Raw genomic sequence first — 72,089 nt, 5'->3', positions numbered from 1 at the left:
TAGATATCCATAACGCCGCTACGGGCGTTACCACAAGAGGGGACGGCCTCTGGCTCACCACCCAGCCATAAAGGAAGAATGAGGATTGCCCCTCATCCCCCAGGCTATATAGTGTGTGGCCTGCATTACAGCCTACGTGACAGTGTCTCTCTTGATACTGTCACATTTGTTTCATGGCACCGTAGGAGTCCCTGGAAAGGGTGAAGAAATACAATGTGCTGACATTGTTGAAAGGAAGGGGTTGTTGGAAAGATACCTTATTGTTTGCACCACCTATGTATAGGACCCGTGGAAAAACATATGTAGTATTTGAAAAGCTTCCAATCCTAGATGTAGTCGCGCTAGACATAGTCACATGGACAACATTAACTATAGGGTATGCTGAACATGGGTATGACCAAGAATAACTCTAGTGTTTTGAAGAGATGTAACTTAGAGGGTGTCTCTCTAGATGTGTTACATTTGTGTGGATCTTGAAAGCTTGTGGCAACAAAGGGGCCATATGCAAAGGCTGAGAAATACATTCTCATAAAGGGGTTTTTAGGAAGAGACCTCATTGTTTGTACCACCTTGATTGATTTGTTGGCATGATGCGGTTCACTTATCATAGTAGCACATGCATTTGACAAGATATATGTTCCACACATAGTCTTGTGGGGACCACACTAATGGAAGGATATGTTGAACATGGGCTTAATGAAGCACTTAAGTGCTTTGAATAGAAACAATTGGAGGATGTGTCTCTAGATGCTTCCACATTTATTTGTAACTGGAAAGCTTGTGATAGCATTGGACAAACAGACTCAGATTATTCTTAAGTTGTTGGAAATAGATTTGGTTATTAGAAATGTTTTGGTCAATATGTATGCAAAATGTGGATCACTTACAAAAGCACAAGAAGTGATTTTCCCATATAGATTACTATGTACTGATTTGTTGATTTACTATAGAGGTACTCTCTCAATCATTTACATTTTCAAATGGTCATGAGTCTTATGGCTCCGTCTCGTTGATAAGTATTGGGATAGCCATCAAACGGTATTTGGGCTGGGACTTCTTCAAACCAGAGGGTGCTTTAGGGATGTGTAGAGATTTGTTGATTTGCTATAGAGGTACTCTCTTAATCATTTACATTTTCAAATGGTCATGAGTCTTATGGCTCCGTCTCGCTCTGATAAGTATTGGGATAGCCATCAAACGGTATTTGGGCTGGGACTTCTTCAAACCAGAGGGTGCTTTAGGGATGTGTAGAGATCTAAGGCAAATAAAAATGCATACATTTGAAGGCATGATATGGTACTGCATGAAAGACTTGCATAAGGCACATTTTAAGTTCTTTTCACATAACATCTCGAGCGAGGAGATAAGGAGGGGATATGCTCTTTATGGATAGGCTAATTTAAAAAACAAAGTTCGCTTGTCATCCGGTTAATCTCTTTGAGCGGGCTTATGTATTCATGGATAATAACATAGCTAATAAGCTTGGTGCTTCACTCCAGAGAGCACTCTCTTGAAACTGATCCGCACAGGAAAATATTACCCGGTGACATTGTGGATAATTCTGAAAATAATTCTAAAGACAGGATCTGGCATGAGCAGGAGAAGATCTTCTGCAATTTGGAAAGTCATGAAGCTTCCTCATCTCACCCTGTGCACAGACATAGAAGAAATCTTCTTTGCAGATACTCCTGCTATTAGATGTTTCAATCGAGTATATGCACAATCTGACAGAGAATAACATGTAGATGATAGAAGTGAAGACGATGATAGAGCATGCATTCATGAAGATGTGCATGATAACCATAATGGAGAGGCTGGGAGTCATGCCAATCCTATTGTCAATCGACAATGGTCAAGAAATGCAGTCACAACAAAGCTACAGTACACCATATCTTTCTGTTTAGGAGAGAACACAAAAATTCAAAACAACAATAGTGAATGAAGAGGACTTCGTCCCGCTATCACTTGGAGTCCGTAAATCCATCGGCCTTACTGACGTGGAAGCTTGTTTCCTCTAGGTTTTGTAGATTTGGTGTTTGCTTTATACCTTTGACTACGTTTGTAGATTTTGGCTTCTGTTCTATGTAGACACTTGTGTAGACACTTGTGTTCTGTTGCATTACTTATAATAAGACTCTCATGTGGTTGTGTTTTGTTGCATTCCTTGTAGTAAAACTTATGAAGGAGGTTGAAAACCCTAGTGTGCCTAAGGTTTTCCTTCGAAAATTAAACACGACCACCCTCAAAAAAATTTAATTAATGTGGTATACACTGACCTTATGAAGGTTGAAAACCTTAATGTGCCTAAGGTTTTCCGTTGAAAATTGAACACGAGCAACCTCAAAAAATAATAATTAATGTGGTAGAGTAAATAAGCTATTCCATTTATATATATATATATATATATAGCCATCGAATATCAACGAATGTAAGATCGAGGAAGCTTAGTTATAAAGCGAATTTGCTTAGTGTTACAAAGCCAAAGTGGCCAGCCAAATTACTGTGATGTTGCGGTTTTCTCTCAATCCCTTTGTATGCTGGTGAAAACTGTAGATAGCGAAGGCGGGATAGACGAACAGATATCAAAGCAAGATGGAGACTATAATACTGATGATAATGCATAAGTAGCCGATGGTGATGAGCTAGGACTAGGGTTAATTAAGCTGTGATTTAAGTGCGGAGTTAGCAAAAGGAGATGATATCAAAGCATTGGTAGAAGATAGGGTTAGGGATAGGACGGGTTAGGGTCAGGGTTACTATCATATAGTAGATTAAGCCCTTGCAATGGTGAGTCTTGTTGTTGGCTGGCCTGCTTAGGCCATTGCTCTAGCCTTTCAATGAGCTCAAATTGCTTGCTAATTTCTGGCTTTCAATGCTAGTTCCGGGTGGATTAGCTACTAATGATGATTTATGCCTCTTTGGGTGTGGGATTAGAGGTGGGCCAGGGCCTGTTAGGCCTTGTACAATCTGCATGAAATCGCTTGCATCTGCCTTTATAACCTCAGGCGAGTAGGTGTGTATGATCACTGGCTGTATCCTGTACTGCACTTGATTATTGATTCCCTCAGTCCTCTGAGCAGCTTCTTGCTTGATTCGCTTCAAAGGTTAGCACCCTAATCAACTCTTAATCACGCTTCAGTCTAACTTAGTCCACGTCAAAACAAACAAATTATACACCAGAACGGTGTAGAGCAGAACGGACAAGCAAGTAATATTTATTAATCATTAAACAAATATATATATGCACCAGAAAGCCACTATTTATAATCAGTTATTGCGACATCAGTGGTAGATAAGAGATAATAATTAAAAATATAGATAGCAAACTGGGAAATTTACACGTGTTGCTATTTGGCAGTGTGCTTCCATTTCAAAAAAGCCAAAAATTAATTGAAAGGCAAATCTAATAAAAAATCTTCAGTCGTAAAAGCCGCCCTCGCAGTCAAAAATGGAAAAAAAGAAATGGCGGTGCCACGTTGGATTCGGACATTGACCAGTCAATTTCTAATGCTGGCGTGGCGGTCTCATCAAAACTCTCCCCAGTCAATGCTAAACTGGGGAGAGTTTAGCATTGAAATTTCTAATGCAACCATATGCAACCTCCTCTTCCTTATCCGTAATAAGTTCACCATGAAATTTTTCTGATTCCTTCGAAAAGCTTGATTCCTTTCATTCTTGGCCTCTCCCTATCGCTCGATCCACTTTTGCACTCCCTAAGTTTAAGATGTAAAATTTATTGATCTTGTCTCGTATGGCCACATCCATGGTTCTCTCAATCCCTTGTCCTTGGGACTCTTCTCCAACTACCCTATCATCCTCCTCTATTGACCACAATTTAGACATTTCAAGGTCTAAGGTACTAAGAAACTCTGTGATGTACACTACTAGGGATTCCTGCACAAGCCATGTCATTCCCATACTTACCTTTGGGCGAGCTCTTTGATGGACAAACCCGTTTAGCGTCTTCATGAACCTCTCAAAAAAGAACATCCAATGTGAATGGACAACCCCTTCCCCACTCCCATCTCATCCACAACATGAACTAGGAGATGCATCTGTATTGTTAATATGCTAGTTGTTGGGAGAAACTTCTCCATCAATGTAATGGCTTCTATGGTATTTAAGCGGGCTACTTCCAAAGTTTCTTTTATTATCTCCTTTAATGAAATCCAGCAGACCACGGTGCCAATCTTGTATATTGTATCCCTTATGTTATCGGTGAGGCAACCCTTTATGGCCATAAGCAAGACAAATTACAAGAACTTGTGCCAATTGTGTGATTTCAAGCTTGAGATCTCGTTATCCTTTATAAATGCCCCTTGTAGGCAATGCATGAATCTAGTTAGAGTAAAAAACTTCAAAATACACTTCTTTACTTGAGCTTCCTCTTCTTTCATCAATACCAAGGAGCTTTAGGTAGTAGCAACTTACCATTAGCTTTGGTTCGTGGCCATAAGTGTTGCATACAATCACTTATTTGTAAATTATCCCTTTGTCCCTTGCTCTCTTTGGCCCCATTAAGTCTTCCAAAGCACCATGGCTATATTTTTAAAAATATGCATAGGGTCAACGAGAATATTGTCCCAATATGGTAGTTGGTAGAAGATGGACAATTGCTTCATACCCAACTTCACAGATTTGGTATCAATTTTGAGCATTGAAGAGAAAAATTTGGGTGAATATCAACAGTCTTCACAAAACAAAAACAGTTTAGAGCAGCAAGCCTTCTACACAAGTGTAGGTAGAGGATGAGGTAGAGGTTTTCTCCAATATGGCATTGTTGAGCTCATCCCCACAGTCATATGTCTGACTTGTTTTCTTTGAGTTCCAATTTCTTGATGACTTGAGACACGCAAAGTCGTGGTTGTTGCTGCCGATGTTCTAACATCCTTAGGTTGTGGCAATTCTAACATGTTATCTTCGTATTCGATTGCCAATTTGCAGCATGCATCAAGGGTCGCTGGCCAGGATAGTACCAAGTAATCATGCATTTTATGGTCTTTAACCCCTCTCCTGAAACAAGGTAACAATTGATCATCTGTCTCAATCTTTCTTGAATTTTGCATCTTGAATTCAAGTGTTTCAGGCGAGAAACATAGTCTCTCATAGACTCATCTTCCTTCTGTTTGATGTTATGTAGTTGGCCACAGGGCTCCACCTATCACCACTACATGCAAAGCTGGACATAAAAATATTTTTCAACCTGGTGAAGTTAACCTTGTCCTCAGGCTTAAGGGTTCTTAACCACTAATGAGCTTTTCCTTCTAAGGTCAGCGAAAAAGCATGTATCATGGTCACATCACTGACTGGTCCGCAGGTTTCACATGTAGATTCAAAAATCTCTACATGCTGGATAGGATAAGTTGGATAGGATCTCCATCCCTAGAGAATTTTTGGACAAGTTTTGAGATGATATGGGGTTTCATCTGGGAAGGTCGAGGTTCTAGAGTAGAACCTAACTCCCTGACCATCCACCTACCCATCTCTGCAATATTTAATAAGTCTCTCCTTGTGGCTCCATTAAGGTCCATGGCTGGATCGTTTCTAGGTCTCTGGGGGGAATTGCTCTCCCCCTTCCTAGACCTCATCCCCTACCCATATTGGCTCTTCTTGGTATCTCAGGTTCGTGGACTTGTCCGATTGTGGTATCCTGGTGGGATTTCCCAATAGTAGCCTCTGTGCATCTTTGTGTAATTAAGAGCTCCATATCTTGTAAGAATGTAGGGTGATTTATCATTAGCTCTATGTCCTTCTTGGTATAGAGCCAGTCCTCAACTTCTACAGCCTATTTGGCTATGTTACCCTCTTCATCTCTGGTTGGCTATGTTACCCTCTTCTTCTCTGGTTGTAACCCCTTCCTCCATTCTAGATTCCTCATTGATGGGTTCTCGAAATATCCCCATCGCCTCTACCTGTAGCAATTTTAGATTCCTTTCCTCGTGAGATTAGAGATGGTTAACATCATCTGTCTCCTTTCTCTCAGCTCTTGTCCTATGAGTATCAAGCTCTTGTTCCCTTAAGCTCACTTCTCGGAGTTGTCATTCCACCTCACTTCGTTGGAAGTCCAATTCCATTTCCTCGTGGTGGGAAAGAATATTTGACGCGTCCTAACTGCACTTTCCATATCTCATCTAATTCGAGGGGTGCCAGTATTTGACAGCCTAGAATTCAACGTCTGGAATGGCCCTTCTTGTCTTGGATCGAGTCCAGCGCTCATTGACATCGCGGACCCATGCCCGCAGATTGTGCTTCTTCATCATGAGTGGTTTGGAGACCAAAAAATCCCCGGGCTATATCAATGATCCCACTGGACTTAGTTGGAGAGTGTGGTTTATCACCTTCCCCAAACCTCGTGTATCTTAGCCCTTCTTCCATGCATTCCTCACTACTGGTTTCTGCGGCAGTCAGGTTTCTCAAGACACTTAAGTGAAGTCAATATTAGGTAATTTGGGAAAAATCTCACATTTTGGGAATCAATTACTCCATATATATAGTTTTGGACATATCTTAAACATACTAACTCCAAATTTGTCGGAGATCATAGATTTAGATTCTACTCTTCAAGATCTTTCCGATGATATGTCACATGAGGGGGTTTTGACAAACTTTTGGACATGTTCACCATGCTCCCATTTTTCAAATGGGAATGGGATTTTTTCCAAATTATCTAATATGGTGTTAGTGTGTGCTTGCGGACTGTCCCGATCCCACACTTCTTTTATAGGAAGTTTCTGGATGATTTGATGCACTGTTGTCAGGAGTAAGATCATCTATAATGAGTTTTCTAGATCTTAAGTGCATGTATGTATGATTTGATAAGATAGTATCCAACCCAACTGATTCAATTCCTGGTTCTATCACTCTGTTCAGGAGATGTGAATTAGCAGAGAATATTTCACATCGTGAAATAGCAAGACTTAGTTCATGTCGTGAACAAATGGTTCACGTCGTGAAACTGCAGAACAAATGGTTCACGTCGTGAAACAAAAAGTGTTTCATGCCATGAACTACTTCAAAAATGGTTCACATCGTGAAAGTTTAGTGCACTTTCACATGATCCAATTTTTCTCCTTAAGATTAAATTCCTTCTTTATCTGACCCTTACAGTCCTTAGTTTTGTCAATTCGTTGGTTTTTGTCTTCTCGTGAAACAGCATGATTGAGTTCACATCGTGAAACAAAAAGTGTTTCACGCCGTGAACTACTTCGAAAATGGTTCATGTTATCGTCGTGAAAGTCTATTGCACTTTCACGTGATCCAATTTTTAGCGAACTGAATCGTGTCAGAGATGTCAGGATAAGGGTTTCTATTTTTGGAATGTAATCCCGTGATTTTCAACTAAAATCCTGGCGCTGATTTTGTGAGCGACTCGCGGCATGAAATTGCAGGACAATGGTTCACGTTGTGAACAACTTCCTGCACTTTCACGTGAAGTTTTCCACGTTAGAAATTTGTAGACTTGGATGCATAATACTTATCCAATTGATGAAAATTAGATTGTGCCAATGCTAGGGAATGAAATGCAAGTAATTGGCTCAATCAATGGTCCTTTATGTTTTTTATTTTGTTGAATTTTTAAAAAAGGAAGAAAACAACACACAACCTACTTCTTCACGTTGGTGTTTTTTTTTGTGGTGCTAATATCAAACTTATCAAGAGTAACCAATGAATCCTTTCCTAAACTACTTTCCACAACATTCACAGCATTAAAACTATAATTTTTTTCTCAACCACACACACCTTATCCTTCCATTTTCCACACAATGCATTACCAAAATGCAAAGACAACAATGAATACTATGCAATGGGAGATGAAACTCAAAGAGTATGGAAGAAACAAAGGTGTTTCCCCCGTAGTAGCGGCGCCAAAAATGTTATGCTTAACCACCACACCTCTGTTAAAAAATATGGCAAACACCTTCACTAAAATGATGTGTAGGGCACATACCTTGTAACTATGCACTAAAGTCATAGATTATGGGCAAATGGATACAAAGGTTATTATGCAACCTTACCATGATGTAAAAGAGTCATTTAGGAGCTCAACATCAGCCAAAGGGGTCGTGATCCCTTGATTAGGTAGCATTGGTGTGATTAGCAAGATTCTAGGGTTGGTGGTCACTTTTAGGTGCTTGAATCTAGGAGGGAAGGTGGAGATGATTTAGATGATGATTAACACCTAATCTTGAGCTTAATCCTCATGTACTTCAGCCTATATAAAGAGGCTCTCATCTATTGAAATCAACACATATTTGCCCCTCACTTATGTTGTCATTATGCTCATCATTATGCTAATTACTTCTTGATTAGTAGCTTAACTTCATCTTCTTCATTTCTATTCAACTATGCAATGGAGCTAGTGTTTGATCCTCCTTAGGATGGTTTTTAACATGGTATCAGAGCTAGTACTAGCCCATTCATCTAGAATCAAGCCCCATCTTATTTGCTTAGCAAGAGATTAGTGAGAATTAGGGTTTCATTAGCTTTTATGGGTTTCCTAGAAAATAGGATCTAGAATAGCAGCTGAGTGGAGGCCTTGGTGCTCACAAACCACGTAACCATTGCCAAAATCCTTCTGTGGGCACTTCACCAGCAATATTGCTAAGGGGCATGGCACCTCAATTGCACCATTCATAGCTCCACGTCGCCGGCAACTTCGTTTTCCCCAAAACAGGCACGTTTTTGATAGGCGACCACCAAAAGTATTGCTGCAGCTCACACACATCAAATTGGTCTAATTCCTCTGAGGTGTGGCTTCATTGGAACCTAAACTTACTCCTCCTAAGAGGGTTTTGCAAATGATTGAGTGTGCTTCACACACCAAGCAAAAAACCAGGGTGCTGTCCAGAACTGCCATAGCCAGAAAAGGTACTTTGGTAAATTTGAGATTACTCATTGATTAAGTTGCTTAAGCAAGTGTTTGTGGGCTCTAAAATCATCTAGACATACTGCTATTCAATGCCCTTGAAGATTTTTAGCTCATTCTTTGTGCAACTCCTTCAAATATTGACTCCAAGTGAGCTCATTTCTCTGCATAGTGAGCAGAATATTCAACTCCACTAATCAATGATTAATCTATCCTAATCCTTATCATTTGGTGCAATAAGTGGTTCATACATGTCATTAGGGACTTGCTACATCCCCTTATTACTTCACACTTAATTTGCCCCTTGATTAGGTGTCTCCCTTGCTTCCCACAAATCAATATATTTTCTGGTTTTATCTTTTGGAAAGCATATGCTAAATAACTTGATTTAGCACTATTCCTTGGTCTTAATCTCTCTTGTAAAAGGGTAGACACTGCCTCAATCATCAGAGGTAAGACCCCCTTCATTCCATATCATAATGGCTACCAAGGATTCTCCATCAATGCGCTTTAAAGGTCATGGTTTTCACACATGGCAAACCCGCATCAAGTTAATGCTCATGAAGAAGGGGCTCTTCAACATAGTAAATGGGAATGAGAAGAAGCCAAGGACTCTTGCTGATGTTCCTTGTTGGGAAGTAAGAGATGACAAAGCTCGTGCCATCATCACATTGGAGCTTGATGACACTTACATTCATCATGTGGATGGATGCGAAACTTCCAAGGAAGTTTGGGACCAACTCACAACTCTATTTGGGGCTCGATCTAAAAGTTCAAAGTTTGGTTTGCTCATTGAATTTTTTAAGCTAGAAATGAAGTCTGGCACATCCCTAGCCTCACATTTGAACTACATGAAAGGCCTATTAACACAACTTGCAGGAATAGGTCTTAAGATGGATGAAGATGTCTCCATTGGTGTATTACTTAAATCTTTACCTGAAGAATATGACCATGTGGTCACAACCTTGACCAATATGCCAATATCAAAGCTTGTGGACATTGAAGCATCTCTTCTTGAGGAGGAGAGAAAACTAAAGACCAAGCAAATGGAGTCTCCATCGTCATCAACCTTGTCTACTGAAAATGCTTATTATGCAGGATCTAGTAGGTATGGCAAGAACAAAGGCAACTACAACAAGCGCTACAACAAAGGCAACTACAACAAGGGCTACAACAACAACAATCTCATTTGTGACTTTTGTCACAAACCTGGTCATGTAGAGAAGAATTGTTTTGCCAAGAAGAAGATGCAACGAGTCTACATCATGGAAGAAGTGCAGCAGGAAGAAGACCAAGAAGAAGAAAAAGATGAAGATAAGGGCCACCATCATGAGGCCCTATCTATGATTAGATCAAATCATTTATTCTAAAGTGCTAAAAGCAAGGGCATGCCCTATACACATGGGTGTCCTCTTCACTCATACATGTAGCCACGTCTTGTCACACTCTTCTAAAGTCGTCCCATACCTTTTTTGTACGCATGACTAAAGCCTCTGAGTTCACATTGGCATAACCTATGTATGGCATTGCTAGTCAGACCACGCTCATGCATGCTATCACTGAGCATTGGGTGGTTAATTAGGCTCATGAGAGTCAGCATGACCAACTGCATCATTGAGTGGATTTAGTGTTTGAGGAGGGGTGTTAAAAAATATGGCAAACACCTTCACTAAAATGATGTGTAGGGCACATACCTTGTAACTATGCACTAAAGTCATAGATTATGGGCAAATGGATACAAAGGTTATTATGCAACCTTACCATGATGTAAAAGAGTCATTTAGGAGCTCAACATCAGCCAAAGGGGTCGTGATCCCTTGATTAGGTAGCATTGGTGTGATTAGCAAGATTCTAGGGTTGGTGGTCACTTTTAGGTGCTTGAATCTAGGAGGGAAGGTGGAGATGATTTAGATGATGATTAACACCTAATCTTGAGCTTAATCCTCATGTACTTCAGCCTATATAAAGAGGCTCTCATCTATTGAAATCAACACATATTTGCCCCTCACTTATGTTGTCATTATGCTCATCATTATGCTAATTACTTCTTGATTAGTAGCTTAACTTCATCTTCTTCATTTCTATTCAACTATGCAATGGAGCTAGTGTTTGATCCTCCTTAGGATGGTTTTTAACAACCTCGAGGGAACTCTACACATTCACTTAATGGACGAGCAATGAAACACAACCGTTGTGGGGTACTTACAAATGCTTCGAGCTCGCCTCTCTTGAAGCCTCCAAGCTCGCATGTATGCTCCAAACTCCAAGCTCCACCTCCACACTGTCACCGTGGAGTTGCTCACACCATCACATAGGCCAATCACACTCTCTCTCACTCTCTCATACAAGCATAAACACACAAGCATGAAAGAGGCACAATGCTAGAATGCTCTCACTCCTCACTCTCTCACAAGTACAAGGGAAGAGCTCTCAATGCTAGAATGCTCTCACTCTCTCACAAGTACAAGGGAAGAGCTCTCAATGGCATAAAGAGGCACAATGCTAGAATGCTCTCACTCCTCACTCTCTCACAAGTACAAGGGAAGAGCTCTCAATGGCATAAAGGGGATTGTGTCCTTTTATTATGAGAATTTACCTTATATACAATTGGCCCTTATTCACACTTGGGCGCCCAAAACTTACCAACTAGGCCTTGGGTACCAATGTCTCATAATGTACAACCTTTATAGTGCCTTTACATGACACTTATTAATGTCCTCAATTGAGGATCATGGTGTTAATCCAAATGGAATTAACAATTTGACATGTCGTTGGAAAGCTCTTGAAGAGTAGGTTCTACATCCACGTTCTCTGACAACTTTGGATTTGGTATGCTAAAGATACACTAAAAAGTATATTGAAAAGAAAATTTCCAAAGTAATGGGATTTTTCCAAACTCCCTTATATGGTCTTTGAAGCTTAAACTAGTAGAAAACACCATGATTGAATCTCCTGTCTTCCACACTCTCACTAATAGATAAACCTACACCTGCAAGAATTTCACTCTCTAGACTCTATACTCACACTAAGTTTCTCTACTCTTACCTTTCACTCACATTAAGACAACTAATTAAAAACCCCCAATAGCTCGTGCCTCATAGAAATTCAACAACCAACAAGAAACTCACCCAATCATGACATTCTGACAACACAGAGGCAATATTCAACATGAAACCAGAAATATTCTTAGAGAATCTCAGTAAACATGAAGGTGCTCAGTACTCATCAACTAGTAAGCAAGATAACATGTCACAAGATTTAAGAATAAGAAACAGAGTTGCGGATTAGAGTCCTTAAAGCTTTTTTCTTAGTGAAACCCTTGCACTAACCCCAAGTCTCGTACAAACTCACACACTGAAAGAGAAGAGACTAAAAGATAACATAGTGCTCACAAATTCAGCCATAGTTTCTACATCTTCTTCAAACCCTTCACTGATCGTCTCACTCAAAACCATAAACTTGACAAAGCATATGTGTATAATTTTTTACAAAACCAGAACTCTCAACTCTCACTTTTTTGCTCCACTCTGTGTGTGTGTGTCTGGCTGTCTCTCCGTCTGTCTCACTCACTATATCTCTCCTAGTATCTGTTGTGTCCCTTAGCCAAACATGCCTTTAATATTCCAAAATGAAGACTTATTCTACCTTCCTTCCTTTAAAAAATGTATCACCCGATACCTTTGAACTCCCCATTCTCTCTCCGCTTTTTCATCGCCTTTGTGCTTCTAGATATCTCTACATCTTCATGATCAGCCTAACCCTTTTTTAGCAGGTGTATGGCCTTTACATATTAATCACCCACTTAACCTGGTCGATTGCATTGGTTCCATACTACATCGACTATCTCAGTCGATACAAGCTAAGTGTATAGATATGTTGTAGACTAGCATATGTACTTTGCACCTTCCTATCTAACATAATTGTGCTAGCTCCTAGACACCACCTAAAAGAGAAAAAGGGTTTCCAAAAAAAACTGCATCATCGGATGCACTACAAGGCTGAAAAATCAGTAGAAGGGTTCTTTGCAAGGACCTTATGAGGTGTTGTCTCTCATGGACATCGCTAATCACAGGATATGTTAAACATGGACAAGGTGAGGAATCACAAATGCAACTAGATGATGTCTCTCAACACAGATGCTATCATAATTATTTGTTTCCTCAAACAAGGGTCAAGATACACATGACAAGATTGCCAGAACAAAGTTTCTGGAAAGAGACTTCATCGTTGTTGTGAGCACCTGGGTTGATGTATGACTTCCTGCAAAAGCTCAAGTGTTTGAGAAGCTCTGAGTTTGTAATGTAGTCACATGGCTAATGCTAATTGTAGGATACACTAAACATGGGCATGGTGAGGAAGCATAATGAAAGCATGTGGCAACATAGGAGCCATATACAAGGGCTAAAATGGAATGGGTTATTAAAAATAGACCTTGTTTGCACCACCTTGATTGATGTGCATAACAAATGTGGCTAGCTTGTCATAGTGTAATAAGTGTATGGGCATGTGATAAAGCACTCAAGTGGCGGGTGTCTCTCTTGATGCTGTCACATTTGTTTCATGGCACCGTAGGAGCCCCTGGAAAGGGTGAAGAAATACAATGTGCTGACATTGCTGAAAGGAAGGGGTTGTTGGAAAGATACCTTATTGTTTGCAGCACCTATGTATAGGACCCGTGGAAAAGCATATGTAGTATTTGAAAAGCTTCCAATCCTAGATGTAGTCGCGCTAGACATAGTCACATGGACAACATTAACTATAGGGTATGCTGAACATGGGTATGACCAAGAATAACTCTAGTGTTTTGAAGAGATGTAACTTAGAGGGTGTCTCTTTAGATGTGTTACATTTATGTGGATCTTGAAAGCTTGTGGCAACAAAGGGGCCATATGCAAAGGGCTGAGAAATACATTCTCATAAAGGGGTTTTTAGGAAGAGACCTCATTGTTTGTACCACCTTGATTGATTTGTTGGCATGATGCAGTTCACTTATCATAGTAGCACATGCATTTGACAAGATATATGTTCCACACATAGTCTTGTGGGGACCACACTAATGGAAGGATATGTTGAACATGGGCTTAATGAAGCACTTAATTGCTTTGAATAGAAACAATTGGAGGATATGTCTCTAGATGCTTCCACATTTATTTGTAACTGGAAAGCTTGTGGCATCATTGGACAAACAGACTCAGATTATTCCTAAGTTGTTGGAAAGAGATTTGGTTATTAGAAATGTTTTGGTCAATATGTATGCAAAATGTGGATCACTTACAAAAGCACAAGAAGTGATTTTCCCATATAGATTACTATGTATTGAATTTGTTGATTTGCTATAGAGGTACTCTCTCAATCATTTACATTTTCAAATGGTCATGAGTCTTATGGCTCCATCTCGCTGATAAGTATTGGGATAGCCATCAAACGGTATTTGGGCTGGGACTTCTTCAAACCAGAGGGTGCTTTAGGGATGTGTAGAGATTTGTTGATTTGCTATAGAGGTACTCTCTCAATCATTTACATTTTCAAATGGTCTCATGAGTCTTATGGCTCCGTCTCGCTGATAAGTATTGGGATAGCCATCAAACGGTATTTGGGCTGGGACTTCTTCAAACCAGAGGGTGCTTTAGGGATTTGTAGAGATGATCTAAGGCAAATAAAAATGCATACATTTGAAGGCATGATAGGGTACTGCATGAAAGACTTGCATAAGCCACATTTTAAGTTCTTTTCACATAACATCTCGAGTGAGGAGATAACGAGGGGACGTCAACTATATGCTCTTTATGGATAGGCTAATTTAAAAAACAAAGTGTGCTTGTCATCCGGTTAATCTCTTTGAGCGGGCTTATGTATTCATGGATAATAACATAGCTAATAAGCTTGGTGCTTCACTCCAAAGAGCACTCTCTTGAAACTGATCCGCACAGGAAAATATTACCCAGTGACACTGTGGATAATTCTAAAAATAATTCTAAAGACAGGATCTAGCATGAGCAGGAGAAGATCTTCTGCAATTTGGAAAGTCATGAAGCTTCCTCATCTCACCCTTTGCACAGACATAGAAGAAATCTTCTTTGCAGATACTCCTGCTATTAGATGTTTCAATCGAGTATATGCACAATCTGACAGAGAATAACATGTAGATGATAGAAGTGAAGACGATGATAAAGCATGCATTCATGAAGATGTGCATGATAACCATAATGGAGAGGCCGGGAGTCATGCCAATCCTATTGTCAATCGACAATGGTCAAGAAATGCAGTCACAACAAAGCTACAGTACACCATATCTTTCTGTCTAGGAGAGAACACAAAAATTCAAAACAACAATAGTGAATGAAGAGGACTTCGCCCCGCTATCACGTGGAGTCCGTAAATCCATCGGCCTTACTGACGTGGAAGCTTGTTTCCTCTAGGTTTTGTAGATTTGGTGTTTGCTTTATACTTTTGACTACGTTTGTAGATTCTGGCTTCTGTTCTATGTAGACACTTGTGTAGACACTTGTGTTCTGTTGCATTTCTTATAATAAGACTCTCATGTGGTTGTGTTTTGTTGCATTCCTTGTAGTAAAACTTATGAAGGAGGTTGAAAACCCTAGTGTGCCTAAGGTTTTCCTTTGAAAATTAAACACGACCACCCTCAAAAAAATTTAATTAATGTGGTATACACTGACCTTATGAAGGTTGAAAACCTTAATGTGCTTAAGGTTTTCCGTTGAAAATTGAACACGAGCAACCTCAAAAAATAATAATTAATGTGGTAGAGTAAATAAGCTATTCCATTTATATATATATATATATATATAGCCATCGAATATCAACGAATGTAAGATCGAGGAAGCTTAGTTATAAAGCGAATTTGCTTAGTGTTACAAAGCCAAAGTGGCCAGCCAAATTACTGTGATGTTGCGGTTTTCTCTCAATCCCTTTGTATGCTGGTGAAAACTGTAGATAGCGAAGGCGGGATAGACGAACAGATATCAAAGCAAGATGGAGACTATAATACTGATGATAATGCATAAGTAGCCGATGGTGATGAGCTAGGACTAGGGTTAATTAAGCTGTGATTTAAGTGCGGAGTTAGCAAAAGGAGATGATATCAAAGCATTGGTAGTAGATAGGGTTAGGGATAGGACGGGTTAGGGTCAGGGTTACTATCATATAGTAGATTAAGCCCTTGCAATGGTGAGTCTTGTTGTTGGCTGGCCTGCTTAGGCCATTGCTCTAGCCTTTCAATGAGCTCAAATTGCTTGCTAATTTCTGGCTTTCAATGCTAGTTCCGGGTGGATTAGCTACTAATGATGATTTATGCCTCTTTGGGTGTGGGATTAGAGGTGGGCCAGGGCCTGTTAGGCCTTGTACAATCTGCATGAAATCGCTTGCATCTGCCTTTATAACCTCAGGCGAGTAGGTGTGTATGATCACTGGCTGTATCCTGTACTGCACTTGATTATTGATTCCCTCAGTCCTCTGAGCAGCTTCTTGCTTGATTCGCTTCAAAGGTTAGCACCCTAATCAACTCTTAATCACGCTTCAGTCTAACTTAGTCCACGTCAAAACAAACAAATTATACACCAGAACGGTGTAGAGCAGAACGGACAAGCAAGTAATATTTATTAATCATTAAACAAATATATATATGCACCAGAAAGCCACTATTTATAATCAGTTATTGCGACATCAGTGGTAGATAAGAGATAATAATTAAAAATATAGATAGCAAACTGGGAAATTTACACGTGTTGCTATTTGGCAGTGTGTTTCCATTTCAAAAAAGCCAAAAATTAATTGAAAGGCAAATCTATTAAAAAATCTTCAGTCGTAAAAGCCGCCCTCGCAGTCAAAAATGGCAAAAAGAAATGGCGGTGCCACGTTGGATTCAAACATTGACCAGTCAATTTCTAATGCTGGCGTGGCGGTCTCATCAAAACTCTCCCCAGTCAATGCTCTACTAAGGAAAACTGGTTGTAGGCTGTAGCAACCGTATGCAACCTCCTTTTCCTTATCCGTAATAAGTTCACCATGAAGTTTTTCTCCTTGCAAGGTTTGTTGGAGCCATCTACTTGATAGGAAGTCTGGGAGTATAGAAAGTTATGTAGGGTATGGTTAGTGAGACGTAGTCCGATTCCTTCAAAAAGCTTGATTCCTTTCATTCTTGGCCTCTCCCTATCGCTTGATCCACTTTTGCATACTCCCTAAGTTTAAGATGTAAAATTTATTGATCTTGTCTTGTATGGCCACATCCATGATTCTCTCAATCCCTTGTCCTTGGGGCTCTTCTCCAACTACCCTATCATCCTCCTCTATTGACCACAATTTAGGCATTTCAGGGTCTAAGGTACTAAGAAACTCTGTGATGTACACTACTAGGGATTCCTGCACAAGCCATGTCATTCCCATACTTACCTTTGAGCGAGCTCTTTGATGGACAAACCCGTTTAGCGTCTTCATGAACCTCTCTAAAAAGAACATCCAATGTGAATGGACAACCCCTTCCCCACTCCCAACTCATCCACAACATGAACTAGGAGATGCATCTGTATTGTTAATATGCTAGTTGTTGGGAGAAACTTCTCCATCAATGTTATGGCTTCTATGGTATTTAAGCGGGCTACTTCCAAAGTTTCTTTTATTATCTCCTTTAATGAAATCCAGCAGACCACGGTGCCAATCTTGTATATTGTATCCCTTATGTTATCGGTGAGGCAAACCTTTATGGCCATAAGCAAGACAAATTACAAGAACTTGTGCCAATTGTGTGATTTCAAGCTTGAGATCTCGTTATCCTTTATAAATGCCCCTTGTAGGCAATGCATGAATCTAGTTAGAGTAAAAAACTTCAAAATACACTTCTTTACTTGAGCTTCCTCTTCTTTCATCAATACCAAGGAGCTTTAGGTAGTAGCAACTTACCATTAGCTTTGGTTCGTGGCCATAAGTGTTGCATACAATCACTTATTTGTAAATTATCCCTTTGTCCCTTGCTCTCTTTGGCCCCATTAAGTCTTCCAAAGCACCATGGCTATATTTTTAAAAATATGCATAGGGTCAACGAGAATATTGTCCCAATATGGTAGTTGGTAGAAGATGGACAATTGCTTCATACCCAACTTCACAGATTTGGTGTCAATTTTGAGCATTGAAGAGAAAAATTTGGGTGAAGATCAACAGTCTTCACAAAAAATTTTGAGCATTGAAGAGAAAAATTTTGAGCATTGAAGAGAAAAATTTGGGTAAAGATCAACAGTCTTCACAAAACAAAAACAGTTTAGAGCAGCAAAAAGCCTTCTACACAAGTGTAGGTAGAGGATGAGGTAGAGGTTGTGGACGTGGACAAGGTGGTGGCCGACGAACATGTAATAGAATTATGGTCAACAAAAGCAGCAGCAATATTCCCACATGTAAAGATGATGTATGGTATGTTGATTCAGGTGCTTCAAACCACATGACAAGTCATGGTGAGTGGTTCAAGGAAATGAAGAGTGGTTCAAGGAAATGAAGAGTCTTGAAAGATCAGGTTTTGTTGAAACAAGGGATGACACTGCTCATCCAAATGCCCATGTTGGAGATGTGGCATTGTTTATGCAGGATGGTAAGGTGAAGTAGCTTACCGTCCCTTGCAAATGTACTCATATTTCGAACTTTACAAAGAATCTGGTTTCAGTTGATGATTGAGCAGGGGTTTGCAGGTTCGGTTTAGCCTTGATGGCTATTATGTAGAAGACTTTAAAGATAAGTACATGTTGGTTGCAAAAGGCAACAAAGTGGGCAAAATGTTTACATTGAATGTAAATATGTGTGAAGTGAGTGCTACAATGTTTGCAAATGTTTCAGGAGTTGTTTTGCAGAGACATACATTTGGCATAAGAGAATTGGGCATGTAAACGGGCAAAGATTGAAGTCTATGCAAACTAAAGAAATTGTGACAGGACTGCCTAAGTTTAAGGTTGAAGGTATGCAGAAAGTATGTGAAGCATGTCAATTTGGAAAGCAAACAAAGCATGTATTTCCACATTACATAAATGTGAGCAAGAATGTACTAGATGTTATGCATTCAGATGTACGGGGTCCTAGAAAAACTATGTCTATGGGTGGCGACAGGTACTACATAACATTCATTGATGATCGCACGAGAAAAGTGTGGGTGTATTTCATGAAGGAGAAGAGTGAACTGTTCACTCATTTTGATAATTTCAAAGTGTTGGTGGCTGAAAAACAGATAGGAAAGCACGTGAAGTACTTAAGGTCAGATGGAGGGAGAGAATACTTCTCCAATGAGTTCTCTGAATTCTTGAAAAAGAATGCCATTAAGAGACAATTTATATGTAGATACAGTCTGCAGAGCAAAATGAAGTTGCTAAGTGAAAAAACATGCACATTGCAGAGATAGCACGAGCATTGATGGGGCAGATAAGAATATGCCACATAGCTATTGGGCCGAAGCTATGTCTATAGTAGTTTATATCATGAACATGACTCCTACTCTAGCCATACATGATGTAATGCCTGAGGAGAAGTTTACTGGCAACCTGATTTGTCTCACTTAAAACTTTTTAGATGTATTGCATATGTGTATGTGCCAGATGAGTTGCATACTAAGCTGGATCCAAAGGCAGAAAAATGTGTGTTTATTGGGTATTCCCTTGAGCAAAAGAGATATAGAGGCTCTAATCCTGCTACACGTGAATTGAGAGTAAGCACGGATGTTGTATTTGATGAGATGAGTAGCTGGTATGCTGCTAAAAAGATGTTGCTGGGGCTGATACAAGTGGAAACATGGTTGCACAGAATGCAAGTCAATAATCATAGTCCATTAAGTGGACCAGGAGAGTCCTCATCGAGTGATTCTATTGATAGACCATGGAGTGGCATGCTACATCATAATATCAGTCGTGGAAATGTAGTTGGTACATCACATAAAGGAAAAGAGAAAGTGGTTGAGCCCCTTGGTATGCCTGATATGCCTGCAGGGCATTCTCTTGTTGATGGAGAGTCTAGTGGCTTGAACATGAGCCTTGATGAGGAGCTTGGGATTCTAGCAATGAGGACACCTAGTGTGAAGAAGGCTATGGAAGCCATGAATGCAGAGGTTGAGTTATGATGGTTATCTGGCACATCACTATGATATGGCAAAAGTTGTGCAGGTTATAGAACCCACATGTTTTAATGAGGCTATTGGAAATGTGTGTTGGGAGAAAGCTATGGATGAGGAGATGGATGCATTGTATGGAAATGAGACTTGGGATTTGATGCCATTGCCTGAAGTCGATAAAGCTATTGGCTGTGAGTGGGTGTATAAGGTGAAACATAACAGTGATGGTAACATAAGTAGGCATAAGGTTAGATTGGTAGCCAAAGGATATGTGTAGACACATGGGATTGATTATGAGGAGACATTTGCCTTGGTTGCAAAGATGGCAACTGTGAGCTTGCATGATGGCGACATGTAACCTTGGAACTAAGAACTTAATGGGCATGAACACTTAAGTACCATCGGTTAAACTGAAAGGGGTAGCATTGGTTGCTACCTTGTATGAAGTTCTATAAGCCCAAAGTGCAACCGATAACTTTTGTTTCCAATCATTGTGGCTGACCTCCACGATTTTGGTCAGAATGGCACACAAGTTTTTTTTTGTACTTTTGGCTTGGCCATTCGCCTATGGATAGTATGGGGAGGTCTTTTTGTGCGTGACAAGGAACTCTTGCAAAGAGAAATTGGATTACCTTGTTAATGAAGTGTGTCCCATTTTTGCTTTCGAGATTGAGGGGGAAACCAAAGCGTGTGATCACTAACCCATAGAGAACTTTAGCAGTTAATCTGGCATCGAGGCCTTGTGGGTTGCACGAGTTTCTACCCACTTGGAGCAATCATCCATAAACAATTATATAACATGCTTGAGTGTATTTGGCTGCCGGATTGATAGGTCTAATGAAATCTATACCCCATTTCTCGAATGGTTTTAAGGACACTATAGGGCTCAGGGGCATGTGGTCTTTGAAGCGTGGAATGGCAGTACACTAGCACTCATCACATCATTTGACATACTCAACAGTATCAACCATTAGAGTGGGCCACCATAACCTAGCCGTGAGGACCTCACAAGTAGTGATATTTGCATTGGAGAGTGCCCCCTAGCACAGGCGGAGTGAGCATGTTCAAGGAGGAAGACATACTCATCTTCCCGAACATAGCATCGAGAAGGATTCTATATTTCCCTTGTTTATACAGTTGACCTACCAATGAGTTGACCTACTAATGAGTTGGTAGGGGGCAGCTTTTGTTATCAAGTGGTAGGCATGGTCTCTATTGAGGAGGGGATCAACGGGTAAGCCATTGGCCTCTCCCCATGCAAGGATCAAGCATAGTTGCCATTGAAGATCAACTAAATCAACCAACAAGATCCATTTAAAAGAGCCATGAACTCATCCGTTGAAGACTAACAAGGCCAATCAACTAGATCCATGCCCATGCTCAGAAAACAACTCCAATTCGTTTTCTTTCTCGACACACGCGTGGGTATCTTGGGTGACCCAGAGCTTGAGCATCGTATGGTCAGCACCCTTTAGGCTCCTTCGCGCAGGTGACCTAGCGCTTCACTCATAGCCCGCTTCCTTGGCCCCTTATCCACCGTACCGGAAGCTCACTATTTTAACCAAACCGAGGCTGGTCAAGACCTCGCCCGATCTTGCCACGCGAGACGTCCTTCTTTGACTCTCTGTCAGTTGTTGCAACATTTTCCACGTAGGTCCCCACAACCTCATTTCATAAGATAGTCAAAATGCTTCCCCCAGCATTCTTGATGTAAAACAATCTTTAAAAAACAGGTTTCACATACAAATATAGTTTCCAAACAAAATTCCTATCTTTCCACAACATTTCACATCATTCCTCATCATTTCATATCTTCCACATCATTCCATGTGTGAGATCCCTGTCCCCACCGCACAACGGATTCGGAGTGCTAGCAGCGGAAGTAGCATTTCTTGCGCGGGACAAGGTCCCACACTCGGGGCCTCGCCCACCACGGATATCTGGACAAGAGACTAATCCGTCGGTTTTTCCAAAATCGAACCCGAAAAAACTTCCTTCACCCGGAAAGCACAGGCGATTCCACCAGGATAACTCTTTACTCTAACGTAGTCAAGACCATTACTGATCAAGCTGATCCGCCGACTGCACCTATAAAGATACTCGGTCAGATCAAGGAAGAAATTTGCACTTGGATCATTGGGATCAACGCTTTTTTTCCCATTAAGAGGCACAGCCGTTGATTCCTATCCATAGAACAATTACTATCCGGGATTTACTTTATCTATCGTAAACAAAAATTGAGTCTCGATTTACGGATCCATCAGTCCAGCCTAACCCCATCCGATCCCATGGGTTAGCCAACCGCCCAACCACTGTAGTGATGGGATCCAATTTAGAATTTGATTATTGTCCCGGGTACCAGGGAAAAGAGTTCCCAGGCCCCCTAGCTGGAAGTTCATGCAAAAATAAACTAGTCACACCACTCACACACCCAATATGAAATTGCCTTTTTCTTAGCATTAGCTAACTTTAAAACAATCCTTTAAATGAAACCATAGTATCACTGATCACAATCTTCCAAATTATCCGGTTGATTCTTAATTTCCCCTCATTCCTTCATCAGAGTATTTATGGCATCATTGGCAACCAAAATGCTCACCACCTGTCGACTCAAGGGCCTTTTCAATAGTTCCTAGCCCATAATACTCGGCAAATCATCACTTATAAAAATCAAGATGGACTCTCGTTGAAGATCAGCAAGATCAACCAACAGATCCATAAAAAGAGCCATGGACTCATCCATTGAAGACCAGCAAGGTCAATCAACCAGATCCATGCCCGGTTTCACAAAACAACTCTTACTCCTTGTTCCAATATCTTCCTCGACGCATGCGTGGGTATCCTAGGCGACCCACAGCCGACCCACAGCGACCCACAGCCCAAGCACCGTATGGTCAGCACCCTCTAGGATCCTTCGTAGGTGACCTAGCGCTTCACTCATAGGCCGCTTCCTTGGCCCCTCATCCACCGTACCGGAATCTCACCATTTCAATCGAACCGAGGCTGGTCAAGACCTCGGTCGACCTTGCTACGCGAGACGTCCTCCATTGACTCTCCGTCTGCAGTTGCAACTTTATCATCACGACCTTAATCACAAGACGGTCAAAATGCTTCCCCAGCATTCTTGACATAAAACAGTCATTTACAAACAACATTTACAAACAGTTTACAAATACAGTTTCTATATTAACTCTCATTTTTCCACATTATCCCTCATCAACCCACATTACTTATTCCACATTCCATTTATATGTGTACTCATCCAATCACATCATTTTCCATCTCCTCACTTTAGATTCCTTCACATCACATATCATATATTCACATCCATACATATATCCACATCTACATCCACATTCACATCCATACATCCACCTCTATATGCATACATTCATATCTACATGCATACATCCATAACTCCATGCATACATCCACATCCACATTCACATTCACATCCATACATCTACATCTACATGCATACATCCACATCTCCATGCATACATCCACATCCACATTCACATTCACATCTATACATCTACATCTTCATGCATACATCCACATCTCCATTCACATCCCCATCTATACATCTACGTCTACATGCATACATCCACATCTCCATTCACATCCCCATCTATACATCTACGTCTACATGCATACTTCCACATCTCCATTCACATCCCCATCTATACATCTACGTCTACGTGCATACATCCACATCTCCATTCACATCCACATCTATACATCTACATCTACATGCATACCTCCACATCTCCATTCACAATAAAATTCTCTTAATTAATCTAGGATGATAATTCCTAGAATATGGTAGGAAGTCCTCTTTTCATGCTTTGAATGAAATTATTTTATGTGTAATTTTTATAAAAATTTTGCCATAGCTCCGCTACTATGACTGATAAATCTCAATTATCTAAAAAGATAAAGCTTATCATTAAGAGAATGATTAGAATGATCCCTTATTGGATCATTAATCCATAATGGATTGAATCATCAATATTCATGAAATACATAAACTAAAAGCATAGGGAAAGCCATTAATTTAGTCTTAAGTATAGATTAGTCTTGGATTAAGAAAAAGCTTTATGAAAAGCTTCATTTGGATTGAGAATAGGTCATGAGTATGACCAATTCTTGAGTGTGAGAGAGATATTACATAAAAACCATTAGAATTAAGCATAAATGAAAATTTATGTAATTCTTTACTATCATTCATTAATTACTTCAATAGCATTAAAAAAAACCATTTCAATTAAGCTTCTCAAGCTTGAGAGGAGTTGAGAAGAGAAACATTGAGAAATTATAGAAAAGATCAAAATTCACCACACTTACCTTACAAATTGCTTAATTCTTTGTTCACAGTAGAGGCCCCCAACCAATCAATTGGTTTAGTATGTTGATGGAGCCACCAATGGAGATTGAAGAAAGAGGGAAGCTCCAATTTCTTACAAATTGGAGAGAATTTTAGAGAATAGTAAATATTAGCATTATTTCAGCATAGTTCTAGAATAGTAAAATTCTCTTTCTTTTTTTCAAAGGATTCATGTTCTATTTATAGGAGAGGGAGGCTCGAACCAAAGCTAACTGATTTCTAGAATTTTCTAATTTCAATTTGGTTGAATTTGGACTAGATTTGGACCTAGTTTGGTTCCTTTTTGATTCGGTTTGGTTCCTTTTTTATTTGGTTTGGTTCAAGAGAGAGGAGAGATAAAAATATCACATTATTTTTGAGTTTAAAACTCATTCAAGCATGTGAAATATGCACCTCCTTTAATGGACTCCCCTTCCTTACATGTGTCAAAATGGAATCATTATACCCAAAATATCTCATATTTTTAATATTGCTCATAGTTTTTTACTAATAAACCTTGTACATTTTCAACTCTTCATCTTATGTGAGCATTTATTCATTTTTGGATATCCAAAATATCTCATATTTTTAATATTGCTCATAGTTTTTTACTAATAAACCTTGTACATTTTTAACTCTTCATCTTATGTGAGCATTTACCCATTTTTGGATACCCAAAATATATCATATTTTTGATATTACTCATAGTTTCTTACTAATAAACCTTGTACATAGTCAACTCTTCATCTTATGTGAGCATTTACTCATCTTTGGGTATCTTCTTTTACAAAATTGGATTTATCTCCTCCCTACACATGGATTGATGCTATTGGCCCATAGGAACCTTAATTGGACCATAATCCAAAAATTTCTAAAAATCTAGACCCTTAGGCTAAGGTCCTTTATACCCATTTCCAATTAATTTCGATTGCACATTGGAAAGTTCTTTTTGAATTTCTGTTTTAGGGAAACTTATTTTAATAATATGAGAAATTTTTCTATCTAAAAATATTCAAAATCTGAATATTCTCTCTCTAAAATATTTTCTCTCTCTAGGTTCAAACAGTTAGAAACAAGATCTTTTATATTTCTGAAGAGGGATTTAATTACAGGGGAAGATGCTGGACATCTTGAGAGGCTGGGGAGGAATCTTACATTCTCTCCCATTTGAAAAACGCGTGATGTCCTCATCTCGCAAACTGGGGGTAATTTCGCAAGATGCACGAATATGAGACTAAGAGAAAATTTAATTAAGATTAACCACCAAAAAGTCTCAAAGAGAACAAGACTCAAGACAAGAACAAAGGTTTCAACTTTATTCACTCTTGGAATATATACAGCAAAGATAGAAGGACTTTTTACAGTTCCATAAGCCTGTCCATCATATGGTCACAAAAGCAGCACTCACAAGCTGCGCACGTATAAGGTAACTTATCTATGGGAATAATTCGGTTGGTTATTGCAGTACCTACCTCAGTGGTATGAGGTGATCTAACAAAAGGACCTCTAAGAGGCAAGCTGAAAATAGGATAAAGGCATATCTTCTGGTGAGGGAGAAAGCACGCTAGTAAGAAGACCCGCTCAGAAAATCCACCATGCCTTGATCTCATCACGTAGTAGTATCGGGGACCCAAACCCAAAGCTTCAATAACCATAGCCAAGCGGACATTGTTACGAAAGTGATGCCGCCCCCACGGTGTTACCCTAGTTATATCTCGACAGGTCCACCATTTGGTCTGAGCTACAGAAGTTCCCAAGTGAGGGAAAAGTGAGCGCTCATATAATTCTATAAAATCCTTCTTCACAGACTCGCTTGCATCTTGAAGGTGAGAAATCATCATGGATAAAACCAATTCTTGCTACCAAGCCATGAAGGAGATTAAGAAAGAAAGGAGATCGATGGAAGTAAGATTACTGTGAGTGATAAGTAAAAGTTACGACTTATATAAAGGAAGGAGCTAGTGTAACCTAGAAGCCAACGGTATCTTGCCACCACTGAAGTTTTATCGTCTTTCCATGATTTGGGTTTGGCACATTTTTCTATAGAAGGTTTACTTGAAATACATTATGAACTTTGAGATGAGGAGGTAAAAGAAGCTCGTAGGCTAAGTCACCTACTTTCTTTGAATTTAGATAAGGCCCACAATATCTGGGGGATAATTTCTTATACTTCCTAAGAGATAAAGAACTTCTTTTGGGCCGTACTCAAATGAAGACCAAAACCTTGATATCCAAAACACCGATTTTTACTTCTGAACTCATTGTTCTGAATCCTTAAAACAGGTGGGACTCCTGAGAAGTATTCTAGGGAAAGGGTCTCCCTTTTTTTTAAAACAGAATCTTTCTTTTATTTTAGAGAGGGAATAATTATAAGATCAGAAAGGGAGATTCTTACTCCTGTATACCTCGAAGGCTGGGGAGGAATCTTACACCATGCCATTTCTCATTTTCCACATTTTTCCACGTCATTCCACATTAATTCCACATCAACCCACATCAATCTACATCAATCCACATCCTTCCACATCAATCCATGTCAATCCACACATCCCACACATTGCTCCACATCAATCTATATCAATCCACACATCACTTCTCATCACTCCACATCATTCCACACATTCCACACATCACTTCTCATCACTCCACATCATTCCACACATCCCACACATCACTCCACATCATTCCACACATCACCCCACATCATTCCTCACCTCAATCCAATTTTCATAAACAAGATGGTCTCTTTTCGCTTTGAGCGAATCAGGTTTGATTATTAACTTTCCTTGATCTAGTTATCGAAATTTTTGTTCCACAATCAGCCAGGTTAAAAGTACAATTACTCTACTTTTTATACTGACAGAACTTTCTAAGTCTCGACCAATTACTTGGCTCAGTTAAAGATAACTTTTTCTCGACTCAATTCAGTCAAGTCTAAATTTTTGTTCACTTTTGGATTCTCGATCCTTTCAAGAATTCCAGATTCCTTTCCAAGGGAATCTAGGAATAAGTCAGTCACAATTATTTACGTTCATCCAACTATGCATGTTTCTGGTCTTTTCTCTCCTTTTCCTGTTCAAAATGTACCCAAGATTCTATTTTTTCGAGAATCTAGACGTATACTTCATAATTCTAGAAGTTAAATATGTTCGTGATTCCTCTTTCGGATTAAAAATTATCCATGTTTTCTCGATGCATTCCTATGAATATTTTTCCATTCTTTTCTCAAATTTTTCAAAATAAATTATGGTCAATGTTCCTCTTTTTGAATAAAATATTTATGCATACGACCTCATGGGATTTACAAAATCAATTCTACCCACATACTAATTCATTTTTATCTAAATGAATTATATTCATAATCATTTGTGCATGACCTTCTTTATTTTTTTGGTAAATGAATAATGCTAAAAACTCCACTTTTGACAATGAATTTATTATGCGTAAATTCATTTCCTAATGATAAAAATTTTACCATAGCTTTCACACATTTTCTATGAAATAAGAATGCCTAAAATTACACTTTTAGCATAAAAATTAATTTATGAATAAACCTTCATTTTCTAATAAAATTTTACCATAACTCCCATCATTTTCTATAAAATGAGATTACTCAAAATTCTACTTTTAGCATAAAATTTATTATGCATAAACCCTCATTCTCTAATGATAAAATTTTACCATAACTTTTCCACATTTTCTACATTGAATTGAGAATGGTTAAAATTTCACTTTTAATAAAAAGATTAGTTTATGCATAAACCTAAGCTTAAACATAAACATTAATTTTTCATAAATTAACAAAAAGCATGGTTTTAAGAGGAAACCCATAAAATCAAATGCTTTCCAAGCATGAGGGAGGTTAGAAAAAAAAAAAGATTAACATCAAAAAAGAGAGTAAACATCATTGTTTAGGCTTACCCTTGGTTTGCTTGATTCTTTACCTTGCAAAAGTTGTGTAGCCCTCAAAGAAAAGGCTTGGCCACCACCAAGGGGAAAGGGTAATCTTCAAGAGAAGAAGAGGTTTAGTGAAACACCAAAGCTTCACACAATGGAGGGCCAATGAAGAGGGAAGAGAAAAATACATTAAACTAAAATTACACTAGCATAGAATTACTCTAAAATGAAAATACAAAGGAATAGGGGTCTATTTATAGGTGAGGGAGGCCACCAACCAAGTCCAACAATGCTTGTACCAGTTCTTCTAGATAGAATGTCCAAGGTAGCAAGGATATGCATCCAGTTCTCATAGTCCTCAGGCTCTGGAAGAGGTGCACAACCCTCACTCTCCTTTTCATCCTCAAGTGTCTTGTGGCACGTTTGACACAAATGGACTGATATAGATCATGTAGTTGTGACTGAGTCTTCTGCAAATGATCTGCCGCTCATGGGATAAACTTTCCACATGCATAGATTAATCTTAAATGTAAGTTCTTTTCTCCAAATGTATATGTGGTTAGTATCCCAATCATGAATCATTTTAGACTCTCTCATAAAGGGTCTGCCAAGGATGCAGTTATAGGAAACTGGCTGACATCCAAAATTCATCAACACGAAGGTGTGGTGGTAAGTGGTTCTCAGGATCTTAATTTTAAGATCCCGTTAGAACACCATATTGGGGAATATGGGAATTTCCCACAAGTTTGGGACACGTGGTCAAAAGTTTGGATTAACGATAACTTGAACACCACTAATCCAAAATGAGCGCTTTATAGCTCTTTAGATTCCATTTTTCAAGCGCTTTCCAACGATAGGTCATATGATAGGGTTTTGAGAAACTTACAAACATATTATCCATGTCCTCTTTTTTAAGTATTCAAAAATAGTAATTGGGAAATTCCCAAATTCAGTAATATGGTGTTTTAGACCAATGGGTCTAACTATGGCTCCATCAATGAGCTTAACCAACAAAGTAGTGTCATCCAAGGCGGGTGCTCCCCATTTTTGAGTTCATCACCTTCGAAGTACTGTCTGAGCTTGTTCACTCAAACTTTAGGGGTTACAGTTACCTTAAGGGGTATGAGAAATTCTTCTTCCTCAGATTCATTAGAGTTGTTAGGCTCCATGGTTTCGTGCATGCCTGCCCTGAGGCGTCCTTCCATCCAATCCTTTAGGTTATTCCATAGGCTTGGGATACTTTGAAGCAAAGTGCCGATAGAGATTTGGACCTGAGAAGAGAGGAAAGAAGAGAGACCTGAAATGTCTCTTGGAACGGGGGCCATTTCGTGAGGAAGGTTGGTTTGGCTTTAGTCTTAAGATCTTTTGTGTATAAGCGATAGGAATAGGGATTTCTGCACTTATTCCCCTAAAATGGTATTTTTCCAAGTTTCTAAGATATTCTGCAACCCTGTCTCCCTATTGGGGGAGTAGGAGATGCTGCTTCTATTTTCCTTTGTGAGAGTGGTTGGTCTGGAATCTCTCTTGGATACACCTAAGCTTCCTTAGCAGGTCTTAGGTTTGCGATTGATGGGCATGGCTCAAGGTATGTGGTAGGAGGGTCATTTTCCAATTGCGCTTGGCATTCTCTGACTAACTCTTGGACTGCCAGGAGTCTCTCCTTTTCCTCCATGGGGTTAGGATACTCTGTGAGCTTTTTAGACAATTGGCGGGTGTCAATGGGTTATCTAGCTTGGGCTGCAACATGCAGAAAATCTTATTCTTCAAATGAAGTGGTCAAAGGGTGAGTTGTTGTGCCGTCTTCCGAACCACTTTTGATAACTACTTGACTTTCACCCTTTGGCCGATCTTTGTGGGTTTCTTTCGTAAATGCCGAGTCACTCGTTAATTGTTTAGGGGATCTTGGTTGGCCTTGAGCTTGTGAAGTCGATGCCTCTACAACAGCATGTACTGCGGCCCTCTTTTGATTTTGTAGTCTTGTGATAGCATTGAGTGGGACTGCTTGGATGAAGCCATCTCTAACACTCAGGAGGTTAAGGTTGATGCTAGGATTAGCTTTATGAGTCTTTCTAGTCATTCCTAGTCTTAGCGGACAATCCTTATACAACACATATAATAGGGTCATGGTAGGAGCACCTATAGAGGTACTTGTCGTGCCCTTCCTGTTTGGGACACTCAGCCACACTCGATGAGGCCCCGCAAAATCATAGCATTGTATGGGTGGTCGTTTTGTCATGTGATTCATGTTTCTGGCCCTTGTGGTGGGGCTACTAAGTACACAAGTCACATTTGATCTCCCTCCATAATGTAATGCTTGAAGGTTTGTGAGGGTGGTCTTGTAGGCTCTTGGGTTTCATAGAGAGGAAATTTTGTAGTTTCCCCCTCATTCCCATCTTTAAAGATTTTCCTTAGGGTTAGTTGACAAACTGGCGTGACTCTTGGCAATGGGGGATGAGGTGGAAGAATTGGAGGTGGTAAGGGAATTTTAGGTACCCTTAAGATTCCTCTTTGGGCCACTTCTTCGCCAGGTTGAGGTGCATTATGATGTGGAGGTGCTGGCAAGGTTGCCTAGGGTTTGCAGGCAACGCTTGAGGTAGGGCTCTTGCTAATGCAGCTTTCTGATGGTAGCGATTGGAGACCTTATGATTGCCCCATTTGGCATAATAAGTATAATAGAGGCTTGGACGGGATCTCAGGTGTGGACACTCCATTCCTATATGGTTAGCTCGACATGTAGGGCACCATACAAGTTCCCCTCCGAGGATAAAGATGAGGTTGGCCTCCTTGGTTCCGACCTTGGACAGCTATCCATTGTTGGATCATTTGCTGCATTAAAGCAGTGGCCAATTGTAACATTCTTTCTTGATGTGGACTCCTTACTTTTCCATCAGGCTTTGTATTGGTGGTCTTGAAAGAAGATTCTGATGTGCCTTCGTGGATTTCTCGGGAATGAGTCCCCTTGAAATTATCCTCAAAATCCATAGCACTTCTACAACATTACTTAAAGGAGGTATGGATCAAGGTATACAATGAGTTGTGTAAGGGCACGTCATCAAGACCCTCTAGAAATCTCCCTATTAACATTTTGTTAGAGAGCTTGTGTGTGGCACTATAGCATGAGTGGAGATATCTAACTTTGTTGATATAGTCTCTGATAGTCTCGCCTTCCTTTTTCCTTACATTATGTTGCTACTCGATTGGGCTCCACCTGGTACCTTGGCGCGAATATCATATCTTGAAATCCTCTTTCAAAGCTTCAAAGGTGGCCTTATCCTCATTCTTCAAGGACCATAACCATTGGCCTACTTTGCCATCAAGGGCATAAAAAATTTGATTAAACATATCTAATGTGGGATTGGATCTCCAATCCCATTAAATTTTATAATAAGTTTCGAGATGTTTGCGAGTTTATTCTGCTCTAACCTTGGTGCAGGTGTAGGTTATATTGGTGCTAGAGGTGTGATACCTACAGCCACCCCTCCCTATTTCCATGGTCAATCTCAAAATTTATTGCGTGAGCCTTGCCATGGGGCTGGCCACCACAGATGTAGTTTAAGGAAGGGTTGGTGGAGGAGCGGGGCATGAGGGTAATATACCATAGGAGGCCCCTGTTTGATTAGTGGGTTTAGATGTGCCCCTTGTGGTCCCATGCAGTACCTAGGGTAGAATCCTTGTGGTGGGTACTACTGATACACAGGCAGACCGGGCTGATGTGAAGGGCTTGGGTAGACCCTTTCGCCTTGATGCAACGTTCCTAGTCCCAGAGATGATGGACCAAAGAAAGGCTTCTCTGTGAATGTGTGGGAGAGGTGCCCAGGAGCTTTCTCTTACATAGATGGTCTATCCAGTTCTGGCTCTCCGGTTTTGATGTCTGGTGTCCCTCGTCCCGTGCTTGGGTGGTTTTTGCTTTTACTGGTATTGTCAAAGACAAGCACCATTTGACTCCACTTGGTATTGATCAATGCGTCTGATCTTATTAGCGAAGGAGCTTCCTGAGAGTTTTCTTTGTCAAAGAGAGGGTTATTTTGCACCAATCTACTACCGATCGTAGGTGCATGGAAATATGGAACTATAGTACCGAACTATATTATTATTATTATTTTTTGGTGGAACGGCCGAACAGACATATGCTTTCAGAATGTGAAGGGAATACGCGTTCACTTCTCAAGGGAGAAGGAAGGGACGTTCGCTTCAAAATGTGAAGAGAACCAGATTGGCATGGGCGTGTGCTTCTAAGATGAAGGATGGATGGGTGTTTGCTTCAGAATGTGAAGGGAATGGGCGTTTTAAATTTGTTCCAAAATGGAACGGGCGTGGCAACTAAGCCACAGATGTTCGCTTCAAAAAACTGAGTGGAACGGATGTTCGCTTCTCGGTGAGAAGGAATGGGTGTTCTGCAAATTCAGGGGGGTCTGAGAAAAAGACGCAGGCATGGCAATTGTTGCAATTGAGAGTAGGAATGGATGTTTACTTCAAATGAGAAGGGAACAGATGTGGCACTTTTGAAACGGGCATGGCACTGCCAGAACTCAAAATTTTTAGAATTTAACTAGGACTTTATGGCTGCAAGTCTAATACTCTCCCTGAATATCCTCTGATAGTACAATATCCCCCTAGATTAAGTGCACTACTTCAATGCAAATTATGCCCGATTAAATGCATTTATTCTATTCAAGTTAAATACCTCTGCCAACTTTTAGGCAGGAGATCTTACCAGATATGGATTGCATGAAAGAAATAGATTTGGCAGATTTGCCATGACCGTGGCTTGATAAATGAACGGACGTTCACTTCTTAGAGTAGCTTGGTAGAATGCAATTTCGCCTGGGATTTTCTTCAATCACCTGCTGATTCAAGTATCTTCCCAGTATTCTTTTTGTGTTTTTGTTTTAAATAAGGATTTAGAGCTATTCTCTATCTACTTATTGATGCCTATACTGCATGATTTAAGCTAACAAATTATAATTAATTTGAAGATTAAGCTAGAATGCAAACACAAAGAAAAAACACACAAAAATGAGATTTGCCTGAATGTTAAGGGCAAGGTAAGGGAACTCACTTGCTTCTCTCACTCTCGGTGAAGACTCAAATGCTCCAATGCTCGATTAACAACCAAAGTTCCAGGTAATCATCGTAAAAAACAACACAAAACAAGGTTAATCAACCCACCGATGGATTTGCACTCCAACCGGGCTAAATCAAAGGCTCTAGCACATGAATGGTGTAGAGGACCCTAAGCCAAAGGCCTTCCTTGGAAACGGCACCAAAGATGTTAAGGAATAACATACTACCTTGCATACACAAGATAAAAGAGAAGAGAAAGATGCATGCAAGAGTCTAATCTAGTGAATATCACTTGGCCAAACATATGAGGGTTAACTCCTTGATGTGAAGCCTCTAGGAGCTCACACACCCAAGAAGGGATCCAATGCTAGGTAGAGAGAAAGAGGGAAAGAGCTATGGAGAGATCAACCTCTACCTCATGCCACTAGTATGCAAATAAGACATGGTAGATAGCAAAGAGAAGGTAGATAAGGAGAGAGAGGAGATCATTACCATACCTACTCGTGAACATACACCAACAATCAAAGCAAGCAAGCAAGCAACCATAAGCTCAAATGTGTGTGTGAGAGAGAGAAGGCAAACTCAAGTGAGACGAATGGGATTGTCCCTTTTCATATTTCATAAAATGTCTTATATACATGAGCTCATATTTATAATGTCCGGCTGCCCAATTACAAGTGGGGGCCCAAAACTAGTCTTCCTAGTTTTACTAGCTCTATGTACATCAATTCCTCATGACCGGAGTTACACATGCCATAAGCTCGATCATCCCATGTCTCATACACAATCAACGCATTGTGCGATTACAAAAGGATAAGTTACAAAAGGGGTGTAGTAGCCACGCGAAAGGTCATGTTAACCGGAGTGGTTAGCAAGGAGCATCAACCCGTCCGGCACTTCTTCTTCCTTCCAATAGCTGGGAACATCTATAAATTTGAGGCTAACATTCAAAACCAACGACCAACGATAGGTGAGGAGTAAAGCCTAAAGTCCAATGATGAACAGTTGCCATGTGCAAGGACCTAATCAGGCTGGGGACAGAACCGAAATATTCTAATCACCTACCCGTTTCTTTGAGCTATCCAAATTTGAAGTTCTAGGTGAATGAAGCAGAGCTTTGAGTTTGAGTGGGCAAGATGAACACGAGATCATGTCTGAGACATCCAGAAAGTTTAAGTGTTAACTCAATAGGGGTGTCATTTCTTTATTTTGATTGGGAGCACACGTCTCTACAGCGCCCAATCCAAAGTCCGAGTCAAAAGCTAATTTGATTGGCATCCAAATTTTTCAAAACAAAATCAAAAGTCCAAAGTCAAAGTGGATTGGTTGGACCATCTGCCAATCGGAGTCGGAGCAGCTACTTGTCGAAGAAGTCAAAATTCGAAGCCAAGATGATTGACACAGTGTTCAAAAATTGTCCAAATTCAAGTTGGGACTCCGACTTCCCCAATCTGAGCAAAGCTATAAGTCGAGTCTAAAATCTAAACTAGAGGCAGTGATCCGAGTGTAAGATGATCCGAGAGGCCCGGTCGAGTGGAAGGCCCCGAAGCAAGGCAGAGCTGAGTTGGAGGTTTGACTCTAAAAGTTGATTGATCTGGCTCCATCTTTACCTTCCTTAATGAAAAATTAGGGCTTGTTTCATGATGTATACAAATCCATTAGGGGGGGTTTGAAGATCTACATTTTTGCTTCCTACAACTCCTCCCGTTTGATGTGGTGTGATGGGCTAAAGACAATGTAAACATTGTGGTAGTACAAAGCACCACTCAAGAAACTGTGTGCCATGCCAACATTGCATTGTGAATCAGTGTGGCAGTAGCACTTAATTTACAAGTTGTTCTCTGTTTATTTCATATATGCTTTTAATGAGAAACATTTATTCCACTTTGAAGGCTTTTTCCTTTAATAACTTGAATAGCGTAGCATCTGGCAGTTCATCAATCAACACTAGTGATAGGTTCTCCATCAGGTATTCTTAACATGCGATCTACCAATACATGTTGTGAGAACCTTTTTGTACGATGATAGTAAAGTCAAATCCCATCAATAGTAGCAACAACAACCAGTGTGGGTAATTTATCCAACCATGCAAGGCTTGTTGATAAGATAAACAAAGCTTAATGATCCCCTAAGAATACAAACTTATCAACTAGTAGATAGTGTTTATACTTTTTAACTGCATATATGGCTAACCCTTCCCTCTCTATCAAGGTGTAGTTCGTCTCAACTAAGAATCTTGTATAAGGGACGTGCAATCTTGGCATAGAAGAGGATGAATCACCTATATTAGCCTATATGTCCCATAAATGTTTGGACTCCCTTATAGTTCTTTGGTGGGGGTAATTCCATGATAATTTTAATTTTACTCTCATCTATGAAAATCCCATTTTTGGACACTGTATGTCCTAAGATGACTCCATGTTTAACTCAAAATTGGCATTTGAATGGGTTCAGAGATAGGCCATAAAGTGTGCATCGTTCAAATACCTTTCACATAAACAAGATAAATGCTCCTTCCATGAAAAATGAATGCATAAATCATCTAAGAAAGCTTCAAGAAATGGCTTTTTCTCAGAATACAATCCCCTGTAACTCAACTTCAGAAGTTCTACCCTTGAACAAAGGAGTTAAATGCTTTAACTACCAAAGATATAGTCATCGTAGCATTGGTTGCCCAACTCCTTTTGGATCAAGGTTTTTAGGACAAGGAAGTCAAGGATCAAGATTCCAGATGCTAGCTCCTTCTTCCTTCTAGAGTAATCAAGATCCTTCTTGTCAAAATCAAGAAAACCCCAGAGGTAGACTCCCTAACCAACCCTTAACTTCAATGCAAAGTAATGCAAGACCTCAGTCTAAGAATTGAGGAAATCAAAGAGAGAAGTTCCCAAACCAGTCATCTACTTCCAAGGGAGCAATGCTAGAAGTAATCGAAGAAGAAAGAGATTATCCTCCAGCTCTGCGAGATGAGGACATCTCACATTTTTTAAGTGGGGTAGGATGTAAGATTCCTCCCTCCAGCTTTTGAGATGTAAAGGTGTTAGAACCGCCCCTTCAGTCTCTGTAATCATCCCCTAATTCAGAATGCAAGAAAACATTGTTTTACCCTATTTTGGCCTAGAGAGAGAAAATATTCTAGAGAGAGACAATACAGTTTTGAAATATTTTTAGATAAGTATTTTCTCCCAGTCGATAGGAAGAGATCCCCTGAAATAGAATCTTAAAAAGAGTTTTCCAATGTGCATTATGAATTAATTGAATATGTGTATTGGACATCTTGGCCTAGGGGTATATAATTTTAGAAAATTTTGACTAAGGTCCAAACAGTGTTCAAAAAGGGCCAATAAGGTTAATCCAAGTGTTGGAATAAGAAAAAAGCAAAGAATAAAAGAAAATCTCCCACCAAAAATGAGTAAATTCTCACATAAGCTGAAGAGTTGTCTAGTACTGGGGTTTATTAGTAAAAAAATGAAAATTTTGACACCTCAGAATGGGGAGAAGGGCTCATGAAGGAGGCACCTAGAAATCACATCAAGGGGGCATTTTTAATTCAAAAAAATGAGATATTTTCACCTCTCCTTCTTCAAGCCAAATTTAAAAAAGTGAGCCAAATTAGTCTAAAACTTGTCCAAAATGGATCAAACTGGAGCTCAAAGCCTCTAGATTCTAGTTGGACTTGGTTGGTGGCCTCCCTCTCCTATAAATAAACCCCCATTCCTTTGTATTTTCATATTGGAGTAACTCTATGCTAGTGTAATTTTCACTTTAGTATTTTTCTATTATCTCTCTACCTTGCCTCTCCATTGTGAAGCTTTGGGGCTTCACTAATCCTCTTCTTCCCTTGGAGATGACCTTCTTTTACTTGGTGGCCAAGCTTCTTCTTTGAGGGCTTCACATTTCCCTAAAGAATCAAGCAAAAAACAAGGTAAGCCTAAAACAATGGTGTTTTACTCTCTTCTTCAATGGTAATCTTCTTCAATGGTAATCTTCTTCCCAACCCCTCTAATGCATGGGAAGCAATTTAATCCATGGTTTCTTCTTTAAAATGTAAGAATGCTCACCTTTATGGATTAATCCTTCTTAGAAGGATAGATCTTAGTCCTAATCTCATTTTCTTAACCAAAACTCTAGGCCTAACAAGCTAGAGATGGAGATTAAGCACTTTTATGATCTTTAATCTAATTAAAATGAGGATTAGTTCATTTATGTTTGTTTTATGTTAAGAAAATTCATATTCTAAAGTGAAAGAGAGCTTGCCAGGCTAACATTCTTATAATTATTTTCATATGGAACACATATTTGGGTATCTTTCTCAAATAAATAAGGTGCTTAAATATAATTATGTTTATGTTTAAACTTAGGTTTATGCATAAACTAATTTTTATGTTAAAAGTGTTATTCTAACCATTTTTAATTCATAGAAGGGTTGTTGCAAGATGAGGGTGTCCAGTTTTGTCTGGACTGGGACAATTCTTGGACAACAAATTTGGGGAGGAAAGGTACTTCAAACGAGATCAAGAAACTAATAGAAAATACACATACACTCAAATTTACCCCCAATATAACTTAAATTAATACAAACTAGTCCAATTTATCAAAATTAACCAAAAATATGATAAATAATAAAAAAATGATCTTTCCATACTTAGAGTGATCTAATTTTTTTTCCATAGATGCAAACTGTGGTTTTATTATAATGTTGTTTTGGAAATAGTTGAATTAGAGAAAATGCAATTTCCTATTGCGTTTGTAAGTGGTGTGTCTATTTAAATTTTGCATGAGAGCTGGCTAGGGGGCCTGGGAACTCTTTTCCCTGGTACTCAGGACAAAACATAACCAATTTTTTATAATGAATCCTATCAATACAGTGGTCCTAACCCATGGGATTGAATGGGGTTAGGCTAGATTGATGGATTCCTATAGTAAAATTCAATTCTGTTCAAGTGACGATAGTTGAAGTAAGTCACAGGATAATCCTTATTTAGGATGGTGAGTTTTCTTTTGGAAGGTGCAGCCAAGGAATGGTGTGAGGATGTTGTTACAGATGCTAAAAAAGGAGATTAGGACTTATTGAAATAATCCTTCAGGAGAAAATATGGGAAGGCAGACAATCCTAAAGACTTATGGAGAGAGCTTAGAATGTTGTATCAAGGAGAGGATAAGGAGATGCCAACCTTTATGGGAAGATTTGAGGCTATTGGAGAAGGATACTCAGAGCTTTGGGAGAGAATCAGGTACCACCTGGCCTTTTAAAGAAGGTTAGGTTTGTTGGTACGTTGCATGGCAACATCAAAGATAAAGTGGAGTTGAGGGACCGTGGCACATTTGTTGAAGCTATGAGGATAGCTACAGAACAGTGGATGAGGAAGTTGAGGAAGCAATTATTGGCAAGGAATGAGAGAGAGGTCTTCATCAACCTATTAGAGAGCCAGGTGGAATATACCCTGCAATTAAAAGATAGGACGGGGTAGACCTGTTGACCATAGAATTAGAGAAAATGAAAATCAAATGCCAGTACAAGGTAAGACTCAAGGTCCCTTGGGCAATGTAAGCATCTTAGAAGTTGTTCCAGAGGAGGAAAATGAGGCTGATGTGATGGCTAACAAAAGGACAAGGTTGCAAAGGTCAGGCTTTGAGGAGGCAGATAGGGAAGTTAGAGCCAAGAGAAGGTCATAGAAAGGGAAAGCTCCCATGGATCACAATGGCGAGTCTAGTAAACAAGAAAGGGTTAGGGCTAGGAGAAGAAAGATTGGGATGGAAGATTTTCAGTTGGGAGAAGGTCAGATACCATCATATAGTTTTTAGTTAGATGTGAAACATAAAAAGGCTTACATTACTTATGAAGAACTGTTTACAGCTAGATTTGAGTGTGAGAAAGTGGCATAAACTTGCTGGTGTGAGAAGGGTGAAGGTTAGGGTACTTGAAACTAGTGTGGTTTAACAGAGTAAGATGCTAGATGTGTTGCCTGTGTGGTAGATTTTTGGATCCATGGCAAAAACTATCCTTTATGTCTCTTAGGCTATTTTGATCCAATGCAGAGCTAATCCTCTATGCCCTTATATCTCCTAGTTGGGTTTTTCTTACTTAAACTTGAAACAATTATGCTAATATCCCCTATTCACACTTGATTCCTCTCTAGCAATTCAAGAAAATCAAATACCCACTCTCGATTAGCAACCCCACTGCTCCATTTATGAACCCCAAACTAACTCAAACAATTGATGAAATGAAACTTGTCTAATCATATGCTCATCCCTCTTGATCAATACATACACACGCTTGGTGTCAAGAGTTTACAACAACTTGTAACCTAACCAAACATTGATCTCTAAGATATAGAATAATTAAGCCACCCAGATAATACTCTCCTACTTGTCGCAGATATAGAAATAATTCTTCTTCAATTGAACCTTCATGAACATGATGAAAAGCAATAGAAATTGTCCCATGTTTAATTCTGAACAATTCTAGTCAAGAATAAAAGATGAAACATCCTATGATTAATTCCTAACAAGAAACCACAAGTCCTTAGCTAACACAAGCTTCAATCAACAAAAGAATCTTGGGAAAAATCCAAGTTCCAACAAAGCAACCCCCTAGGTGTATGACCAATCAAGTTTGTCCTTTACTTACTCAAGTCACTTTGCTGCTCTGGTTTAGATCCTGAGGTCTAACATGCTCAAATTCTCCTTTATCTTCTCACATACCCTTTGATACATGTATTTTCTCTCCAATTCAATCTTGTTCTAGGTTCCATGGTCATCCAATCCCTCTTCCTCATCGTTTTTTCCCTCTTCTTTTTCCTACACAGAGATTCATGCATACCAAATTTGGAACTATATCAGCTTCCATTATCTACTCCTACCCTTTTTTGGCTCTCCCCCCAATAGGTGATCTCTCCCCTGCTGCTAAGTGGACAAGCCTTCCATGCATATGACAATGCATCATCACCATGCGTATCATCATCCCCCATCACCTCCCACATACATCCACACCTCTTCCATCATCCCTAACATCATAAACATTCTAGGATCACCTAAATATTTCCCTTCTTAAATTCACACCCACATACATCCACACATCTTCCATCATCCCTTACATCATAAACATTCTAGGATCACCTAAATATTTCCCTTCTTAAATTCACACCCACAATATACTTCTGCTAGGTCTTTCATCCCTCAAGAATTCATCACAAAAATGCCTCACATTTTTTTGAACCCTAGAATGGAACACTTTCAAGTGTTCCACCATTTTTTTGACTTCACATAATTTGGAAATGATAAGACCCTCAACCTCAAGCCGTTCACTCTACTGGGAGGTAGCTGGCCATTCAAATCTTTGAGTTGGTAACTTCTATTGGAGAAAACTTCATGTATTACACATGGTCCCGCCTATCTAATTTTGAATATAGTCTAAAAAGTGTTATCCAAAGCAATATTATATCTCAAAACCAACATGCCCTCTGTTAAATTCTTGTTTCCTAATTTCTCATTGAACTTTTTTATTCTTTTTTGACTTGCTCTCTCATACCATCTAGCTGCTTCATTTCCATCTAATAGACTAGATGAAAGTGTGTAAACCCTGTTGCATGTTTCTCTAAAACTATGTAGGCCCAGAGTGCTTTGTCTAAATAAAAGTCCCAAGGCTTTTTGATACTCCTATACAAACTTGAATAACAATCTCTATAAAACTCCATTGAAGCTCTCTACCAACACATTGCATTGAAGCTCTCTACCAACACATTGCATTGAGGATGGTAGGGAGTGGTGAACTTGTGTTTAATATGTAACAATTTGACAAGATCTTGGATCACATTTGCTCTGAATTCTTTGCCTAGATCTGTCACCAATTCCAAAGGTGAAAAGATATAGGGGAGAAGGGAGCTTGAGCTCTTACAAGCACACACAGACTTTCGCAAACCCTAGAAGAGAACACACAAGGTGAGTGGCTGAAAATGGTTGTTATTCTTCTTCTTCAACAAAAGAGGTCTACAAAGGAGATAAAGTGGCTAACACACATATTAGAGTATGTACAAGTGGTCCATAATGTGAACATGCTAAAGTGGAGTGGGCAAAGATATTTTGGTGCTAGCTCTACCAAATCCACCACTGATGTAAATGTTGAATGGTCACATAGGCACCTCGTGAGTGTCAGCTCATGTTGAGCTTGACATTTAACACTCCCCCTCAAGCTCAACTCTAGCTCGTGAACTCCAATCATATCTCAAAATCTATGGAGCTTATCATCTCCCAAGGCCTTCTTCGTGAAGATGTCAGCAACTTGGTCCTGTGTTCAGACATAGGCCAAATCGATGTCACCTCCAAAGACTCTCTCCTTGATGAAGTGGTAGTATACCTCAATGTGTTTCATCCATGCTGCATGTAACATTGGGTTTCTGGCAAATTGTATAATGCTAATATTGTCACAATATATGACAACCTTTCGCTCCACATGCAACCCCAAATTAGCAAGCCTCACACGCTGCCACACCATAGCTCCTTTATACTTTGCCTTTGTACTTGACAAGGCAACTGTGGGCTGCTTCTTGCTGGTCCATGTCATAGTAGCACTCCCCAAAGAAAAAATAATCCATTGGTATATCTCCTATCTATAATACTACTAGCCCAATCTGCATATGTATACCCATATAGATCTAATGGTGCACATGCTGCACTGAAAACAATGTAAATCCATCATGTCAAACTTTCTTTTGAGAAGACTTTTCACATGCTCTATCTCTTCCAAGTTGTCACCCCTAAGAATAAGATCATCTACATAGATGGTGATGATCACAATGCCCTTATCACTCTTACGCACAAACAAAGAGTGATATGCATTTGCCATATGAAAACCAATAGTGACAAGATATACAGCAATCCTATCATATCATGCTCATGGACCTTGCTTCAGCCCATACAAAGACTTACAAAGCTTACATATGTACTATGGGTAACCTATATCCTCAAAACCAAGTGGCTGATCCATATACACTTCTTTGTGCAGTCACCATGTAAGAACACATTTTGTACATCCATCTGATGTAAAAACCAGCCTTTAGGTGCAGCCACTACAATCATACCCCTCACAACTGACATCTTTGTAACCGAAAAAATGTCTCCTCATAATCAATCCCATGTGTCTACACATATCCTTTGGCTACCAATCTAGCCTTGTACATACTTATGCTACCATCACTATTATGTTTCACCTTATACACCCACTTACATCCAACAACTTTCTTGCCTTTAGACAATGGCACCAAATCCCAAGTCTCATTTCCATAGAGTGCATCAACCCCAATAGCATTTTTTTTCAGTAGCATACCAGCTACTCATCTCATCAAATACAATATCCCTACTTACCCTCAATTCACGTGTAGCAGGATTATAACATCTATATCCATTTTGCTCAAGGGAATACACAATAAACACACCTTTAGATCCATCTTATTACGTGACTCATCTAGCACATACACATATACAATATATCCAAAAACGTTTAAGTGAGACGAATTAGGTTTCTTGCCAGTAAACTTCTCCTCTGGCGTTACATCATGTATGGTTGTAGTAGGAGTCCTATTCATGATATAAAATACTATAGACATAGCCTTAGCCTCATAACTATGCACCATATTATTCTCAGCCACCATCAATGCTCATGCTATCTCTGCAATGTGCCTATTTTTCCGCTCAACAACTCCATTTTGTTACAAAGTGTATCTACATGTAAACTGTCTTAGAGAACTCATTGGGGAGAAGTATTCTCCCCCTCCATCTGACCTTAGACACTTCACATGCTTTCTTGTCTCTTTTTTAGACATCACTTTGAAATTCTAAAAATGAGTGAAAACTTCACTCTTCTCCTTCATAAAATACATCCACACTTTCCTCATGTGGTCATCGATGAATGTTACATAGTACCTGCAGCCACCCATAGACATAGTCTTTGCATGGCCCCATACATCTGAATGCACAGCATCTAGTACATTCCTTCTCACATTTGTGTCATGTGGAAATACATGCTTTATTTTCTTTCCAAAGTGACATGTTTCACATACTTTCTGCATACCTTCAACCTTTAAATTAGGAAACCTTGCCACAACTTCTTTAGTTTGCATAGATTTCATTCTTTTCACATTTACATGCCCAATTCTCTTATGCCAAATGTTTATATCTACAACAACTCTTGAATCATTTACAAACATTGCATCACTCACTTCAGGCATATTTACGTTCAATGTAAACATTTTTCCCACTCTGTTGCCTTTTGCAACCAACCTGCAGTAATCTTTAAAGTCTTCTACATAACAACCATCATGGTTGAACTGCACCTGAACCTTCCTCAATCATCTGGCCAATAGAAACCACATTCTTTGTAATGTTTGAAACATGAAGGACATCTACAAGGTACTTCACCTTACCATCCTACATAGACAATGGCACATGTCCCCAACATGGGCAATTAGATAAGTAGTGTCATCCCCTATTTCAACAACACCCGGTCTTTCAGGACTCTTCTTTTCCTTGAACCACTCACCATAACTTGTCAAGTGGTTTGAAGCACCTAAATCAACATACCATACATCATCCTTACATGCTGCTACATCATTTCCAGACACAACAACTACATGTTGCATAACAAAAAACCTTCATTATCCTCATTATTTCTACTAGAGGATGCATAATTATTTTGCAGCACTTTTCCATTTCGCATGTCATTTTGCTTCTTATAGAAATCTACCTACACATGTCTAGGCTTACCACCTCAATAAAAATAGCCTTGTGTATCATTATTCTGAAATGCCCCATAACTCATAACATGTTGCAGGGGTTTTGGTACCAACGTCCTCTTTTGAAAAACTTGACTTTCACACAACTTCTGCATGAGTGGGTGACATCCCTATTCATACTTGGCCACATTATAATTGAGCTCTCAAGATCTTCCTTCTTATAATATCTGCCCTATAACATCCTTTACAACCTTCCTCATGACAAGCTTTGAAACATTGCTACATTTCATCATGGTGTAATACTGTTCTTAGAATGCAATCAGATCCTTTGTGGTACAGCTACTCTCCTATCAGCACATATTTCATGGATCTTGCAGTCACTCCTTGTCTGTTTGAATCACTCAGATACTTTCTAGAAAAACTATTAAGTCAAACATATTCCTCCTCAAACAAAGACTCTCTTTCTTGATATAAAGGTTCTTGAAACTTTATCCCATGTACATCTGGAACAAGTATCTGCTCACCTAGCTCATCTCTTGGATTTGAAGAACTACTATTTCAAATCATCTTTATTAAATCTCCATACTCCTTGTATCTATCTGATGATCAACATTGCATATCTTTTCACTAACCTTCTAATTTTTCTCCTTTTGTAGTCCTCAAGCCCTAAGCACAAACTATTGTATTCTACTTCATTATTGCTCTTGACTTCTATCTCATGGCAACCAAACAAGACCTCTTTTCCTTAGGCATCTGGAAATACATAGCCAGCTCCTTCTTTGCCCATACTCCTTTTGAAAGAACCATAAAAGAACATGGTTTCCTCAGTATCATGTAACTCCGAGTCATATAAACTATGGTTGGGAATTATTTGTTTTTCAACATCTCTAATTATCTTAGGCTTCACTTGTACTTCTCTGTAAGTTAACATGTCTGCCATATGTGCCCTCACACTGTCCTCCTTGATGAAGCTCATGTCAAACTCGTGTAGGGTCAGGATCCACCTATGCCCTTTTGGATTATCTCCTGGAAATCTCAGTATATGGGGCAGCAACCTGCAAGATGTTAAAACCATCAAAGGCCTGTAAATAAAGTAGCTTTGCAATCTTTTGATTGCATATACCAATTTCCATACCAAGAACTCCACCTCATGCCATAATTTCCCATTTCCCACGATGTAATAAACATGCCTCAGATAGGATTGCTCCACTCCTTTTTGCATAAGAGAACTGCTTCAATTTCATTCTCACCTACACTAAGACTCAGATAAAAAGTCTATTTCCAATTTGGTGGCATCACAATGGGTAAGGTATAAGAATATCCTTGATATTCTCAAAGATTTCCTCTTCAACAATACTCCAAACAAAAGGGTCTTACTGGCTTATCTTCTGCAAGGGATAAAGGTATTCAATAAGCATACACAATGACCTAGATAAACATCTCATCTTTTTAATGAAGCTAATAAGCTCCTTGGTTGTCTTTGGACTCTCCATTTGCAATAGATTTTCCACTTTGGAAGGATCAAGGACTATCCCATTTTCACTAACTTCATGCCCAAGTATCACCATCCTTGCTCTTGTTAGCTTACATTTACTTGGTTCACTAAGCTCGATACTCATCAAGCCTCTGAAATAAAAAATCCAACTTCTTGACATGCACCAACCTATCATTGTAAACACAAACATCATCCATAAAAAACCTTGACAAAAGCACCCAAATAAGGACCTAGAATCTTATCCATCCAGCTTTGAAAGCTTGCATATACATTGAGAAGTCCAAAAGGCATCACTCTATAACAAAACACTCCCCAAGGAGTAATGACACTTGTCTTCTTTTGATCCTTTTAGGCACTATAACCATAGGGGACACCCAATTAGATTCAACAGCTCTATAAATAAAACCAGCTTGTAGAATATTAGTCACTTCTATCTCCAACACCTGCATCTTAATAGTTCCATGCCTTCTAAGCTTAATATTAGTCACTTCTATCTCCAACACCTGCATCTTAATAGTTCCATGCCTTCTAAGCTTCTATGCCATAGGATTCACCCCTTCCGTCAGTTTAATCTCATGTACCACACTAGAAGTCCCCCTCATCTAATTATATTCCCTTGAAAATAGCTTCACATACTTATCAAAGAGAACTTCATACTGCTCATTTTCTTCCATAGTCAGATCTTTATCAACCATGTCCATCAACTCCTCTTTTGAAACATTAAATTTCTCACCTTGGGCATCAACCTGTTATGTCAAAATACTAGCTCTATCCACCCTCTTGACCTCAGTCATCTATAATCCACACATCCATCTACAACTCCAAGAAACTTTGGTCCAAGCCTCATCTCAACAGCTTATTCTAAAGATTATGAAGAATAGGCATCAGAACTTTCAAAGGACATAGAACTAGCATTTGTATCCATGTCCAAACCCTCTCCAAAATCCATAATTTTTCCTGTCTTCAAATCATATCTAATCCTCTTATCATTTGGTATGTCAACAAATAAATCTATACATCCTCTTATCATTTGGTATGTCAACAAATAAATCTATACATCCTCTATACTAATATTTCCTTGATCTCATTACATAGGATTATAGGGTATTTTGTGAGAAGAAGTTGATCCAAGATTTTGGTTACAACTATGGCAACCACAGTTGTTGCAGAGTAGTCCCTATAACAATGGCTCCTGGCCTAGTTAACACATCCACCTCATCGGCTAGGGCTACAGAAGGAGTAACCTTCACCCAAGATCCTTGCATCTTCCTCTACTTTTCCAATGCACTCTAGAAGAAGGGGATATCCTCACAAATTACTAGACTAGTGGTGCCCTTAGCTCATATGTCATCATCAATACCTATGTGAATTCTTGTATAAATCCCCACCTATCGGACTTGGCTCATATGCCATTGATACCTATGGGATTTCTTGTAAGACCTCCCACCTATTGAAATTGTGTTACTCCTACAGGATTCATGCCATGATGCCCGCAAAGAAGCACCCTTCATACCACATGTTGCCCCTATTATACCAATACCTCTAGTAGCAACCCTTCCAACTGATCTAATAGCCTTTGCAAATGCATTGGGGAGAGCTATGGCTAAAAGTATAGGACTAGTCCATGAGACATAACAAACGGAGTAGCTCTAGAAAGGCTGCACAAATCACAAAGCTTACACACAATTTCAATGGAGAGGGTGATGCTAGAAGACACCTGGAGGTCTTTGATCAAGTTTGTGAGGCCTTAGGTGACTGGAATGAGCTTGACCAATGTATTTATCCTTGCGCTAGATGGCAAGGCTGGTGATTGGTATCAAACTCTAAGAGTTGAAGAACATATAAACTTTACTACTCTTTGAAAGTTATTCCTAAAGCAGTTTGTGTGTGATGGAGATTTGTGGAATGTGTCTTCAAAATTTCACATAGTTGAGAAAGAAAAAGATGAGTCAATGAGAGATTTTATTAGTCGTCTTAAGAATTTGAATTCTCTATGTGCTCTACATGAGTACTTTTCCAACAATCAACTACTTGATTAATTTATCCACCACCACGGGCTTAAATATGAACATATCCATAATGGTTTGGTCATGAGGTATCACCACGTGGGAGGATATCATGGCTAGCGCCATCCAACTTGAGGATAACTTGATGATAAAGGGATTAAGAGCTTCATATTCTAAGTCTGTTATGTCAGCATCCAATAGCAGTCGTAGCACCACCACTACAAAACCTATAGGTAAAGGTAATACTTTAGTGGAAATGACTTGGAGTAACTCCTTAAAATCCCTCCAAGAGGAAATGAAGCCTACCAAAGCTTTAGACAATGTGCACATGTACCCAAGGAGAGAGCTACATTGGTGTTCCATTTGCCATCAGCGACATACGACTAGAGAATGTCCAATTTTAAGAGCTTGTTACAATGATAATTGTAGCTTTTGTGGGCACTATGGTCACAAAGCTCAAGATTGTAGCCTTTGTGGGCACTATGGTCACAAAGCTCAAGATTGTAGCCTTTGTGGGCACTATGGTCACAAAGCTCGAGATTGCCAAACATGCTTATAGGCTATTGCTAATACAACGAGACCACAACTAGCATTGCCAACACCATAACAAACCTAGCCCTTGGTCCTGTAACAAACCAAGAAATGGTTGAACATCGCATGCAACAATTCCTATCAAAGGGCATGCACCATGCACCTAATGTGCCATTACCTCCACCAGCCTTGGGACTATAACCACCTCCACAAAGTGTGACACCTCTTAATCAAGTAAGCTTCGAGGAGCCTATTGATTAGTGGATGTCAAACCCAACCCACCCCCCACCTCTTTGAGGACCCCACAGAGCTTCATCCTGACTATTATGTAGTGGATGGGAGAGGGAGAGTTAAACCAATTTACCAACTTGCTACGATGGGCAGGGGTTGAGACATTAACACTCACAGCTAGATGAATGCCTCTTAAATTTTACCACTGTCAAGGTCCCCATCAAGTTTTGGAAAGCCCTATAAATTTTCCTTAACTTAACCAAGCGGTGCCCTCAAACATGCCACCGGCTATTTGTAACCATTGTAGTATAGATCATTGGATTAAGGACTGCCCCATCAAGATTGTGGCGACAAGTCCATAGACGGGACCCATCATCACACCCCTAAACATGATTGGGGTAAGTAATCAAACTCAAAGGCAGATCCTAAAAAATCAAGATCACAAACCTTTGAATGCTATCTCTTGACTGCAAGCCTAAAACTAGTCTTCATTAGGGACCTAAATGAGGACTCAAAATCCTTGGCCACAAGGGCCAATTCTGAATACCCTCCAAAACCAAGAGCATGGGGAAGAAGACCCCACGAGAACCTATAATTCTTGAAACTAGATCACACGTGACAAAACTTGGCTCTTATCCTCCTGACCCTCAGAAAGAGATTGAGCAACTCCAAGAATTTAGTGATTTAGTTACAAAAACACAAGAGGACTTTGAACCAAAACGTAAAAAAGTGAGAGTCTCAGATACTACACATCCTAGTACCTTAAAGTTTATTATTGAGATTTGCAAAACTCTAGATGTGCCAAGTGTCATCATGGAAGAGATTGAGGCCTCCACCTCTCCCTAATTGGTTCAAGGGATAACTACCATATGGGAACCCTAGTCCCATATTAAAGATAGATTTTCTAGTCTCATCGACACCTATTTATGGAAAGGAGGTCATGAGTGCACCACTAAATACCCCTAAATTATTAGACTTTATGGTCTCGCAAACTAGTACAACTTTAATCGCCTGATTGAGTGGAGATTCTAAATTGTTTAAAGCTTCACGAGAGCTCTCCTTAATGGAGAACTCAATGTTGGCGGATCATTACTAGCATAAGGCATGTTCCCAATGTACAAGTTGTACCCAAATTAGTAGTCTTAGCGGAAGAAAAAAATACCAAATCTATGATCAAAATTCCACTTAACAAATTGGGACAATACTGTGAAGGTGATGAGTCTAACACACTACTACTTGTCTCACCGCCAAGGGCATCATAGCAATGGGAGTCCTAGATGGTGGTGCAGGGGTGAGCATAATCACCAAGAAATGCTGGGAGAAGATGGCTAAGCCATGTCTAGAAGTCTCAAACATCATTGTCAAGATGGCTGGTATAACTCTTGCCAAACCTATTGGGATGCTATGAGATTTAGGTTCTTAAACATCGAGATTGTTATGGAATTTTACAAAAAACCAGAATCATATGAAATGATCTTAGAACGCCCATTCATGAGAGAGGCAAATATGCTACCTGACTCGTCTAAGATGTCTACCTCCAATTTGATGATTCCATCATCAAGGTTTATCTTGTGATTGGTTGCATACATCCTATGGGTGTTTTGAAAACCATTCAAACACCACCACTTATTCAGCCTCATTGTAATACTGTTATCCTTGTAGAGAAGAGACTAAAGGATTCTAAAAAACAAGCCATTGATCCTGAAGATGGTCTAAACTAGATGCATATGATGGCCACAATTCATAGCTGGGGAACCAAAGGATCTACATGGGTTACACCTAATGGTGGTGAGGAGCTCCCTAAGGTTGTGCCACTATGAATTATTTATTCCCTATCTTCTGATGTCGTGGGGATTGGCTATAGTGAACTTGAGTCCACATGGGATGACTCATGCACAAGAACCAATAGTAGTGGATGAGGAGTCTAAAAGAAAGACTAAAAGCAACACCAACTCCTCAGCTACTACCACAAGTTGATGAAGTTCTTCAAAGCACCAAGGAGCATCTTCGAAGATGGTGGAGATGTAAATGCTATACAACCAATCATCATAGAAGCCTACAACAGAGGACAACTACCACCTAATGGTTGCAATATGTTGGTGCATTCTGTGAGATCCTTGCCCTCTCTGCGCATTGAATTCTGGAGTGCTAGCAACGGAAGTAGCAACCTCTTGCGCAGGGTAGAGCTTCCCACTCGGGGCCTCGGCCACGAATGTCTGGACAAGAGACTAATTTGGCGGTTCTTCCAAAACCAAACCTAGAAAAACTTCCCTCGCCCAGAAAGCATAGGTGATTCCTCTAAGAAAAAATCTTCTAACGTAGTCAAGGGCCTTAACTAACCTTTGTATTTTGACCAAATCCGCAGGCCACATGGTCGAATCAACGCTTTCTTCCCCATCAAAGAGGCAGAGCCGTCTTGATGAGTAGATTCCAAATGTCCAAACTCCCCTCATTTTTTAGTTGATTTATGAAAATTTCACCATCAACTCATTTTTGCAGAGAGAATGTGTATGAATCCTGAAAGGCTCAATTTTAGTCCAAATTTTCCCTAATGGTTCAGAGTTCACAACAACCTGTAGCCTGACTAAACATTGATCTCTCAAACATAAAATGCTTTAGCTACCCAGATAATACTCTCCTACTGGCAGATATAGAAATAATCCTCTTCAATTGAACCTTCATGAACAAGATGAATAGCGATGGCAATTTACCCATGTTTAATTCTAAACAATTCTACTCGAACATAAAAGAAGAAACATCCTATGATTGATTCCAAGCAAGAAACCACAAGTCCTTAGCTGATTTAGGCTTCAATCACAAAAGAATCTTTGGGAAAATGCCAAGTCCCACGACAAAGCAACTCCCAAGGGTCCAATCCAGTTGGTCCTTTACCTACTCAAGTCACTTTGCTTTGGTTTTAGATCCCAAGGTCTAAGATGCTCAAATTATCCTTTATCTTCTCACACACCCTCTGATATAGGAATCTTCTCTCCAATGAAATCTAGTTCTAGGTTCCCTTGTCATCTAATCCCTCTTCCTCGTCATTTTTCCCCTTTTCTTTTTCCTACAAAGATTCATGCATACCCAATTTGGAACTAAACCAATTTCCATTCTCTAATTCTATCGTTTTTGGCTCTCCCCAACTCGTAATCTCTCCCCTACCAGGTGGACAAGCCTTCCACGCATGAGTAGTAGATGTATATGACAATGCGCATGAGTAGTAGATGCACTTGACAATGCATCATCACCATGTGTATCATCGGGGCAATAGATCTTCCCCATCACCTCCCACATACATCAACATATCTTCCATCATCCCTTACATCATAAACATTCTAGGATCACCTAAAGCCTTCCCTTGTTAAATTCACACCCACAATAGACGTTTGCTAGGGCCCTGATTCCTCAAGCATTCACAAAAATAGCTCTCACAATGTGCCTAGCTTGATAGATGGACTATCATCTAAATAGGCCTCTAATATACACCCAAATCATAGGTGCATGTGAATATGGGGTGTTGGAAGGTCCTGCAAATGCCCTAGACAAATTTTAAGAATTTAGGAAATTTTTCGTTTTTATTTTTAGACTGTCAAAAGTTTTTTCGAAACACATTTTTGGTGTTTCTTTACCCGTCTAGCACAAAAAAATAGTATACTTTTTTTGGGTCAGTCAAGCTCCACGGGTGTTGGCTCCCATAGCTAAGGAAGCTCCTCAACTATGTAAAAATGTAAATTTTTGGGGTGTTACACAAGTTGCGTCAACACGATCACCAATAGCCTAAAACATATATTAGGCGAACTTCTACATGCACTTTTCGAAAAATTTCTATATTTTTACCCCCAGACCTTTTACCTTTTATCTTTATTATGTTATTTTTTTTATTTTTTATGTTTTTTATGTTTTTTTAGTTTATAGTTTATTAGATTTACCCATCGAAAAAGAGTATTCTTGAATCTTTGACTTGGGCATACACGTATTAAATGCATCCAACCACTCAAACTTAGCTGAAAATGGGTATTAATAGGCTTCTGGATTTCTCCTAGATAGTGGCCTAAAAGCCTATACGCATTAAATGCGGCTAGCTAGTCAAGATGCCTCATATTAGAGAGAGGATTAAGCCTAATCACCTCACATTAATTACACTAATGCAAAAATGCAGAGCGTGTCAAAAAAACATGGTGTGCCTTTGATATACAAATGGCAAGAGAACACACATAAAATATAAAAAACATGGTTTTCAAGTAAATTTAGCACATTCTAACACCAATGGGACAAAGGTGGTGAAAATGATGTGGTGGCCAGCATCAATTCCATAGAGGTCTATGGCAAGGGTTAACAATATCCTTGCCCTTCCATTGTATTGTAGTCTAGAACACTAGTATTGGTGTGTTCCCTTACATTAAAAAATACCTTGGGGTTACCTCCTAAATATCATCTAACTCCTATAGTGTTTTTCCAATGTTCCCGTACATATTCTTGTTCTTCTAGCACCTCTTCAATGATAATTTGATTCATCGGTGCTACTTGAGGTGCCGGTGGTTGTGGTAGTAGTAGGAGGATAGGTGGCAATAGAATAATCATAAATTGAATTATACTAAAAATTCCTCTTCTTCCCATTTGATTTCATGGATCTGTAATACCATGGGAATTCCTCTTTTTGCATTTAATTATTTGCATTCCAATGTCATGGGAATTCCTCTTTTATCATCAAATATTTGTCATAAAATAAATTCATCTAAATTAAAATACCCATCAATTCAATATGCTAGGAATTTCTCTTTTCCCATCTAAATGATTGAATTTCAATTGTCATAGGAATTCCTCTTTTACCATTTAAATATTTCTCATAGATAAAATAAAATTATCTAAAATTAATCTTTGAATTTAAATAAAATATCCAATAATTCCAATGAGAAATAAATTTATCAGTTATCTGAATATTTCGATCTCGATAGATTTCTTGAATTTTCTTTTTACAATCCATGTGAATACAAAACGATAAAAATTTATCTCTTAGAGTATTTAATTATTCATTTATCAAATACTCATAGAATTTAAACATAGAATTTAAGAGAATTCTAATTTTGATATAAAAATTCTTTACGCATCTATTTATGCATAAAAATCAACTTCAATGGGAATAACACTTTTATAAAAAAACTCCTTTTATGCATCTATTTATGCATAAAATCAATTTCAATAGGAATAACACTTTTAAAATAAAAAGAATTTCTTTATGCATATATTTATGCATTAAATTTAATTTTTTTAAGAATTATGCTTTTATAATAGAAAAAATTCCTTTATGCATCTTTCCATGCATAGAAATCAAATGTAATAAGAATAACACTTTTATAAAAAAAATAAATTTCCTTTCTGCATCTTTCTATGCATAGAAATCAAATTTAATAAGAATTACAAATAAAAAAGTTCCTTTCTGCATCTTTCTATGGATAGAAATCAAATTTAATAAGAATAACACTTTTGTAATAAAAAAATTTCCTTTATGCATCTTTCTATGCATAGAAATAAAATTGAATAAGAATAAACAAATTTCCTTTATGCATCTTTCTATGCATAGAAATCAAATTTAATAAGAATAACACTTTTGTAATAAAAATTTTCCTTTATGCATCTTTCTATGCATAGAAATCAAATTTAATAAGAATAACACTTTTATAATTTAAAAAAATTTCCTTTATGCATCTTTCTATGCATAGAAATCAACCTTAATAAGAATAATACTTGAGTAATAAGAATTTCCTTTATGCATCTTTCTATGAATAGAAATAAAATTTAATAATTAATATCAGTGATATCCATGCATATTCATAGGTGAATATGTCATGGAGTAATTAGAATATTTGTTCTAGATGCAAAAATGGTGGGAATTACTCTTTAACACCATATTAGTGAATTTGGGAATTTCCCAATTCCCATTTTTGAATACTTAAAAAAGGGGACATGGATAACATGTTTGTAAGTTTCTCAAAACCCTATCATATGACCTATCGTTGGAAAGCGCTTGAAAAATGGAATCTAAAGAGCTATAAAGCGCTCATTTTGGGTTAGTGGTGTTCAAGTTATGGTTAATCCAAACTTTTGACCACGTGTCCCAAACTTGTGAAAAATTTCCATATTCCCCAATATGGTGTTCTTTTGGAATAATATAAAAACAAACTTTCTTTTTCACAAAAATTCTGGAAAATTTTTCCATGACCTCCTTTGTATGGCTGACCATTTCTCATTTTTATCTTTCTTCACTTAACTTAATCAACCCAATTTAGAATTATAGAACTCTAATCTACATAATTTTCTAAATTCAAGAGTGTAAACAATAAGAAGAGTTTAATTAATCACTTAGTTAATCTTTCTAGGATTAAGAAAGGTTGGAATGTAAAGAAGAGAAAGGGGTGGCCTTTTCATCAAAGACATAGCATTTGAATTTAATTTAATCATTTGCAAAACATAAAAATCAAGAAAACCATGGTTGTCCCCTCCTTACGGTTCCCAATCTGTAAAAATATAGAAAGTGGCACAATAATCAGAAAGTGTAAGGGTTCTCTTTCTCTGTCTCTTTTCTCTAGCTCTACAATATTATTTTGTGCATTTTGTAGTGCATGTTGCGCACTACTCAAAGTGCTTTTTAAACTTTGTGTTTGTGAGTGGAGGAATTGGACTCTCCATGCATCGCTCATGCGTAACCTTTTGCAGTACCCAAGCAGCCCATTCTCACCCTCTCTAACAAACTCAATAAATGAATGGAGATTAGTGAAGGGTGGAAGACAATGTGAAGAAGGATCATTAGGATATATAAATATCCATCAACCCAAAGATCCACATTAGTCTGACCCTATTTTCTTCTTGCATGCATGTCATGTGCATTGAGACGTTCTTTCTTGATTGGTGCATATTCATGCAATATGCGAATATGCAAATGGAAGAGACTATTCTGAAGCGACTCAAGGGCTATCCTATTGTATTCACAATAGGTCTATCCTATTGTGAAGAGGGAGAGAGATAGAGAAAGAGAGAGAGAGACAGAGACAGAGATAGACATATTGTATTCACAATAGGAGAAGAGAGTTTGGGAAAAAGGGAGAGAGAGAGAGAATCTTATTACAGAGGTTGGTAGGAAACGTGATGAATAATAGTAATGATTGAAGTGAAAGATCTCTGTCCCCTCCGCGCAACAAATTCTGGGGTGCTAGTAGCGGAAGTAGCACTTCTTGCATAGGGTAGGGTCTCTCACTTGGGGACTCCACCCCCACAGATATCCGGACAAGAGACTAATCCCGCGGTTCTTCCAAAACCTAACGAGGAAAAACTTCCCTTTCTCGAAAATCATAGGCGATTTCTCCAGGATATTTTTACTCTAACGTAGTCAAGGTTCCCATCACATCTCATCCATTCACATCATATCTCATTCATTCACATCTATCCCGTTTCACATCACATCACATATTAACATCCATTTCACCTCACAATCTCATTCATTCACATATATCCCGACTCACATCCCATCACATCTCATCCATTCACATCACATCTCATTCATTCACATCCCGATTCACATCACATCACATCTCATCTTATCCATTCACATCCCATATCATTCATGCACATCCCGATTCACATGACATCACATCTCATTCATTCACATCCGGATTCACATCACATCTCATTCACTCACATCTATCCATTTCACATCACATCACCTCCATTCATTCACATCCATCATCACATCACATTCATTCATATCCATCACATTCATTCTCATCACCATCCCATCACATACATTCTATCCACATTACATCACATCACATCTATCCACATCATATATCATTCATCCCATCCACATTACATCGCATCCACATCATGTCTCATTCATATACATCTCATCTCATTCATCCACATCCATCCAATCGTTCACATGTACGATTATCCACATCCATCCACATCATGCACATCTCATCTCATTGAGTTCTATATAAGAAGGGATCTTTATCCCAGGAATCTGTTGGGTTGGCCAGACTATAAGGAACCCTAGAATCAATTGGAGCTTAAGGGAAAGAGTTGTCTTCTAGTTTGCGAGATGAGGACATCTCACATTTTTTAAGTGGGGTAGGATGTAAGATTCCTCTCTCTAGCTTTTGAGGTGTACAGGTGTAAGAACCTCCCCTTCTGATCTTACAATTATTCCCCTCTCTGAAATAAAAGAAAGATCCTATTTTACCCTATTTTGGCCTAGAGAGAGAAAATGTCTAGAGGGAGGTAATCCAAAATTGAGATATTTTTGGATATAAAAATCCTCCTAGTGTCTAAAATGGTTTCCCCTAAAACAAAAATTCAAAAAGAACTTTCCCATGTGCAATTGGAATTAATTGAAAATAGGTATAAAGAACCTTAGCCTAAGGGTCTAGATTTTCAAAAAAAAATAGATTATGGTCCAATTAAGATTTCGATGGGCCAATAGGATCAATGCAAGTGTGGGGAGGAGATAAATCCAATTTATAAAAGAAAAATACCCAAAATGAGTAAATGCTCACATAAGATGAAGAGTGGACTAAGGATCAAAGAAAAGAATTAAAAAATTAAATTTTGACACCTCAGTGTGGGGATCTTCCCTCATGAAGTAGGCACCTTTTTCTCATCATCACCCCCAATTTTTAATCAATAAAATGAGATATTTTCATCTCTCCTCTCTCCTGTTTCAAAACTAGATCCAAAAAGTAAGCTGAACTGACCCAAAAATGGTAAAAAATTGACTAAACTGATCTGCAAAATTCTAGAATCAGTTTGCTTGGTTAGAGGCTCACTTTTCCTATAAATAGAAGCCTCTCCCTTTGTAAAATCTTAATGGTGTTTATGCTCTGTTACTCTAGTCCTGTCTCCTGAGCTATCTACATTGAATTTTTTAATAATTCAATTGTTTTTGGCCTAATCCTCTCCAAAGTGAATTGGTGGCTACTATTGCTTCAAACAATAGTAGAACCCTCAATCCCTCAAGCCAAAGGAGAGCTTACAAGCTCCATGTAAGCTAAATTTCTTACTTTGTTTATGAATTTTAATAAAAAATCTATGGTTTTCTTGATTTTTTATGTTTTTCAAATGATTAAATTAAATTCAAATGCTATGCCTTTGATGAAAAGGCCACCCCCTTCTCTTCTTTACATTCCAACCTTTCTTAATCCTAGAAAGATTAACTAAGTGATTAATTCAACTCTTCTTATTATTTACACTCTTGAATTTAGAAAATTATATAGATTAGAGTTCTATAATTCTAAATTGGGTTAATTATGTTAAGTGAAGAAAGATAAAAATGAGAAATGGTCAGCCATACAAAGGAGGTTACGGTAAAATTTTCCATAATTTTTGTGAAAAAGAAAGTTTGTTTTTATGTTATTCCAAAAGAGTAATTCCCACTATTTTTGTATCTAAAAGAAATATTCTAATTACTCCATGTACATATTCACCTATGAATATGCATGGATATCACTGATATTAATTATTAAATTTGATTTCTATGCATAGAAAGATGCATAAAGGAATTTTTTTATTATAGAAGTGTTATTCTTACTAAATTTGATTTCAATGCATAGAAAGATGCATAAAGAAAATTCTTATTACAAAAGTTTATTCTTATTAAATTTGATTTCTATGCATAGAAAGATGCATAAAGGAAAATTTTTTAATTATAAAAGTGTTATTCGTATTAAATTTGATTTCTATGCATAGAAAGATGCATAAAGGAAATTTTTATTACAAAAGTGTTATTCTTATTAAATTTGATTTCTATGCATAGAAAGATGCATAAAGGAATTTTTTTTAAATTTGATTTCTATGCATAGAAAGATGCATAAAGGAAATTTTTTTAATTATAAAAGTGTTATTCTTATTAAATTTGATTTCTATGCATAGAAAGATGCATAAAGGAATTTCTTTTTTACAAAAGTGTTATTCCTATTAAATTTGATTTATATGCATAGAAAGATGCATAAAGGATTTTTTTCTATTATAAAAGCATTATTCTTATAAAAATTAAATTTTATGCATAAATAGATGCATAAAAAATTCTTTTTATTTTAAAAGTGATATTCTTATTGAAATTGATTTTATGCATAAAAGGAGTTTTTTTATAAAAGTGTTATTCCCATTGAAGTTTATTTTTATGCATAAATAGTTTTTATATCAAAATTAGAATTCTCTTAAATTCTATGTTTAAATTCTATGAGTATTTGATAAATGAATAATTAAATACTCAAAGAGAGAAAATTCTACCGTTTTGTATTCACACGGATTGTAAAAAGAAAATTTAAAAAATCTATCGAGATGGAAATATTCAGATAAATGATAAATTTATTCCTCATAGGAATTATTGGATATTTTATTTAAACTCAAAGATGCACTTTAGATAAATTTAGTTTATCTATGAGAAATATTTAAATGTAAAAGAGGAATTCCTATGACAATTAGAATTCAATCATTTAGATGGAAAAAGAGAAATTCCTAGCATATTGAATTAATGGGTATTTTAATTTAGATGAATTTATTTTATGAGAAATATTTGATGATAAAAGAGGAATTCCCATGACATTGGAATGGAAATAAATAAATGCAAAAAGAGAAATTCATATGGTATTTGAGATCCATGAAATCAAATGGGAAGAAGAGGAATTTTTAGTATAATTCAATTTATGATTATTCAGTAAAAGTGGAAATATGGGAAGAATTGATTTTTGTAGATCCCATGAATTCTTTTATTCAAAAGAGGAAAATTGAATATAATTCAATTGAGGAATTGAGAAGGAATATGAAATTAGTCATCGAGAAAAAGAATCTTTATCTAAGCCAAGTAATTGGCAAAAATTTAGAAAAAGTCCCATTATCGATATCAAAGTAGAAAAAGCTACTAAATGGGAATAGGATGTCGAATGGATGTGATAAGATGTAAACGGGATGCAATAAGATGTGAATGGGATGTGATAAGATGTAAATGAGATGTGATAAGATATAAATGGGATGTGATAGGATGTGGTATAATGAAAATGAATGTGGATGAGATGTGGATGTGAATGATGAGATGAGAATGAGAAGAGAGGATATGTGAAAGGGTGAGATGGGAAGTAAATGGATGTGGATGAATGTGAAAGAATGGATGTGGATGTGTATGTGAAAGAATGGATGTGGATGAGTATGTGAAAGAATGGATGTGGATGTATGTGAAAGAATGGATGTGGATGTATGTGAAAGAATGTATGTGGATGTGTATGTGAAAGAACGGATGTGGATGTGTATGTGAAAGAAGGTGATGTGATGCGACATGAATATATGTCGATGTGAAGTGATATGAATGTATGGATAGATGTGGATAGTCGTACATGTGAACGATTGGATGGATGTGGATAAATGAGATGAGATGTATATGAATGAGACATGATGTGGATGTAATGTAGTGTGGATGGGATGAATGAGATATGATGTGGATAGATGTGATGTGATGTGAATGTATGTGATGGGATGGTGATGAGAATGAATGTGATGGATATGAATGAATGTGATGTGAATGGATGGAGGTGATGTGATGTGAAATGGATAGATGTGAGTGAATGAGATGTGATGTGAATCGGGATGTGAATGAATGATATATGGATAGAATGTATGTGATGGGATGGTGATGAGAATGAATGTGATGTGATGGATGTGAATGGATGGAGGTGATGTGATGTGAAATGGATAGATGTGAGTGAATGAGATGTGATGTGAATCGGGATGTGAATGAATGAGATGTGATGTCATGTGAATCGGGATGTGAATGAATGATATGGGATGTGAATGGATAAGATGTGATGTGATGTGAATCGAGATGTGCATGAATAAGATGTGATGTGAATGGATGAGATGTGATGTGATGTGAATCGAGATGTGCATGAATAAGATGTGATGCGAATGGATGAGATGTGATGGGATGTGAATCGAGATAGATGTGAATGAATGAGATGTAAGGTGAAATGGATGTTATGTAATGTGATGTGAAATGGGATAGATGTGAATGAATGAGATGTGATGTGAATGGATGAGATGTGATGGGATGTGAATCGGGATAGATGTGAATGAATGGGATGTGAGGTGAAATGGATGTGATGTGATGTGAAACGGGATAGATGTGAATGAATGAGATGTGATGTGAATGGATGAGATGTGATGGGATGTGAATCGGAATAGATGTGAATAAATGAGATGTGAGGTGAAATGGATGTGATGTGGATCGGGATAGATATGAATGGATGAGATGTGAATGAATGTGATGTGTATATGGGTAGATGCGAGTGGATGAGATCTGATGAGAATAAATGAGGAAAGATGTGATGGGATGGAAAATGATGTGATTGGATGAGAATGGGAATACATAGGAAATGGATGTGGATTAAATAATGTGGATTGATGTGGAACAATGTGGAAAGACGAGAGTTAGAAACTATATTTATGACCTGTTTTTAAATGACTTTTATGTCAAAAATATTGGGGAAGCATTTTAATCGTCTTATGAAGAGGTCGTGGGGAGACCTAACTGATAAAGTTGCAATAGCTAACGGAGAGTCAACGGAGGACATCTCGCGTAGCAAGGTCGGCCGAGGTCTTGACTAGCCTCGGTTCGATTTAAATGGTGAGCATCCGATACGGTGGATGAGGGACCAAGGAAGCAGCCTATGAGTGAAGCGCTAGGTGACCTGCGAATGATGCTAGAGGGTGTTGACCATACGGTGCTTAGACGCTCGGTCATCGAAGATACCCACACGTGCGTCGGGGAAGATATTGGAACAAGGAGTAAGAGTTTTTTTCTAAATTCGGGAATGGATTTGGTTGATTGACCTTGCTGGTCCTCAACTATAAGATTCCTCCCCAGCCTTCGAGGTATACAGGAGTAAGAACCTCCCTTTCTGATCTTATAATTATTTTCCTCTCTAAAATAAAAGAAGATTCTGTTTAAGAAGGAAGACCCTTTCCCCAGAATACTTTCTCAGGAGCCCCACCTATTTTAAGGATTCAGAACGATGAGTTCAGAAGTGAGAACCGGTGTTTTGAATGCCAAGGTTTTGGTCATTAGTTAAAAGACTGCCCGACTCCTGCCATGACAAGGGCACAGGGAAGTCAAGAACCCAAATTCAGAGACCAATTCCTTCATACCAATCTAATGAGGGTCCGTCTCTCGGACAAGATTGCTTAACTCCATTAGCTAGGTCCGACCCATTGATTAGGGTCGAGATGTCCAGACAAATGCTTGACGACATGGAGCAATAGATGCAGGCAATTCATAAAGATATAAAAGCTGCCCAGGATCGACAGAAACAGTATGCAGATAAGAAGAGGATTGTCAGAGAATTCAAAGAAGTAGATATGGTCTTCATTCGAGTACGGCCCAAAAGAAGTTCTTTATCTCTTAGGAAGTATAAGAAGTTATCCCCGTGAGCCATATTGGATTTCAATGAAAGTAGGTGACTTAGCCTACGAGCTTTTTCTATCTCATTATCTCAAAGTTCATAATGTATTTCATGTAAACCTTCTAAAGAAAAATGTGCCAAACCCAATTCATTGAAAGACGGTAAAACTTCAGTGGTAAGATACACCGTCGGCTTCTAGGTTACGCTAACTCCTTCTTTTATATAAGTCGTAACTCTTACTTATCGCTCACAGTAATCTTACTTCCATCGATCTCCTTTCTTTCTTAATCTCTTTTATGGCTTGGCAGTAGGACTTGGTTTTATCCATGATGATTTCTCACCTTAAAGACGCAAGCGAGTCTGTGAAGAAGGATTTTATAGAACTGTATGAGCGCTCACTTTTCCCTCGCGTGGGAACTTCTGTAGCTCAGACCAAATGGCGGACCTATCGAGACATAACTAGGGTAACACCGTGGGGTCGCCATCACTTTCGTAACAATGTCTGCTTGGCTATGGTTATTGAAGCCTTGGGTTTGGGTCCCCGATACTATTGCCTGATGAGATCAAGGCATGGTGGATTTTCTGAGCGGGTCTTCTTACTTACGTGTTTTCTTTCTCACCAGAAGATATGCCTTTATTCCATTTTTGGCTTGCCTCTTAGAGGTCCTTTTATAAGGTCACCTCATACCAATGAGATAGGTGCTGCAATAACCAGCCGAATTATTCCCATAGATGAGTTACCTTATACGTGTGCTACTTGTGAGTGCTGCTTTTGTGACCATATGATGGACAGGCTTATGGAATTGTAAAAAGTTCTTCTATCTTTACTGTATATGTTCCAAGAGTGAATAAAGTTAAAATCTTTGTTTTTGTCTTGAGTCTTGCTCTCTTTGAGACTTTTCTTGGTGGTTAATCTTAATTAAATTTTCTCTTAGTCTCATATTCATGCATCTTGCAAAATTACCCCCAGTTTGCGAGATGAGGACCTCTCGCGTTTTTCAAGTAGGAGAGAATGTAAGATTCCTCCCCAGCCTCTCAAGATGTCCAGCATCTTCCCGTGTAATTAAATCCCTCTTCAGAAATATAAAAGATCTTGTTTCTAACTATTTTAACAGAGAGAAAATATTCTAGAGAGATAATATTCAGATTTTTAATATTTTTGGATAGAAAAATATTTCATCTTCTTAAAATGAATTTCCGTGAAACAGAAATTCAAAAAGAACTTTCCAATGTGCCATTGGAATTAATTGAAAATGGGTATAAAGGACCTTAGCCTAAGGGTCTAGATTTTCAGAAATTTTTGGATTATGGTCCAATTAAGGTTCCTATGGGCCAATAAGATCAATCCATGTGTGGGGAGGAGATAAATCCAATTTGTAAAAGAAATTATCCAAAAATGAGTAAATGCTCACATAAGATGAAGAGTTGACTATGTACAAGATTTATTAGTAAGAAACTATGAGTAATATAAAAAATATGAGATATTTTGGGTATAATGATTCCATTTTGACACATATGTAAGGAAGGGGAGTCACTTCAATGCTCACATAAGATGAAGAGTTGAATATATACAAGGTTTATTAGTAAGAAACTATGAGTAATATCAAAAATATGAGATATTTTGGGTATAATGATTCCATTTTGACACATATGTAAGGACGGGGAGGCCCTTTAATGAGGCGCCTACTTCACATGTGCAATTGCTTTTATAATAAAAAAAATTATCTTTTATACATACCTCTATGCATGAAATCCAAATATGATAAAAGTAACATTTTTACATTAAAATAATAATCTTTTATGCATACCTCTATGCATGAAATCCAATTATGATAAAAGTAACACTTTTACATTAAAATAGTAATCTTTTATGCATACCTCCATGCATGGAATCCAATTATGATAAAAGTAACACTTTTACATTAAAATAATAATCTTTTATGTATACCTCTATGGACGGAATCCAATTATGATAAAAGTAACACTTTTACATTAAAATAGTAATCTTTTATGCATACCTCTATGCATGGAATCCAATTATGATAAAAGTAACACTTTTATATTAAAATAGTAATCTTTTATGCATACCTCTATGCATGAAATTCAATTATGATAAAAATAACACTTTTACATTAAAAAAATAATCTTTTATGCATACCTCTATGCATGAAAATCAAATGTGATAAAAGTCACACTTTTATATTAAAATAATAATCTTTTATGCATACCTCTATGCATGAAAATCAAATGTGATAAAAGTAACACTTTTATATTAAAACAATAATCTTTTATGCATACCTCTATGCATGAAAATCAAATGAGATAAAAGTAACACTTTTATAATAAAAATTTATCTTTTATACACATAATCAAAATACATCTTCTATGCATGAAAATGATACTTTAGAATATAGAAACCATAAGGATTACTCTTTTAGAATAATAAAAGATGAATTTTATTTCACTAATTTCTAAAAATATCGCCATAACCTCCTTTGTATGGGTGACCATTTTTTAAATTTTTAAGTCTTTAAAACTAATTAAAAGTGCACCAAAACACATAATCAAAATGCATCTGCTATGCATGAAAATGATACTTTAGAATATAGAAACCATAAGGATTATTCTTTTAGAATAATAAAAGATAAATTTTATTTCACTAATTTCTAAAAATTTCGCCATAACCTCCTTTGTATGGTTGACCATTTCTCAAATTTTAAGTCTTTAAAACTAATTAAAGTGCACCAAAAGTATTGAAATTATCCTAAAGTAAACATTTTTCTACTTAATTATAAAATTAAGACAACATTATAAAAACTTGACATTAATCAATTAACCATTCACCTAGGATAGAGAATGGTTGGTTTTGCTAGAGAAGAGAGGGGAATGCCTTTTTGTAATGAGGCATAACATTTTTAGAGAAGACATAAAGCATAAAAATCATTTAAAACTATAAAAACCATAAAATAAGTGAAAAAGAAGAATCACTAACTTACTAATGACTTTGAGAGCTTTCCTTTGGCTTGATGGTTTGAGGATTCAACTTTTGTTTGGAACAAGAGTGGCCACCAATCTTTGGAAGAGGGAAATGTCAAAAACTAGTGAATTATTAATAAATTCACAGTTGTTGGCTTGGGAGAAGTAGAGTAACAATGCAGAAAATACCATTATTTTTCAACAAAGGGGGAGGCTTCTATTTTTAGGAAAAATTGAGCTCCTAACCAAACAAACTGATTCTAGAATTTTCCAAATCAGTTTGGTCAATTTTTGACCATTTTTAGGTCAGTTAAGCTAACTTTTTAGAACTAGACTTGAATTAGGAGAGAGGAGAGATGAAATATCTCATTTTTTGAAGATTTAAAACTCAATTGCACATGTGAAGTAGGCGTCTCATTAAAGGGCCTCCCCTTCCTTACATATGTGTCAAAATAGAATCATTATACCTAAAATATCTCATATTTTTGATATTACTCATTGTTTCTTACTAATAAACCTTGTACATATTCAACTCTTCATCTTATGTGAGCATCTTCCTTACATATGTGTCAAAATGGAATCATTATACCCAAAATATCTCATATTTTTTATATTACTTATAGTTTCTTACTAATAAACCTTGTACATAGTCAACTCTTCATCTTATGTGAGCATTGAAGGGACTCCCCTTCCTTACATATGATCTATCGTGTCAAGAGTTAACAATAGCAATTTGACAGCACAATCCACTAATCTCATAGAGATTTGCTAAAATCATTATCATCATTCTAGTTATGAATATCGTCACAGGGACTCATCCCATTCATCCTCACAGGGACTCGTCCCATTAATCCTCATTGTGGTTTCGCTCAGCTTATTACACTTCAACCAATTTTCAGGGATCATCATTTTTTCAATTCAGAATCCAAATCAACTCATCAGTTCTCAAATAGAATTAAAAATCATATCAATCACATTCGAAATCATCATCTGGATAGCATTAATGTTTATAATTTCAGGTCTTAGATATATACTGCCGATAAAGAGCTGCAGTTATACCCTCCTCGGTATATACGGGTAGTCATGATACTTGGAACTATAAGGTAAATACCATTATGTCCAGGCCTTAAGCAAGTTAGGGTTCCATATAATTGTGGTACTTCCATCTGAAGACCCAATTACTAATTTACAAATTTTCAGTTTGAATATCAAATTGTATGAATTATATCACACAATTACAACCTTTTTGTGCTTCTTGATAAATTTTTGACATATTTGGCTTCTCAGTTGATCTTTATTAGCCAATTTGCTCTGATACCAATTGTGAGATCCCTGTCCCTACCATGCAAGGGATTCAGGGTGCTAGCAGTGGAAGTAGCAGTTCTTGCGCGGGGCAGGGTCCCACACTCGGGGCCTCGTCCATGGATATCCGGATAAGAGACTAATCCGTCGGTTTTTCCAAAACTGAACCCGGAAGAACTTCCCTTACCCGGAAAGCACGGGCGATTCCACCAGGATAACTTTTTACTCTAACGTAGTCAAGACCATTACTGATCATGCTGATCCGACTGCACCTATAAAGATACTCGATCGGATCAAGGAAGAAACTTGCACTTGGATCATTGGGATCAACGCTTTTTTCCCCATCAAGAGGCACAGCCGTTGATTCCTATCCATAGAACAATTACTATCTGGGATTTACTTTATCTATTGTAATAACAGAAATTGAGTCTCGATTTACGGATCCATCAGTCCAACCTAACCCCATCCAATCCCATGGGTTAGCCAACCTCTCAACCACTGTAGTGATGGGATCCAATTAGGAATTTGGTTAGGTTTTGTCCCGGGTACCAGGGAAAAGAGTTCCTAGGCCCCCTAGCCGGAAGTTCATGTGCAAACTTAAAACTAGTCACACCACTTACGTACCCAATATGAAATTGCCTTTTTCTCAGCATCAGCTAACTTTAAACAATCCTTTAATGAAACCATTATTTCATTGATCACTATCCTCAAAATCTCTGGTTGAATCCATATTTCTAATCATTCATTCATTGGTGTACTTATGGCATCATTGGCAACCAGAACACTCACCACCTGTTCACTCAGGGACCTTTTCGATAGTTCCTAGCTCATAGTAACCGGCAATATATTCACATAACAAAATGGAATCTCCATGGTGGATCAGCAAGATAAACCAATAGATCCATATAAAAGAGCCATGGACTCATCCGTTGAGGACCAGCAAGGTCAATCAACCAGATCCATGCCCGGTTTCAGAAAACAACTCTTGCTCCTTGTTCCAGTATCTTCCACGATGCACATGTCGGTATCTTCAGCGACCCAAAGCCCAAGCATCGTATGGTCAGCACCCTCTAGGATCCTTCGCAGGTGACCTAGCGCTTCACTTATAGGCCGCTTCCATGGTCTCTCATCCACCGTACCGGAAGCTCACCATTTAAATTGAACTGAGGCTGGTCAAGACCTCGGTCGACCTTGCTACGCGAGACGTCCTCCATTGACTCTCTGTCTCAGTAGTTGTAACTTTATCATTTGGGCCTCCATGACCTTAATCCATAAGACGGTCAAAATGCTTCCCCAGCATTCTTGACATAAAACAGTCATTTACAAACAGTCACAAAATACAGTTTCTATATCGAACTCTCGTCTTTCCACATTATCCCTCCTCAGTCCACATTACTTATTCTACATTCCATTCAATGTGTACTCATTCTCATCCATTCACTCATATCGACGACACATTATTTCACATACACATTTACATTCATTATTCTACATACATATCCATGTTCGTACATCCACATCATACATCCAATCCCATATCCGCATTCACACATACACATCCATATCCACATCCATACATCCACACATACACATCCACATTCACATTCACATCCATATCTACATTCATACATCCACATCATATCCATTCTTGCCCTATCACAATCCATATACATCTTATCCCATTAGATACACTTTTTACCTCATCCCATACACATCTTATCACATCCTAACTCATCTTAACACATCCTATCACATCTCATACAACTCTTATCATATCTTATCACATCTCATACACATCCTATCACATCTCATACACATCCTATCATATCTCATACACCTCTTATCACATCCTATCACTTTCCATACGCATCTTATCACATCTTATCACATTTCATACACCTCTTATCACATCTTATCACATTTCATACACCTCTTATCACATCTTATCACTTCCCATACGCATCTTATCACATCTTATCACATCTCATACACCTCTTATCACATCCTGTCACTTCCCATACACATCTTATCACATCTCATACACCTCTTATCACATCCTATCACTTCCCATATGCATCTTATCACATCTTATCACATCTCAATATCTATTTATAGAATACAAGAGAATTCTTATATTTGATATAAGATTTCTTTAGGCATCTATTTATGCATAAATTCCATTTTAAAGAGAATAATACTTTCGAAATAAAAATCAATCTTTTATGCATCTTCCTATGCATAAATTCATTTTAGATGAGAATGACACTTTTGAATTAAAAATCAATCTTTTATACATCTTCCTATGCATAAATTCAATTTAGATGAGAATGACACTTTTGAATTAAAAATCAATCTTTTATGCATCTTCTTATGCATAAATTCAATTTAATAGGAATTAAACTTTTAGAATAAAAGAATTTCTCTTATGCATCTAATTTATGCATAAAATCCATTTATGATGATGAAAATCACACTTTTAGTATAAAAAATATCTTTTATGCATATCTCTATGCATGAAATCCAAATATGATAAAAGTAACACTTTTATAATTAAAAAAATAATCTTTTATGCATACCTCTATGCATGAAATCCGAATATGATAAAAGTAACATTTTTACATTAAAATAATAATCTTTTATGCATACCTCTATGCATGAAATCCAAATATGATAAAAGTAACACTTTTACATTAAAATAATAATCTTTTATGCATACCTCTATGCATGAAATCCAATTATGATAAAAGTAACACTTTTACATTCAAATAGTAATTTTTTATGCATACCTCTATGCATGAAATTCAATTATGATAAAAATAACACTTTTACATTAAAATAATAATCTTTTACGCATATCTCTATGCACGGAATCCAATTATAATAAAAGTAACACTTTTACATTAAAATAGTAATCTTTTATGCATACCTCTATGCATGAAATTCAATTATGATAAAAATAACACTTTTACATTAAAATAATAATCTTTTATGCATACCTCTATGCATGAAAATCAAATGTGATAAAAGTAACACTTTTATAATAAAAATTTATCTTTTATACACATAATTAAAATACATCTTCTATGCATGAAAATGATACTTTAGAATATAGAAACCATAAGGATTACCCTTTTAGAATAATAAAAGATAAATTTTATTTCACTAATTTCTAAAAATTTTGCCATAACCTCCTTTGTATGGCTGACCATTTTTTAAAATTTTAAGTCTTTAAAACTAATTAAAAGTGCACCAAAACACATAATCAAAATGCATCTTCTATGCATGAAAATGATACTTTAGAATATAGAAACCATAAGGATTACTCTTTTAGAATAATAAAAGATGAATTTTATTTCACTAATTTCTAAAAATTTCGCCATAACCTCCTTTGTATGGTTGATCATTTTTAAAATTTTTAAGTCTTTAAAACTAACTAAAGTGCACCAAAAGTATTGAAATTATCCTAAAGTAAACATTTTTCCACTTAATTAAGACAACATTGTAAAAACTTGACATTAATCAATTAACCATTCACCTAGGATAGAGAATGGTTGGTTTTGCTAGAGAAGAGAGGGGAATACCTTTTTGTAATGAGGTATAACATTTTTAGAGAAGACATAAAGCATAAAAACCATTTAAAACCATAAGAATCATAAAATAAGTGAAAAAGAAGAATCACCAACTTACTAATGACTTTGAGAGCTTTCCTTTGGCTTGATGGTTTGAGGGTTCAACTCTTGTTTGGAACAAGAGTGGCCACCAATCTTTGGAAGAGGGAAATGTCAAAAACTAGTGAATTATTAATAAATTCATAGTTCTTGGCTTGGGAGAAGTAGAGTAATAGTGCATAAAACACTATTATTTTTCAACAAAGAGGGAGGCTTCTATTTATAGGAAAAATTGAGCTCCTAACCAAACAAACTGATTCTAGAATTTTCTAAATCAGTTTGGTCAATTTTTGACCATTTTTAGGTCAGTTAAGCTAACTTTTTGGAACTAGACTTGAATTAGGAGAGAGGAGAGATGAAATATCTCAATTTTTGAAGATTTAAAACTCAATTGCATATATGAAGTAGGCGCCTCATTAAAGGGCCTCCCTTTCCTTACATACGTGTCAAAATAGAATCATTATACCCAAAATATCTCATATTTTTGATATTACTCATAGTTTCTTACTAATAAACCTTGTACATATTCAACTCTTCATCTTATGTGAGCATTGAAAGGACTCCCCTTCCTTACATATGTGTCAAAATGAAATCATTATACCCAAAATATCTCATATTTTTGATATTACTCATAGTTTCTTACTAATAAACCTTGTACATAGTCAACTCTTCATCTTATGTGAGCATTTACTCATTTTTGGATAATTTCTTTTACAAATTGGATTTATCTCCTCCCCACACATGGATTGATCTTATTGGCCCATAGGAACCTTAATTGGACCATAATCCAAAATTTTTTGAAATTCTAGACCCTTAGGCTAAGGTTCTTTATACCTATTTTCAATTAAATCCAATTGCACATTGGAAAGGTCTTTTTGAATTTCTGTTTCAAGGGAATTCATTTTAATAAGATGAGATATTTTTTTATCCAAAAATATTAAAAATCTGAATATTCTCTCTCCTTGGTCATAGGCCTGTTGTAATCACGTCCATTCTATAAGTTATCTATGTAACATTCTAGTTTTGAGACATTTTTAATGCATTGGCAGAGAAAATGTCTCCACCACCACCAAATAAGAGATCATCTAGCAAATCACCACAGTAGTATGAATAGATGACTTATGGCCCCCCATTGGTCATAGGACTTGCCCTCATGCTTTACTTAGCAAGTCGGTGTGAATAGGCATTGCATGGCCCCTCGGTCATATGCCTTATCCTCATTATTTACTTTACAAGTCCATGTGAATGGACACCATATGGCCCCATTAGCACTTGCCTTACCTTCATTATTTACTTGATAAGTCCAAGGGAATAGATACGCTATGGCCGCTCGGTCATAGGCCTTGTCCTTATGATTTACTTGATAATTCTAATTGAATATACACCATATGCTCCCTTGGTCATAGGCCTCTTGTAATCAAGTCCAATTGAAATGTCACCATGTGCCCCCCTGATCATATACATCATTTAATCAAGTTCTGGAGGCCTTATAATCAAGTTTGAATAGACATTCTATGGCCCCTTAGTTGTAGGCCTTGCCATCATGCTTTACTTAATAAGTCCATGTAATTAGACACCATGTGGCCCCTCCGTCTCATAGGCCTTGTCCTGATTATTTACTTGATAAGTCTATTTTAATAAAAACCCTATGACCCCTCGGTCATAGGGTGTCTATTTGAAATAGACACCCTATGGCTCCCCAGTCACTAGGGTGTCTATTTGAATAGAAACCCTATGGCCCCTTGGTCATAGGCCTCATCAAGTCTTATATGGCTTATTATTAAGTCTATTTAGACACCCTATGGCTTCCTAGTCATAGGCTTTCCCTTTGTTCTTTACTTAACAAGTCTATGTTAATACACACCCTATGGCCTCCATAGTATCTAATTCATGTAGGCCTTATCATCAAGTCTGAATAGATGACCTATGGCTCCATTGGTCATTGGCATTGCCCTCATGCTTTACTTGACAAGTCGGTGTGAATATGTGCCCTATGGCCCCTCGTCTCATAGGACTTATCCTCATTCTTTACTTGACAAGTCCATGTGATCAGAAACTCTATGGCCGCTCAGTCCTAGGCCTTGGCCTCATTACTTGACAAGTCCAGGTGAATAGACACCCTACGGCCGCTCGGTCATAGGCCTTGCCTTCATGATTTACTTGACAAGTCCAAGTGAACAAACACGCTAAGGCCGTTGGGTCATAGGCCTTGCTCTCATAATTTACTTGAAAGGTCCAATTGAATATACACCCTATGGCCCCTTGGTCATAGGCCTCTTGTAATCAAGGTAGACCTTATACTCATTTTTGAAATTATAGACACCCTATGGCCCCTGGGTCATAGGCTTTCTCCCATTTGTTACTTGTCAATTTCATGTTAATAAGTAACATGTGTCTTATAATCAAGTCTTGTAGGCCTT

This window comes from Cibotium barometz, chromosome 16 (genome assembly GCF_041138505.1).
Source record: "Cibotium barometz isolate CiBa-2024 chromosome 16, ASM4113850v1, whole genome shotgun sequence".
Lineage (NCBI taxonomy): Eukaryota > Viridiplantae > Streptophyta > Polypodiopsida > Cyatheales > Cibotiaceae > Cibotium > Cibotium barometz.
Note: the sequence above shows the minus strand (reverse complement) of the source record.